At 36.8% G+C, this 72089-nt stretch overlaps 4 protein-coding genes and 1 non-coding gene across 7 annotated transcripts; 2 read left to right on the top strand and 3 right to left on the bottom strand.

Moving 5' to 3' along the window:
- Positions 1-9911: 9911 nt before the first annotated feature.
- Positions 9912-9983, bottom strand: TRNAC-GCA. The gene has a single exon. It is a non-coding gene; the product is annotated as a tRNA-Cys (tRNA).
- An 8270-nt stretch (positions 9984-18253) lies between these two features.
- On the top strand, positions 18254-25176 carry LOC110864809 (methylenetetrahydrofolate reductase 1). The gene is made up of 11 exons (XM_022113960.2): positions 18254-18776; positions 20592-20652; positions 20781-20863; positions 21008-21181; positions 21276-21449; positions 22011-22111; positions 22226-22337; positions 23359-23439; positions 23520-23697; positions 24443-24777; positions 24857-25176. The coding sequence occupies exons 1-11, from the start codon at positions 18366-18368 to the stop codon at positions 24938-24940; spliced, it is 1794 nt and encodes a 597-aa protein (XP_021969652.1). The 5' UTR covers positions 18254-18365; the 3' UTR covers positions 24941-25176.
- Positions 25177-26341: 1165 nt separating this feature from the next.
- Positions 26342-32152, top strand: LOC110864808. Of its 3 annotated transcripts, none has more exons than XM_022113958.2 (9): positions 26342-26624; positions 27026-27290; positions 27394-27495; positions 28240-28322; positions 28557-28673; positions 29239-29350; positions 29426-29771; positions 31474-31634; positions 31870-32152. In XM_022113958.2, the coding sequence occupies exons 1-9, from the start codon at positions 26509-26511 to the stop codon at positions 31987-31989; spliced, it is 1422 nt and encodes a 473-aa protein (XP_021969650.1). In that variant the 5' UTR covers positions 26342-26508; the 3' UTR covers positions 31990-32152. The 3 variants fall into 3 exon arrangements, with proteins under 3 accessions (XP_021969650.1, XP_021969648.1, XP_021969649.1); XM_022113956.2 differs by having other exon boundaries at positions 26343-26624; positions 31471-31634; XM_022113957.2 differs by having other exon boundaries at positions 26348-26624; positions 31471-31634; positions 31873-32091.
- Positions 32153-43821: 11669 nt separating this feature from the next.
- On the bottom strand, positions 43822-45744 carry LOC110944425. The gene has a single exon (XM_022186089.2). The coding sequence runs from the start codon at positions 45742-45744 to the stop codon at positions 43822-43824; it is 1923 nt and encodes a 640-aa protein (XP_022041781.2).
- Positions 45745-48716: 2972 nt separating this feature from the next.
- Positions 48717-53447, bottom strand: LOC110864807 (heavy metal-associated isoprenylated plant protein 39). Its single transcript, XM_022113955.2, has 3 exons — positions 53250-53447; positions 51792-51867; positions 48717-49440 (listed from the first exon to the last, which is right to left on the bottom strand). Exons 1-3 carry the CDS (start codon positions 53253-53255, stop codon positions 48932-48934), a joined length of 591 nt encoding a protein of 196 aa, XP_021969647.1. The 5' UTR covers positions 53256-53447; the 3' UTR covers positions 48717-48931.
- Positions 53448-72089: the final 18642 nt, after the last annotated feature.

The raw sequence follows: 72089 nt of genomic DNA, 5'->3' as shown, positions 1-72089 counted from the left end.
CGAGCTTTCAGACGATGTAGCGAACCATCAGGGTTAAGTTTTATTGTGAAAACCCAACGACAACCAACAACACGCTTACCAGGAGGAAGTGGTTCAAGATCCCAAGTCTGATTGGCCCGTAAGGCCCCAATCTCGTCTTCCATGGCTTGACGCCATCCTGGGTGAGCCAGAGCTGTCATCACATTCTTGGGAATCGGGTAGGAATCCAGGGAAGTGGTAAAGGCATGAGACTCAGTAGAGAGATGAGCGTAGGCAACGTAATCCTGAATGGGATAACGAGTGGAGCGTCTGGGTTCCTTGCGGAAGGCAATAGGTATATCAGGATATGGGGCACCTGGAGGGTCATAAGCAGAAGTATCCGAAGGGATATCCGAGGTAGTATGGGTAGGAACTGGTAAGGGTGTATCTGGTCCAGTCATGGCAGGTTGAACGGATGTACCAGAGGTATGGGTAGGTTGAGGATCAACAGTTGCTGATGTGTGATCCTTTCCTCGCCGAGCATATGTAAAGAGTAATGGCGGGGGATCGTTTGGTAGGTCCTCAGCAGTAGGACCCTGGGTTGTGGTGTCTGAGACCTGAGGGACAGATGGAACAGGAGTTACAGAAAAGGTGGGGATGATGTGAGACTCAGTTATATCAGGATCGGGAAACAGATCAGAAACTGGAATGGAAGATTCTGGAAAGAAAGGACGCAATGGATCAAAAGTGACGTCAGCACTGGTAAAGTATCGGCGAAGGGAAGGACTATAACATCGATAACCTTTCTGGACACGCGAGTAACCAACAAAGACACAACGAATGGCTCGAGGGTCGATTTTAGGGACTCCGGGACGATGATCATGGACATAAGCTACACATCCAAAAATTTGTGGCTCAAGAGGAAACGGAGTTCCTCTAGGAAATAGAACCGAGAACGGGGTTTGACCACGAAGAACGGATGATGGCATACGATTAATCAGATAAGCCGCAGTAAGAACGGCATCACCCCAAAAGTGACGAGGAACATGAGAATGAATCATGAGTGTGCGAGTAACATCCAACAGATGGCGGTTCTTGCGTTCAGCAACACCATTCTGTTGGGATGTATATGCGCAAGAAGTCTCGTGAATAATACCTTGTGATTTGAGATATGTAGAGAAATCGGTGGACAAATATTCTTTAGCATTATCGGTGCGTAAGGTTTGAATGGATGTTTTGAACTGGGTTTTGACATATGCATGGAATTCATGAAAGATCGAGTTGATTTCACTACGGGATTTCAATAGGTACACCCATGTAGCACGAGAGTAATCATCAATGAAGGTAACAAAATATTGAAAACCCAATGTAGTTTTAACTGGACATGGACCCCATACATCTGAGTGGACAAGTTCAAATATGGAGACGGTTCGGCTTGACGCTTTTGGAGGATAAGGACGTCGAGTATGTTTACCGAGCTGGCATGACTCACAATGGAAGTTATCGGGAATAGAGATGTCAGGTCTCATTTGCCGTAGGACGGCTGCTGAGGGATGGCCTAACCGACAGTGAGTTTCAAAGATACTAGACTCACAGATGTTCGCTTTGGGATGCGACAATGAGGACATTCGATAGAGACCTTCTGATTCGAGGCCGGTACCAATTACTCGGTTAGTACCTAGTTCATTAAAGGTACAATGAGTGGGATAAAAGGTAACGGAACAATTATTTCGTTTAGTAATCTGACTGACAGATAAAAGACTGGCCGAGAAGTTAGGAACAAGAAGAACAGAAGACAGGTTTAGGCTATCTGGGTTCTGAATGGATCCAATGCCGCGTACGGGGCACGAGGAACCATCTGCAAGTTGAACTGGTGAGCAAAAGGTATTATGAAGGCTAGTGAGAATTTCTTGATTCGCAGTCATGTGATGAGTAGCTCCAGAATCAATAATCCAGGATAAGTCAAAGCCAGAAAACGTACCTGATTGTACTGAGTTGGTTTGAGGACTCGATGACCAAAAAGCAAGGAACCGTTGAAGCAAATCATACTCCTCCTTGGTGCATGAAATGGTGTGATTTCGTTCGTCACCCATTTGAAAAGATGTTCAAGCGGAAAACTGAGATGAAATCCGAACACGCGAACCGAGGCAGAAAACGAAAGTTGCTCAGATCGGAAAACCGATTTCACGGAAATGATCGGAAATAAATTCCGACGAAGCTGAAAAATACAGTATCGGATGAACAGTAACGGATGAACAGTAACCCCGGGACAGGTTTGGGACTGGTGGTTTTGAGGAGGTGAGATCTGAAACTTGGCTGATCAGATCTGGAACAGGTTTGGGACTGGTGAACAGTAACTTCGAAAAAATCTGAACTGGAATACGAACACGCTAAACGAGGCAGAAACGAAAAAGTTCTCGGATCGAAAAATTAACCTGACAAGATGGACGGGGAGGTAATTCCGACCAAACTGGCAGAAACCGTCGGCCGGAGGAGCGGAGACGCGCCGTCACGCGCGGCGCGTGGGATAGGGCGGCGGAAGGCGGGTGGCGCGTGGGGGCGCGTGGGGCGGCGGACGGCGGTGCGGTTTGAGGGGTTTTGTAGATCGGGCAATTGCGAACACGATGGTGGTGGTGGTGTATGTTAATTCGCCGGAAAAAGGAACGGATCTGAAAAAGTAGGTGACGGGTTGTGGTGGTTTTGGGTGTTTGAACAGATCTGGAACGGGTTTTTAGGACGGAACTGGTGGTGACCGGAAATGGTATGAAAGAGAATTCGTTTCTGATGTGGAAGGTCAGACTGAGCTGCAACCACAGAGCATACTACGAATTTTCTAAACTGAGAGACGGAAATGGTCACCGAATGAGGATATTCTTGAGCTAAACTACCTTTAGCTCTGATACCATGTAAAAGGTAATGGTATGAAAACCAAACTTGTATTAATTGAATGTAATTACAAATGAAGAGGATCCCTCTATTTATAGGGGAAGGAGGGACCAACAAGTAAATAACTATTTACATAAGGGTATACCTAGAATTGCATGTAGGGACCTCTAGTTAACAACTAGGCCCTTTAACTATTTACAACTAACACTAAAGAATCTCTGCCGCATTGCGGCGGGTCGTAATTCTAGTTATACATTATTTTTCAAAGGTTTCATTATTTTCAAATTAATATAAACTCAAAAGGAATTGAGTTATGACTTACATGTGACAAATCATAGGAAAGTGGAAGGTATAGATTTTAACAAAACCAGTATAAAGAAAGAAAACACATTTATATGTGTTTTAACGACAGAAGGGATAACTAATGGAGTCAAATGACATGAACCATATCACATCAATTAGATTTATAGCACGAAACCATTGTAGAAGAGTTCAAATTGCATTCTAAACGAAACTAATACAAATTATAAATAGATAGATATAAAGGACTCCTTGTCATATACTTTTTATCCTCCACTTAATTAACTGTGACAGTTTATTCTTTTATTTATTTCAATTTTCATGATCATATACTAGAAAAGTAGAAAGTAATTTATCTATTTGAGTATGTATGTGTATCTAATATAGTTAAACACATTAACAATCTTGTGATCATCTTCATCTAGGAAGGAATTCCACTAATTCATGACAGAAAGCGACTAGTCTAATGGTTTAACCCACCATGAGGGGCCTTTTCTTATTTGCTAGTCATTTTCTTTCATCTTTCAAATTCTTTTTGTCGAATGTCAAAACGACATTTTACCTATTATATGCCAAATATTTTCCACATGGTAATGTAAGGTAACCGGCGCCCAAACTAGTCTATTTCTCCATCCAATTTTCCCCACGTTGTAACCGGAGGAGAAACTCATATTTGTAATGTCTTCTCCATGAAAAGTGTGAATCATTCTCGTTTTAAAATCTCTCACGTTTAAACCAAGATGTTGGATTAAACAAGCTTATGGGTTAGATCGGCCAAGTTGGTCGATCTTTATGTTTTACCAGTCTTGCCCGTATAGAAGTTGCCCGATTTGCGGCTTTGTCTTTAAGTTGTTAAATGTGTTGTTCTCTCAAAGTCCGTTCTTAACTAAACTATTCCTTTGTTTACTCTTGATTATAGTAAGATTATTCATTATAATTGTGGATTTGGACTTGGGTTTCCAAGCTTAGGTGGGCCTGGCCCGGTCTTTTTGTTTATCTCTAGCCTACCAAGCCCAATCCCACCTACAGAAACAAATGACGGTTGATCACATGAACTTTTGGGTCATTAGATTTAAATGTTTTACCATTTGTATGCCTAATCAATCTCACAGATGTCATGAATCAACGGTGACCTACACACAAATAAAAATCATACAAAAATCATATATTAGTAAACAAAAGGATAATTGGGATTTTAATAATTTCAACTTTGACATGTTAACCAGCAACAATCCCACCTAGTAAAATGTTTTGCCAGAGTTTAAACTTTTAACTTATTTTACCTCATCGATCCTGTACTAACTAAAAGTTAACCTAAGTTTTTGCTAACGTTGAATGCCACATAAACAGTCCACGTCATCAAAACTTTGCCACATAAGCAATACACATCATCACATTTTTTACTTATTTGCCACATAAGTGGTCCACACCAACAAAAAGTCAAATTTTTGCTGGTGTGTACCAATCCATGTAAACAAAAACTAATTGAGTTAACTTTTAGTTAGTATGAGAAAATAAGTTAAAAGTTTGGACCGCCACAAAATATTTCTTTAGTTGGGATTACCGCCAATATGTCAGGTATAGGATTATTAAACAAAACCCGTTAGGACATTTCTTTAGTTGGGATTGTTACCGCCAATATGTCAAATATAGAATTATTAAACAAAACCCCTTAGGACATTTCTTTAGTTAGAATTGTTACCGCCAATATGTCAAATATGGGATTATTAAACAAAACCCCTAAGGATAAGATGTATACTATTCAGTAAAGCAAAAGTTTTGTGCTTTGGTTCACTAATAAATCAGCAATTCATATAAACAAAAGGTGATGAATAAATGAGGAAACAAAAAGATAGTCACCCACCTTACAAAAAACATCTACAAACATGCCCAAAAAATTACAATCTTTAAACTTGAATATCAACTTGTTAGCCTATAGGATTATAGCCTAGTGACATCTTGAGGTGAGATAAGACTTAGGTACTATTAGGTCATGGGTTCGATTCTCACAAGGGGATTTTCCCATATTTATTGGGTTTCCTCCTAAATTGGTGTATAGGCATTATTGCATAGTGGAGATGGATATGATCGGGTGATTCTGTTGGTGGCACGATGATACTTCAGTAATCCGTCAATGATCCAAATTTACCGTTAAAAAAGGATTTAAAAAAGATATAAGAAGAAAGAGTACCTTTGATTACTAAGATGGATGGTGAACGAATGATGAAACGAAAAGACAGTCACCTACCTTTCTAAGAGCATCTACAAAGTGAAGGTACCTAACAAAGATCGATAAATTTATGAGCACGTTACAATCTTTTAAATTTAATATTAACTTATTAAGTTGAAGAATCACCTTCACTTTTGTATGTGTACAGACAATGCGATCCAAATCAGCATGGGTGTAGCATAATTCGTGGACCCGTAAATATAGCATAACATAAGCTAAAAACAAATGTTACTTTCAAAAGATTAAAATGAATGATGACACAAAAAGATAATCACCTTTAGCATCTTAGTTACAACAAAAGATCAAAATAGTTCATTAGCATCTTACAATCTTTTAACTCTAAATGTCTAACTTATTAAGTTTAATAATAATTACCTTTACTTCTATAGTGTGTATATATATGTTTTTGAACGGTAAATTTGGATCACTGACGGATAGGGGTGTTCAAAAAACTCGTGGCTCGCAGCTCGCTCGAAACTCGCTCGAAAAAAGCTCGAAGATAGCTCGGCTCGAAATTGGCTCGGTTGTTAACGAGCCAGCTCGGCTCGGCTCGGTTTGTAAACGAGCCGAGCTCGAGCTTGGTCTGGCTCGGCTCGTGAGCTCGTGAGCTGGCTCGATAAGGCTTACATCCTTCACTTTTTTTGTCCCACATCGCTTAGAACACCAAAACTAAGGGAGTATTTCCCCTATAAAAGAAGGTAAAAACAATGTAAAAGGTGAATTAACTATTTAAACTTGCATATTTAGCCATATGGTTAAATTAAATGGCAATTATAGCCCTTAGTCTATGAAGAAATTCATTTTTAAGGTCTTTTTAAGTAGTAATTTTGTGGTTTTTGTTAGTTTGAGCTAGATCGAGTCGAGCCGAGCTAGCTCGAATTCTAATCGAGTCGAGCTCGAGCCTCAAATCTCAGCTCGATTTGAAATTCGAGCTTGAGCCGAGTCAGCTCGAATCGAGTTCGAGCCGAGCTCGAGCTGGGTCTAGCTCGGCTCGACTCGACTCGTTTACAGCCCTACTGACGGATCACTGGAGTATTATCGTGCCACCAGCAAAATCACCCAATCATATCATCCCCACTAGACTATAGTGCATATAAACTAATTCAGGAGAGAACCTCATGGTCGCTAAACTTTATCACACCCTCAAGATTCCGCTAGGCTATAATGTCATGGGCTACAGTGTGTATATGGTGAAATACATATCAACATGTGTGTTGAATAACTTTCAGACCCATATTATTGTATAAGGGTGTACAGGGTGGAAGCGGCAAGCCTCTTTGCCGATCGGGGAACACCGCGCCAACATCTTTTGTCGCGCGGGGGAGACTAAATGCGGGGACTGTATGCCGCATGCGGGGAGATGGATGGTGGGTTGATTATGACAGTTGGGAGAGGGGTAGTGGACTAGTGGTGTGGCCTAGTATCTTTCAACCAATCATGTGTTGTTTTTTTTTTAAATGGTTTGGGGGAAACTACCCCTATGTTTTTTGGGCAAGATGAGAGAATGAGAGGGGAAATGACATGACATATTATGATTGGGTGGGTGAAATTTCCCCCCAAACTTATGAGAGGTGCACCCCTTACACCCTAACATATTAACATAAGCCAAAAACAAACTTTATTTTAAAAGATATAAATAAAACTACATTCGAAGACTAAATTGGGTCATAAAATATAAATGAATGAAAAAACAAGGATATAGTCATCTGCTTTTTACAAAAACCCAAAAATATTTATGAGCATATTTAAGTTTTAAAAAGTTGTAAGTATGGAGTTGGTGGGTTGAGATCCTGTACAAACAGTGCTAATTATAAGAACCGTAAGAACAGATCTGAACCATTGTTAATTTAAATCAAGGGTTGATATTGATTATAAATAAAACTCTTATAATTAAAAATTACTACTAACAAATTAGGGGTAATTTTGTAAAATTGCTAGTCATTTGACCATTTTCTATTAAATACAAATTCCACCAAGGTTTTTTAAACTAAAATAACTTTTATATACTTCATTATTTTTTTTATAAATATATATACCATAAAATCAAGTATTTTTTTATCTTTAATATGAGTACCATATTGCTATACCTTTTTGTATTTATAAAAGTGTTTTTTAAAAAAAGTTAACAAAAGGTGTTTTATATTTGTGCTAATAAGGTGCTGATTATGTGTTAATTACAAAATAATACAAACAAACACCAAAAGTAGATATAATCAGCACATCTGGTGTGCTGATAATGGAGAACGATTGAAGATGTTGTGCTAATGTCGTTTATGTTGATAATGGAGAACGATTCGAGGACGATGTGCTGATAATGAAGAACGATTAATGATGTTGTGCTAATTATATAGTGTTGTGCTGATTATATTTTTTGTAATTATTTTTAATTAGTTATAAATAAATATGGTCAAAAAGTCTAAATTACCCCTAAACTAATTTTTTATTGATGGACACTTGTCAATTATGTATTAATTCTTATGGTTCTTACAAACTTAAGTGTTTGTATTTGATCCCATTCCTGGAGTTGGTGGTTTCGGTTTTGTAACATGTTTAGGCCTACATAAGTTGTAATGACTAATATACCCTTCAAGGTAAAAATACACGTAGACTTTTCATGTATTTTGCTCAAACATAATATACATGAATGGCCTAATTTGAGCATGTGCAAGAGATACGATAACACAGGATTCAAAATTTTGAGGGGCCTTTTTGTTGTTCGTTAACCCCTAGAACCCTTACCCTTGTTCTATATTTTCCTACGAATGAAGACTTTTTCCTACAACATCCACCCTACGAACACTATTTGAAACCCAAAACAAAGCCTACCACATCGTATGCCCACCTCATGGGCTCGTAGCCCTATCCCGTCACGTTTGGATCAACGTAAAGACTCCCACACAAAATGTTGCAGCCCACGATATAGACTTGTGATATCTCACATTTGGACCAACTAAAGATTGTGCATTGCCAATGTATGGTTAAGTGAGGGAAATCAACTATACACTATTGTGACCATAACAAAATAATTATGTGATCGCTTGATTAAGGTTTTACAAGATTGATTTTTTTTAAATCTTTTATAAAAGCTACACGACTATCTATAAAAGACTAAGCAAAATGTGAAAATCATGCTTTTTAGGCCTAAAAACAAACATTGCACGACCATAAAAAAAATGATACTACACATCCACAAATTTATGCTTTATATATATTATATACAATTAATAGACTTAAAAGAAAATCATATGTACCAAGTTTTCATGTATATTTTGTTTTCTTTCTTTTTCAGCAACACAAAGTATAATTTTTAGTAATCATGTGTGCAGAAATAGAAAAAAAATGCAAATAAAATGAAAAGTAAAAAAAAAAAAAAAAACTGTTATTTGGTTTTCTTTTCTTTAGTTTGTTTTACGAATTAAAGTTTGTTTAATATTCATATTAATAATTATAAGTATTTTTGGCCTATTCTGGTTTCTTGACTTTGTAACATTTTGTTATGGAAATATGGTAGTAACATTTTGTTATGGAAAAATAGTATTCATTTTTTTTTTTAATTCCAATTCTCTAAAAAGTTGTTATAAATTAGATAGTTTGAAATTTTGTAGTATATGGGTCTTTCTGGTTTTGATTGCTGTGTATTATAAATTAGATACTTTTTTATTTTGTAGTATTGCTAAGTTTTGTGGTTAACGTGGATGTATGGGTGCATTTTTTTACTTTTTTTTTTAAAGGGGACTGGGGAGTGTTGGGTAATGGGTATGAAGTCTTTGGGCTAGTTTTTTGCTATTGGGCTTATTCTATTAGAGGTTTAGGAGGTATGGTTTAGTCTTTGTGTATATATCATGTCTATGTAATTGTAAAAATTGCTGTGTTCGTGTGTTGCTTAATAAAATATCCCTAGATGCAACCGGTGGACGTAGGTTCTCTACCGGAACCGAACCACGTAAAATTCTGGTGTTCATGTGTTGCTTTATATTTTCTTATTTATTGTGTGTTTGTTGTGAGTCGTTTATTCCGCTGCGCTGCTTAAGACCTGACAGGGAGTTAGAAAGTGGGCCGAAAAGTGTCATATTTCTGACTCTTGTTAGTGTTCTGTTGGGCTTCAGTTAGAAAGTGGCCGAAAAGACAGCAATCCACACTGTTGTTGGTGTTGTTTCATTTGGGTATGCGGGGCTGAGTACCAAATCCAACATATACTTACTTAGTTATTATATTTTGTTGATAAGTTGCAAAGTCTATCTTGCAAGCCCATCTAGCCGAACATCAAATATGTGTAATATGTATTTTTCTTTTTGTGGGTTTACGTTTACCCACGAGAGTTTTGGACCTTTTGGTACTAAATCTAATTGCTTAAGCTATATGTTTTTCAAAATAAGTTTGATATGATTTTTATTCCATTTATATGAGCGTTGTAGTTTAGTTTAGAGACAATGGCGGACTCGGATTTTTTTTCATGCTTTTTCAAAACGCAAAATCTATTTTGAAAACGCAACATCAAACACCCCCTTAATCATTTTTTAAAAAATAAAAAAAATATAGGGCCCAACCGGGTTCGAACCGGTGACCTATTGATCTGCAGTCAATTGCTCTACCACTGAGCTATGGACCCATTTGTGTAAAACAGTATTGAGAAAATATAAACTTTCACAATTAGATCTAGATTGAAAATATCAAACCCAAATAACCATTGTTGATAGAAAGATAATTCGTTACCAAACAACCATTGCTGATTATTTACTTATGTTACATTTCTTTGTATTCTTCTATAAATTACAAATAATTATAACAGTAAAGAAATATTATCTTAAGTCAACCAATTTTGACACTCCCATTATATTGCTTTTCTATCCAATTAGTGGTGGGAGGGTTGATATTTTGGGGTTGGTGAAGGTGCGGTTGGTGAGGTTGTTGGTTAAATTTTAGTTTCATTTTAGACCCTATGTTATTTGCACTATACAGTTTTTCTCCTAAAGTATGCATTTTAGCACTTATTATTTATCTGAAACAGTAATTACCTTCGACGTCTTTTATATCAAACCCAATGTCTCGTTTTTGTTGGAAATTACAATGTCAATAAGCAAATTGATATGAAGTGGCGGACCCATAATTTTTTTTCTGGGGTACCAGTGAAGGGTTCAACCATATTTTTAAGGGGTGTGATTGGGTTTTTCGCCGAAAAATACGCTATTTTTTTCAAGGGTGCGTCCGTCCGCCCACCCACCCGTCAAGGTAGGTCCGCCCCTATTGATATGCATGAATAAGGACAAAGTCGCACAGTAACTGTTAAATAACAAATATTAAAGAAGTATTAAAAGTACTCTGATTATCACTAAATAGTCTAAATATATTGATGTAGAATTAAAAAATTGAAAACAATATTCTTAAAAATTATAATGTATTAAGTACTTAATACATGTAGTCAATGTAGTCATCAGTGTTTAAAATTAATTTTTTTAATAATGTTGATGGTTTTCATGTGGGCTATCACTATAGACACAAGACAAAACGCAATATATCACACTAAGCAGTATGTTTGATTTTGCAGGTGTTAAAGTGCATAAAAGATGGATATTATGGAGCTTGGATGGATGCTAGATGATGGTGGAAACGCAATATACCACACTAAGCAGTAGTTACCGGTAATTTGATATTGAGGTCAATGAAATAATTTTTTTAACGACAAATTTGGATCACTGATAGACCATTAGAGTATCATCGTGTCATCAGTGAAATCATTTGATCATATCTATCCCCACTAGGGCAATAATGTCCGTACACCATCCAGAAAGAAAATAAAATAATACTAGTATTAAAGAATAAGCGCATGTAAACAAACTATTGTATCTTTACAAATATTTCAATTGCATGCTTGGATGTAATTAGCTGGGTTTGGATGGTTTTGAGTTTTACTAGCTATGGCCTGATCGTAAAATCATTTTGTAATATCGATTTTATCCTTGTGCAAGTTATTTTTAATATTTAAATAATTTTAAAATTTTAACAACTTTAAATATATCACAAATATAACATCATCATTATAAAAACACACAAAATAAAGCAAAATAAGATAAAAATCCAAATGCTTTTACAATACATATCCAATGCGTCATGTATACATTATATATAGTTTCACAAATATTCCGTTAAATATGATTGACCGCAATCTTCCTTAAGTATAGGTCGATAGCACTCTTAAATTTCGATTTGTACTACGACACTCTCAACTTTCAACTTATTGGCTGATATCACTCCCAAATTAATTGAACCCTAACTCATTTAGTTTTTTGCTGAGGTGACACTTGGGTGTTGACGTGGCATCTGACTTTGCTTTTTTATAATGTGGCAGCTGACGTGGTATATGGCTTGGTTTTTTCGATGACATGGCAGCTGATGTGGCATTGGTTTGGTGACGTGGCAACTGATGTCAGCAAATTGGGTTAGTTTGCGAGTGTTATTGGCTAATAAGTTGAAAGTTGGTAGTGGTGTGGTACAAATCAAAAGTTGAAAGTGTTATCGGGCAGTTGATGAAAGTTGAGGTTATTTAAATCCAGTATCTCAATTAGATAAAATAAAAACTCTAAATTAAACACACATATATGGGTGTGTGCCCGTGTTAAACTAAATGGTTTTGGTTTGGGAACACATTCATCCCTCGCTTACACTCATAAAGAAAATTTAAAGGTACCATTAGTTTCGTGGAATGTAATGCAATTAAAATTGAAATTTGTGTAGAAATTAAAATTTAATTTAGAATTTAAGTGTGTTTGTCTCATATATATATAGAGAGAGAGAGAGTCACCATTCACAACCACAAAACTAACCGTGTGAATTGATATTACAATAGAAATCACAAAACATGGTTTCTCATGTGTCAATGAAAACTGTAAAGTAAACTAAGATCAAGAGATCAATTAAAATATTGGAGTGAAACAGTTTCTGAACAAAGGTTGCTTGAATAGTTAATTTTAACAACTATGAAATATCCTCACTGCCACCTTTGGCTTTTAAACTAGATTCGTTGCATTTTGTCTCCACTACACATGATGACATGAGGCATTCTATTCTATTCTTTAGAAATACTAAGACAAAACATCTTAGAAATATATTTAGTGGCTATACCAAATGTGTTAGGATTTAAAACCCGTTTGATAATACTAACAAGTCAATAAATAATGCAAATAAGATGATTTCCTAATTTGTTTTGGTATCAGTCATTTAATCAAGAAAAGATTGGTTTTGTATTATAGTTATTCATTTTAAAATATATTTTTAATCCTTGAACTATTTTATGAAACTTGGTTTATAAAATGTGTGAGAAAAAAAACCTTAAAAAATTATTTTATTTTAAATGTATATAAGCCCAATTTAAACACACGTTACTTAATATTACTTGATTTGTATTGAATACTAGTGGGTTGAGATCCTGTACAAACAGTGCTAATTATAAGAACCGTAAGAACAGATCTGAACCATTGTTAATTTAAATCAAGGGTTGATATTGATTATAAATAAAACTCTTATAATTAAAAATTACTACTAACAAATTAGGGGTAATTTTGTAAAATTGCTAGTCATTTGACCATTTTCTATTAAATACAAATTTCACCAAGGTTTTTTAAACTAAAATAACTTTTATATACTTCATTATTTTTTTTTAAAATATATACCATAAAATCAAGTATTTTTTTATCTTTAATATGAGTACCATATTGCTATACCTTTTTGTATTTATAAAAGTGTTTTTTAAAAAAAGTTAACAAAAAGTGTTTTATATTTGTGCTAATAAGGTGCTGATTATGTGTTAATTACAAAATAATACAAACAAACACCAAAAGTAGATATAATCAGCACATCTGGTGTGCTGATAATGGAGAACGATTGAAGATGTTGTGCTAATGTCGTTTATGTTGATAATGGAGAACGATTCGAGGACGATGTGCTGATAATGAAGAACGATTAATGATGTTGTGCTAATTATATAGTGTTGTGCTGATTATATTTTTTGTAATTATTTTTAATTAGTTATAAATAAATATGGTCAAAAAGTCTAAATTACCCCTAAACTAATTTTTTATTGATGGACACTTGTCAATTATGTATTGGTTCTTATGGTTCTTACAAACTTAAGTGTTTGTATTTGATCCCATTCCCTCAACTGTTTATCGTTAATTCTCAATTCTGCTTTGTTAAGTTCCTTTGGACCATGGGGTATAGTTTGGTTAGTCCCCAAAGGGACCATCCGTCACGTCACCGCCACGTAAGCGAGGCCTAAAGGGGATGGACATAAGGGGTGAGGGATGAACCCCTTTATATATATATATATATATATATATATATAGGGGAAGGTTCATTTGAGAAGAAAAATTAATTGAGAATAAAAAGAACAAAGGGTACTATTGTAAAATGTTAAATTGTTTTTTTCATCTCATTTATTATTATCTTTAAGTAATTAATTACTTATAAAGACTATCATTCTCTACACTAATTTTTTTTGCCTACACACATAAAAAGTTACCCTACACATTTCGAAATTTATCCTACACATATTTAAATTTATCCTACACAACTCGTAATTTATCCTACACACCTAGTAGTTAGTTCTACACTCTAAATTAATTTTTTTTTTTTGAAAAAATATATATTTTGAAAATAAGTTACAAATTTAATTTAGTTAGCTATTAAAGAGGAAAACTACAAATTAATGATCTATGTAAATTTACAAATATACCCTTATATTAAAATTAAATGCAAATATTAAATGAAGTAAAATGAAGCATTTTTATTGGATGAAACTTCTTCTTTTTTCTTCTTAGAAAAAATTTCTTCTCATTTGAACCCTCCACTATATATATATGTATGTATGTATGTATGTATGTGTATATATATATATATATGTATGTATGTAGAGGTGTGTGTGTGGGAGAGAGGCTCGTCGCCACCGGCTTGTGGAGGACGGAGGAGCCGGACCTGGGGATGGCGCCGGAGCAGAGGGGTGGGGAAGACGGGGCGGTGAGCAAGGACAGGCAGAGGGACGAGCCCCATACCCCTCGGTCTTAGACTTTGCATGGTTGATTCATTGACATAACCTACTACTTTTTTTAATGTTTACATCAAGTTTGCCAATGTTAAAAGGCAACTAAACTTTGTTGGAGCTTAAGCAAATTATTTTATCATAATCATACTACTTATATTATATCAATTATTAACCTTTTTAATCTTAATTATAATCAGAACTAAAAGTTACATTCATCAATCATCAGAAATCTAAACTTAATCACTACTACTTTAAACAATAACAGTTCAACCTATTGCATGTCATGTTTTATAAGTAGCATGATTATGATATAATAGAGTGTTACTAGGGCTACAACAAGGCCGGCTCAACCAAATGTAAGGCCCAAAGCGGACTAAAAATTTGAGTCCCTTATAAAAAGAAAAAAGGAAAAAGTACAAGTTTTGTCCTTTATCTTTATACCACTTTTCAGGCGGTGTCCTTTTTAATGAATGTTGACAGGCGGTGTCCTTTACTAGGTATTTTGTTGCAAGTTTAGTCCTTTACACCCAACCCAGTTAAGAAACCATGTTAATTGTTGGGTGTAAAGGACTAAACTTGCAACAAAATACCTAGGTAAAGGACTAAACTTGCAACAAAATATCTAGTAAAGAACACCGCCTGTCAACAATTAACAGGGTTTTTTAACTGGGTTGGGTGTAAAGGACTAAACTTGCAACAAAATACCTAGTAAAGGACACCGCCTGTCAACAATTAACAGGGTTTTTTAACTGGGTTGGGTGTAAAGGACTAAACTTGCAACAAAATACCTAGTAAAGGACACCGCCTGTCAACATTCGTTAAAAAGGACACCGTCTGAAAAGTGGTATAAAGATAAAGGACAAAACTTGTAATTTTTCCAAGAAAAAAAGAACGTTTAAAGTAAAGTTTTATATAAACATGAAGTTACAATACACATTACCGGTATCGAGTATTTGCTATCTTTATCACTAACAGATGGTTTAGACATCTCTAGGATCCTGTAAATGTCCTCCTTTTGTTTATCATAAACATCCAACAAAGATTAGACTATTAGTAAGGCTCATGTTGCTGAAATCAAATGAACTTCATGTACCAAATGCTTAAACAATTATATAATGATCTAGTTAATCTTTTCACTTATGTCAACTAATGAAAAGAAACAAAAAAAAATTCGGTTATACAAATTAACATCTAGCAAGCTTTTAAACATCCGGTTACCCTTGGGCCTAATAATATGTAAATAAAATGTAAAAATGGGGGCCTTTATTGTGTGGAGGCCCAAAGCAAGAGCCTTGTTTGACTTACCCTTGAGTCGGGCCTCGGCTACAAATGAATCGAACGAACATGAACAAGGCCTTGTTCGTGTTCGTTTGTAAAAAAAATACATGTGTTTACGAACAATTTATGAACACTTATCGAATGAGATTTTCTGTTCGTGTTCGTCCATTAAGAAAATGAGCTTGTTCATTTTAGGTACCGAACACAAACGAACATTCATGAACGCAAACGGACACAAACGAGTGTTCATGAACACAAATAAAATGCTCATGAACACATACGAATATAAACAAACGCTAATGAACATAAACGAACCCAAACAGACACGTATTATATTTCAACTAAATCGACATCCCAGACACTAACTAGATCCCGCCAAAGTATACCAACCTAAATATATATCCATACATACTTGAGCACTTAACCTAAATATCCATACATACTTAAAAATCCTACACATAGACGAACACAAATGAAAACAAAACAAACATAAACAAACACAAACTAACATGTTACTGAACGTTCACGAACATAAATGAGCGAACGTGAACCCTGTTCATGTTCATTTCTTGTCCGCGTTCGTTCATTTATTAAATAAACAGATCAAACAAACTTCCAGCCAAACGGTTCGCTGAAAGTCCGGTCCATTTGCAGCCCTATATAGGGCTGTAATCGAACCAAACGAACGAACAAGGCTATGTTCGTGTTCGTTTGTTAAGGAAATTAACATGTTCGTGAACTGTTCATGAACGCATACCAAACATAAGTTTATGTTCGTGTTCGTTTGTTAAGGAAATTCAGTTGTTCGCGAATAGTTTGTGAACAATGGTCTTGAACGCAAACGAATAAAAACGAACGTAAATAAACATTTAACTTGAAAAAAAAAATGTTCTTAACCTTAAATATTTGATTTAAGTAGTTAAATACAACCATCAGATGATAAATCAAAACAGAAGAAATCTATTACAACTAACAAATGATGAATCAAGTTTAGCTAACTTAGACATAATTATTCAGAATTACTTAGATATAATTATTCAAAGTTTAACTAACTTAGACATAATTATCCAGGGGCGTACCCACCCTAATCCAAGGGTGGGCGGGCGCACCCCATGAAAAAATATTTTTAGTGTTATTTTTCGCCGGAAATCCCGACCGCACCCCTTGGAATTTTTCATCCGCACCCCTTGAAAATTTTCAACTGCCCCACTTAGAAAAAAAATAATTATTAACCACTTATTCACTTAATTATTTAATCCAATCAAAGCCCAATTTGCAATCAATTTTTATTAACACAAGCCCAAATCCAACTTAAAGAAATTTGAACTAAATAAAATAACCCAAACCCATCCACCAATTCCATTTCCAAATCCCGCCCCCAAAAAAACTCCCAGCGACTTGACGCAATGCTCACGACCTGGTGGCTTTTTTTACCGGAAAAACCAAAATTCCGATTGGACCAACCCATATTACGTCAGAATTCCAATATAGAACTAGTATGGTTTATTTATTTATCTTATTTATTTATTTTGTTTTATGTGATGATTAGGAGAAAATATAGATGTGTAAGGGTTTAATCTTTTTATATTTTTCTTTATTTTTTTGTTGTTCTAGACTTGTAGTTAAATGATTTTGTTGTTTTATTTATAGCTTTGTTTGTTTAAATGATTAATTACAACATTTAATATTAGGGCTTGAATGTTTAAAAATATAATTGAAAGTTACGGGCTATGGTTGAACATGATTGTTTGTTTTGTTTAAGTGTTTAGTGTTGTTTTATGAACTTATGGAGCAAATTATATGTGTTAGGAACAATGAGTAAGAATGTAATGAACTTATGGCGTGTTTAGTATCTTTAGATGATATTTTGGATATATTTCAAAAAAAAAAAGAAAACCTGTATGGCACAATTTTAAATACGTTTGTAATTTGTAATAACGTTTGACGTGTTTTTGATGATTTATAAATTTTAGTTTGATGTTCTTTTGTCTTACATGATTCGACCCGACCCGCTATGAACCGATATTTTTATACAGCTAGGGGCCTAAAATATTTGAAAATATTCCGCACCCCCAGGAAAAAATTCCTGGATCCGCCACTGTAATTATCCCAAAACTGTCTTGAGTGTCCAAATTTTAGCTAACTTAGAAAAAAACAGAGATTCAAGTTTTCAATATGTTTAGATAGAAGGTTTATTATTTATTAGTTTTTTAATATAACCGAATGAACATGAACGAACGTAACCGAACATATTACTGAACGTTCACGAACGCAATCGAACGAGCGAGACCTTTGTTTGTGTTGGTTCGCTAAGCTAACCGAACAAAATTTTTTGTTCATGTTCGTTCGTTAAGCTAAACGAACGAACATCAACGAACTTTCCGTCGAACGGTTTACGAACCATTCGCTGAACGTTCGGTTCATTTACAACTCTAGCCCTATATACTACATCTTAGCATTTAAAAATGAAAAAAAAAACTTTCTATCAAAGTAAAGGGACCATAATTACCATATTCTCAAAACAAAAAGGGTGGTAAACGTATCATCCCTCGTTATAAAAACAAGCTAACAGATCTACCAAATCCGTTGTACCCTATACTCTCTCTCTAGTGTCAGTTGTGGATCAACAACACCACCACAAGATCTGAAACCTCTAAATCTTCCGATATCTCTGCAACTATGAAGGTGATCGACAAGATTCTGGAGTCCACTACTGCCGGAGACGCCGGAAAAGTAGTCTTCTCGTTCGAATTCTTTCCTCCGAAAACCGAAGAAGGCGTGGAAAACCTGTTCGAGCGGATGGAGCGAATGGTGGCGCACAATCCTACATTCTGCGACATCACTTGGGGAGCCGGTGGCTCTACGGCGGAGCTGACGCTGGAGATAGCGAGGAGGATGCAGAATTTGGTGTGTGTGGAGACGATGATGCATTTGACGTGTACGAATATGCCGGTGGAGAAGATAGATCACGCGTTGGAGAGTATTAAGAAGGATGGGATACAGAATGTTTTGGCTCTGAGAGGTGATCCGCCACGTGGACAGGATAAGTTTGTTCAGATCCAGGGAGGTTTTGCGTGTGCTCTTGATCTGGTATGTATCGATTATCATGATATTGTTGTTTTGTTGTGGTTTATTAGGGTTAGGTTGTGCTTTTCTTGTTCTGATTGATTGTTGAGCTACTGGCATTAGTTAATTAGAGTTGAGTGTGTGATTTTGAAGTCTAATTGATTGTTGAGCTACTGGCGTTAGTTGATTAGGTTTAGATTTGTGATTTTTGATTCTGATTGATATTGAGCTACTGGCATTAGTTAATCAGGTTTAGATTTGTGTTTTTTTTATTGTTGAGCTACTGGCATTAGTTGATTAGGTTTAGATCTGTGATTTTTGATTCTCATTGATCATTGAGCTACTGGCATTAGTTAATCAGGTTTAGATTTGTGTTTTTTTTTTGTTCTGATTGATTGTTGAGCTACTGGCATTAGTTGATTAGGTTTAGATTTGTGAATTTTTAATCTGATTGATTATTGAGCTACTGGCATTAGTTAATCAGGTTTAGTGTTGTGGTTTTTTTTTTGTTATGATTGATTGTTGAGCTACTGGCATTGGTTAATTAGGTATAGACTTGAGTGTGTGATTTTGAAATTTGAAGTCTAATTGATCGTTGAGTTACCGTGTATATGTATTACTGAAGGTTAGATACTTAGAAGTTGGATGATCTAATGGCCTGAATGTATTGCATTTGTGAATTGAGAGATTGTAAATCTGATTCTAGGGTGTAGTATTGATCTGGTAGGTATCAATGTACCATGATCTTGTTGTTTCGTTGTGTTTTACTGTTTTGATTGGTTAATTAGGTTTAGATTTGTGATTTTTCTTTGTTGTGATTGATTGTTGAAGCTACTGGAATTAGTTGATTAGACTTGAGTGTGTGATTTTAAAGTATAATTGATCGTCGAGTTACCGCGTTTCTGTATCATGAAGGTTAGATGATCTGTAGACCCGAGTGTATTGCATTTTTGTGTTCGGTATCTATTTTAGAATGCCGGCATGTTTACTCATTGAATTAAGACATTGTGAAGTCTGATTCCAGGGCATAGTATTAATGTAGAGTACTTTGGCCTATTTTAGTTCATTTTATAGTGATTGGGTTCAATTAGTAACTCTTTTGACTTGATGCGTCGGTGAATTTTTAGCTTTTGAGATATGTGAAATTTTATAACAGTTTCTTTAAGATGATGTAGCTAATGAAGAGCTTTAAAATAATAAAAGCTAGTGCATCAATATCTTGCTTTTCACAGTGTTTTGATTAATTAGTTAGATTTAAATTTGTGAATTTGACCATGTTATATTTGTGTATGCAGCATTACATTTTGAACTGGTAACATGTTATTTTATCAAGATTATGAATAACTTATTTGGGGATTACTACTTATTGAATGGACCAATTTTGAAATGTAATCTCCACGTGAAGCATTGTTGATTTGTTATATGATGGTTGTGCCCATTTTAGCTCATATTATGGTAATTGGTCTCATACATTAGCTTCTCTTGAGCAATGTTAGATGGGTGAATTTAGCTTTTGAGATCTGTCAAGTCCATAATAACTTCATTAATCTGATTTTGACTATAAAGAACTTTACAGCATGGTGCATCAAGAATGTATAAAAAATGCAGTTGACCTGATTAAGCTGCAGAGATGATTGTAGTAACTGTTTATAATTAATAATTTTGAATCTTTGTTGAATTCTTTTCTAAACTGAAGTTAAAAATTTATTGCTAGTTTATTTGTGTCTCAGCTGGATTTAAACAGCATTTGTTGATAGCAAAAAGTTGATGAGAAAGTAACCTTTCTACCCTAAAGGTTTAACATATAATGCCATAATATGTTTGCCTTTTGCTTTGCAGGTGGAGCATATCCGCAGGTCATATGGTGACTATTTTGGCATAGCCGTTGCTGGTTATCCAGGTTTGCATGTCACTTCCTTCTGTCTTTATTAGTTTATTTCCAGACAACCGAAATTCCTATGCATGACAATAGTCTTATTTAAATATATTATCTTATCTGTTTAATTTCTTTAAAAAATTTATTTCCAGAGGCACATCCTGAGGTCATTGAAAGCAATGGCTTGGCTACACCTGAAGCATATGCAAAGGATCTTGCTTACCTCAAGAGAAAGGTACATTATGTTTTATAATAATAGGTATTTGATCAGTCAAGTGTCTTAAAATCCATACTTAACGAATTAAACATTAGTTCAACGGTTAACTGCTTTTGTAGATAACTGCCATTTGGAACTTATAAATTGGATTTCATATTGCAGGTTGATGCAGGAGCTGATGTGATTGTCACTCAACTTTTCTACGACGTTGACAATTTTCTCAAATTTGTGAATGATTGTCGGCAAATTGGAATTACTTGTCCCATTGTTCCCGGCATCATGCCCATTAACAACTATAACGGCTTCATTCGCATGACTGGTTTCTGCAAAACTAAGGTATTCTTGTTTAATGTTTTTATATATTTTGCTTTACTATTTGAAACTTCTGAAATCATTGCTATTCTGTGTAACTAACAACTGTAAACTGCAGATCCCGTCCGAAATCACTGCTGCTTTGGAGCCCATTAAGGACAACGAGGAAGCCGTTAGAGCTTATGGAGTTCACCTCGGAACCGAAATGTGCAAGAAAATTATGGCTAGTGGAATCAAGACATTGCATCTTTATACACTCAACATGGAGAAGTCTGCATTGGCAATTTTGACCGTAAGGAGTCCTCAAATAACTTTTTATTGAGTAAATGTCATTTTCGCCCCGTCCCTGAAGTTTGGTCAGTTTTGCGACTTTCATCCAAAGCTTTGTTTTTTCGTATCTGGATCCAAAAGGTTTGAAATCTTTCCATTTTCACTCGGCTCGTTAACTCCATCCATTTTACTCCGTTAAGTTAGGGGTATTTCCGTCTTTTTTGTTAACTTAAAGGGCAATTCAGTCTTTTTCACTTTATGTACAAGCAATTAGCATAATGTACAAGTATTCACTTTTAGGGAAATTCGGTCTTTTTCATATATGTACAAAAATACCCTTGACTTAACGGAGAAAAATGGATGGAGTTAATGAGCCAGATGAAAATGGCAAGATTTCAAACCTTTTGGATCCAAATGCGAAAAACAAACCTCTGGACGAAAATCGCAAAATTGGCCAAACCTCAAGGACGAAAATGCCATTTTAATCTTTCTCATTTTAAAATAGTAGTTGCTTCCGAACTAATAAGATCATTTGCATTATTAAATAATTTAAATGGTGATATACGTTAAATTTACTATGCAGAATCTTGGATTGATTGAAGAGTCCAAGGTATCAAGGCCACTGCCATGGAAAAAGCCTACTAACCTTTTCCGTCTAAAGGAAGATGTTAGGCCAATATTCTGGTATGCTAATGCAACACACACGCTTGAATGTATAAGTTGATCTTAAACAATTTTCTGCATTGTAATGTGTGGTAACTTCGAAGTACATGATTTGTTTTTTTTTTATGTTGATAGGGCCAATCGTCCAAAGAGCTACATAACAAGAACTACTGGATGGGAGCAGTATCCACGTGGGCGCTGGGGCGATGCTTCTAATGCTTCATATGGTGCATTAACCGATCATCAGGTGCATATAATTTTCAACTCTTAGTCATTTAATCCCATGAAAGTTGCAACATTTCTTTTTTCAGGAAGTTTTCTTGTTAAAGTTACTTATTTGTCCATTATCACCTATATATATATATATATAGGGAATGGTTAAAATGAGAACTAGCTTGAGTTGTGAGAACTTGAGAACTTTTTGATTCAAAGGTTTTATTGGAAAAAAGTTTTTTACAATTTTTTTTTATGAAACTTAAAAAAAACAAAAAATATCGTATACGACTTCTTACACCCCCGTAAACCAAATTTACAACGCCGTAACGTTCTGGGGCTGATGATGCCAGCATCCATTTACACCAGCGTAAAACGAACTTACATGTCGAATAAATGCCGGCTCGTCAATTTCTTTTTTTATTTTTTTTCACAGATTTCTTTTTTTTTTTCACTAATTTTAACGTTATTTTACTAATTTCGTGAAAATAACGTTAAAAGAGGGGGATGGTTAATCATGCATCATGTGGTGGCGTTGATAGTCGAAAGACAAAAGGGTACATGCACTAATTGGCCTTTGTCCCGATTGTTGAGTGTTATGTGCCTTGTGTCCAAGGCTTGATGCAAAACTACTATCGAGCCGGGGGTCTCATTGGAAGCAGCCTCTCTATTCCTACGGGGTAGAGGTAAGGCTGTCTACATCTTACCCTCCTTAGGCCCTACCTTAGCTTTGCTATGGATGGGTTTTACTAAGTATGATGATGATGGAGATGTCTTAGTTAGGTGTTATTCAACCTTTGTGCACAATTTGGTTGAAAAACTCACACGGGAAGTAGGAGTTCTCGCGGTTCTCCCAACTCGGAGGAGTTCTCGTCTGAATTCTATCAATTAACTATGTCATGTTTTACATGGTCATCATATAAACAACATATATGACCCTTATCTTTCATTCATGATATTGTGGATCAAGCACCGAAACCTCTACCAATCTTGTTTAATGCCTTAAATCTAATATAATAAATATTTCTTCTCTCACCATGCTAATGTACGATCAGTTCATGCGACCACGTTCACGTGACAAGAAAATTCAAGAAGAATGGGTGGTTCCTTTGAAAAAGTTTGATGATATTTCTGAGGTATGGTGTATCTACTTAAATTATTCAGTCTATGGAGGTTAATCACAGCATTCCATGCTCATGTGGACATTTTATATCAGAAATTCACGAAATACTGCCTTGGGCAACTGAAAACCAGCCCTTGGTCTGAACTAGACGCGCTTCAGCCAGAGACAAAGATTATTGATGAACAACTAGCTTCAATTAACCAAAAGGGTTTCCTCACCATCAACAGCCAACCGCCCGTTAATGGAGCTAAATCCGACTCCCCATCAGTTGGTAAGTTTTTATGTGAGCTTGAGTTATTCAAATTTTGGTCCATTTTTTCAAGTATAGTAAATGTGTGTGCGCGCGTCCGCGTGCACAAGTTTCAACTATTGTGAGTGCGTGTTTCATGCTTATGTGGCATGCAGTGGTCTAAGATCTTGAAGAGATTCATAACTTTTTCTGATTTTTTTTTTAATTTCGAGTAAAAACACGGTTGGTCCCTGTGGTTTACCAAAATTATGGATTTGGTCCCTAGCTTTTCAAACGTACACGGATGGTTCTTGTGGTTTGCACTTTGTAACGCATTTAGTCCCCGGCCAACAAGTCTAAAGGTTTTAGCATGTTCAAGTTAGGGACTAAATGCGTTACAAAGCGCAAACCACAGAGACCATCCATGTACTGTTGGAAAAATCTGGGGACTAAAAGACTTACAAAGTGCAAAGTACAAGGATCATCTGTATACTTTTGGAAAGCTAGGGACCAAATCCAAAATTTTGGTAAACCACAGGGACCAAATCCAAAATTATAGGATTTGAGAGCTTTGCTTTAAGATTTAAATTCTAAAAAGCTTTATGTGTAGTGGAAATAGGTTTATAAAAAAACATACTTATGAGACAATGACGTGGCATGACATGTCACATAACCTCAACCAGCCAGTTTCGATTGCAAAGTCTAGTTTTTTTTGTTTGTTTATAACAATAAATTAATGATAAAGATATGCTATCATTTGTTCTTACCAATCTTTCTGGCTTTAAAGGATGGGGCCCAGCGGGTGGGTACGTTTACCAGAAAGCATATGTAGAATTTTTCTGCTCCGGTGAAAAGTTAAACAGTCTTGTGGAGAAATCAAAGGCGTACCCTTCACTTACATACCTAGCGGTGAACAAAGAAGGGAATTTGGTGTCAAATGTGGGGAAAACTGACGTGAATGCAGTAACTTGGGGAGTGTTCCCAGCTAAAGAGATCATTCAACCAACTGTCGTTGATCCCGCTAGCTTTTTGGTATGGAAGGATGAAGCGTTTGAAATCTGGTCAAGAGGATGGGCGCAATTGTACCCCGAGGATGATTCATCAAGATCACTTCTCCAAGAGGTTTGTTTTTTTTCTCTTTTTTTGTTGAGCCTTATTTGATTATAGTTATTAATTTATTATCACTCTGTATGGTTAACAGGTACAGAACACTTACTACTTGGTTAGCTTGGTTGATAACGACTACATAAACGGCGACTTGTTCAACGTTTTCAAGGATTTTTAAACTGCGTGGTCCTGGTTTGCGTTCTTTGTAACGAATCTCTATAGAGGAATAATGGTGTTACACGTATAATTCTCTATATTTTACGTCTTTCTTGTATTGTAATGTGTGCTACATTCGTTGAGCAAATTACATTTGCTTAAGCAACCGATTTATTTATGCGGATGGGCAAACGAAACGAGCTCGTAGTGTTTATGTAGTATACGATAAGTATCGATACATAATTTGGCCTTCAAAAATCAATGAACAATCCTGGATGTCGAATTTGAAATATTACAAGATCACCTTAATTACCCCTAAACATTAGTTTTTACACTTATCTGTTAAAGACGCACACACATCCTTCCCTTTTTTACCACATTAAGACCTAAAACGTTGGATGCCAGTTGAATATCTTCATAGTGTGTTTATGTTGTTCCGGATAATATCTAAGAAAAACCGTAAACGACAATGGAAACAACTTAAAAGCAGTTTCACCTACACCGTTCAATAGAACAATATTGTTTTGGGTTTGTGGCGAATCACTTCCCAAGATACGACGAAGCAACGTGTGGTGTACCGTATCAACATTAAGCTAATTGAATTTACTGAGTTTTCAAGTAACTAAACATGTCGTGTTCGGATCCTAAAGCAATCTTGTATACTAGAAAAAAGAGTTTCATCTAAATGGGTTACTCGTGAGAAAGCAACAACCAAATATACTCCAAAAGATTAGATTGGTTATGTTCTACAACCACTAGTGATACAAGCAGTGACCAATCTAAAGTATCGTTGATTCTGATTTAATCATTTATCATTCAGTGCCTAATTATGTTCCTTTACTAAATATAAGTTGGTGTACCAACCGAACTCTTTAGCGACAGTTTGTTTGTTAGTCATAGATTATTCTGATTGATTCAAATATCTTATTTTTGACTGATATTTTTTCAAATGATGAACCAATAGTGTAATTCACAACAAATAGGGATGGAAATGGTAAAATGGGTAAACCACGTATAGTTAGGTACTTAATCTTTGCGGTTCAAAAAAAACATATAGTCAGTACTGGCGTGTAATTGATTCATAAAATTACAATAAAAATAAAGGTTACTAAAAATAGATATAAATATTACCAACCTTTTTGTCGCCGAATATGTCCACCCATGATCTCCTGCCTTATGTCACGGGGTTAGTTTTCGACCCCTGTGTGGCGTCCCCATTTCCTCGGGGACAAGCTAATCCCGCCCGCTTCTTTGTGTGACTGTGGGTCACTGGTTTCGTCCTGCCTTGGACTCATCAGGAGAGCGGTGTCAGCTCTCAACCAGTGATGCGTTCGTCGCATAGACACAACTAGGCACGTACACCTTCCTATCTGTTGAGGCCGTCCCGGATAAAGTCCCAGACTAGCCACTAACCCAAACGTTTAAGCACAACTCATAGCATTCCGCCCTTCAAATATTTGGGCCGTGACACTTTATAAAATCCGGCCTCTACCATCTGGCGCCTCTCTTCCGGTTCCCGCTCACCACTTTCACTTGAAACAACTTTCTAAACCCAAATCAAGCGAAACGCAATCAGGGTTTTGTAGAGCAATGAGCGATGAGACAACACAAGCACTCATTTGCTCAATCTGTCACGAAGATCTCAACCCAACTGTCGAAGATCTTCAAGCAATTTCAATCTGCGGTCATGTCTTCCATGAACTCTGGTTTACTAACTTATTCCCCTTTTACTCACTTCTACCATATCTTACTACATAATATGTCATGTATATTATTTGCAGTTTTGGGTTATTCAAATATATATCGATTCCTAGAGATATGATGATCAATAGCACATGAATGTTGAATCTAGAACTTGTTTTTCGTGAATATATTATTAGGATCTTGATATGTTAATAAAATTATTACTTTTAGTTATTTATCATAAGGTTTTATTACATAGTCTGTGATATTATTTGAAATTGAAACTGTAAAGCCCTAGTTGTTAGTGCCCATTATGTAATATATTTGAATTTAAAACCATTAAATATTTGTTGAAGATGGTATTAAGATGTTATAATTATTTAGTTTTTACCAATTATATTGATATATTGTTTGTTTCTGACAGCTTACAACAACGGCTTGAGTACTGTTCGAAAGGGAAGAAACAATGTCCAATCTGCAAGCAAACATGCGCAGCATCTAACGTGAGTCGGCTCTATTTTCAGTCAGCCGGTGACTCTAACGACTCTAATCCCTCTCAAAAACCGCAAACTCACAAAGAAGATTCAAGAGAACTTAAGTTAGAGGTCAGGAGACTCGAGCGAAAGGTCAACGCGCTCAATTCAGCTTTAGAAAGTCGAGAGGATGATATCACTAACGTTAGTAATGAGGTATTTTAACTGTTGGAATCTAGTTTTTCTTTTTTGAATGTGCTTTTGTATGTTTGTTGGCGATTTTTTGTTGACTTAAGTTGTGATTTTTTTTTTCTTGTAGCTTTGTGTGTGCAAAGAGCAGTTGAAGAAAGAAGCTTCACTAAAAAATGAAACTTTGGAGCAAACGCTCACAATACACCGCAAACTTAACTTGAAAACACAAGTAAGTTGTTATTACAAAATTTTATTGATGTGATTTTTCAACAGCGGTGTTTTAAAAAAAATGCGAAAATGTTGTACTCGGTACTAGGGCTGCAAACTAACCGAATGAACATGAACAAGACTTTGTTTGTGTTTGTTTATTAAGAAATATATGTGTTTACAAACTGTTCATGAACACTTACCAAACGAGATTTTATGTTCGTGTTCGTTTGTTAAGGAAATGAACGTGTTCGTGTTCGTATGTTTTTGTTTGTTAATTTTAGGTAATGAACACAAACGAACACAAACTAATGTTAATGGACACAAATGAAAACAAACGAACACAAACAAACGTTCATGAACAACATATATGATACACTAATGCTTATTAAATATTTTATTTGTCGGAATTTTGACATATTTAAATAAAATATAAAGTTAAAAACACTAATGAACTATCAAACACAAACAAACACGTTACCGAACGTTAACGAACAAAAATGAACGAACATGGCCTTTGTTCGTGTTTGTTCATTTAACTAAACGAACTTCCCCCCGAACTGTTCGCCAAACATTCGGTTCCTTTGCAGCCCTACTCGGCACTAATCCAAATTTCTCTTTCTTGTGAATTTTTTTTTTGTTATTTTATTTTTATTTATTTATAAGGTCATTTTTCTCTAATTTTAAGTCTATTACATCTACAACCACTTTTATTATCCTATTTTAGATATGACTAAAGTTATTCTTACCATTAACCATGCTACAGGAACTTAGTGAAACAGAAAAAGAGTGTATTAACTTGCAAAACGGGAATATGGATTTAGCGAAAGAACTCGCTGCACTCAAATTGTAAGTATAGTACATGACGAAGAACCAAAAAACCAAAACCTTAAGTTTCTTGGTTCTCAGTTTATATAATTACGGGTATAAGTAAAAAATCTTGTGAGTCGTGCGTGATTGGTAGTGGGTCAAAACATGTTCATGTCGAAATGGGTCCGTTGGGTCGACCCACATACACTTATCTGTCCAGTTTTCTATATTCTATAGAATTTATAATGTGTTAAGTATGAAATTATAATGCAGGGTCTCAGATTTGAACTTGGAAGAGAACGAAATTGTCAAACTTGCGTCTTTGGGTACGAAGCCCCACAGTGAAGAAAGTGTAGATATTATAAAAAAGTCTTTGGGTGCCCGTGGCGAGTAAGTTATATTGCTTCTTTTTTTTGGGTTGGGGGGGGGGGGGATAAAAGGTTATAACTATGGTTTTAAAAAACGCTTGAGGCGTGCGCTTCAAGGCGCGCCTCGAGGCGAAACGGCCAAAAAATGAGTCTGAGGCGCGCCTCATGGGACTTTTACTGCATATGGGCCTCAGAGGCGCTGAGGCGCTAAGAAAGGCTGCGCCTCAGGTGCGCCTCATGGGATTTCCATAGATGTTTTTACTGTTTTTGACTTTTTGTGTCAATTTCAAGCATTTCATGTCTTTTTATGCATGTTTTTGATGATTTTGATGAATCTGATGATGAAATTAGTTAGTATTATTATTTTTATAATATATATAATATTTTATTATTTATTTACTAATACCGCCTCGACCTTACGCCTCGTTTCGCCTCGAGGCTTACACCTCGTGAGGCGAAGGGAAAACGCCTCGAAACTCGTTTCCGTTCTTCTAAACGTTGCTTGTTAATTCAATGCCACATTCATGTATGCTATTTTTACATATTTACACAGGGACATAATATGATACTGCATGTTTTTCTAATAGGTTGTATAAGGACCTAATGGTTAAGTGCAACAATCTGGCAAGGAACGTGGCCCGTTCTCATGAACAGCTTGAAAAGGCGAAAGAGCAAATAGAAGAATTAGAAAAACTTAAGGTAAATCCGTTACAAGAACGTTTTTTTATATCTAACGTTTGCTTAACGGATAACTTAACGTGTGTTACTTATCAGAAAAAAATCCAAAATTTGGAGACAGCTAAGGAAATGAAAGTAATAAAGGAGCCGGTTATTCATCTTGGAAAAACAAAGAGGTTAAGAGTGTGTGAGAATATTAGTGAAAGTAATAAAAAAGATGGTGTTAGTTCTTACATTTCAATCGATGATGATGATGCACCGAAGGTTTCGGTTTCATTTAAATTCTCATCAAATGATTCAGTACCTCAGGGTACTAAAAGCGCAAAAACGGGTGCTTTGTATATATCAAAGAATGTGCATGAAACAAGTGAGAGTGGACAAGATAAGCCTCTTTTTAACATTGCAAAAGAAGCTTCTTCGCCAGTTGTTAATCCTCAAGAAGGTAATAATGCAGTTTGTTAGAGTGAAGTTTCGATACATTAATGTGAAGATGGGTCAACTCTGGTTGTGTTATTATGACCAACAGCATAGTTGTCAATAGCGAATAGTGGACGGTAGCGACACACTAGAAGAAAATTTTAGAAATATTTTACATGTATAATTTATCAAAGTTCTGTAAATATGGAAGAAATACGCTTCTTTTTTCATTCCTGAAATAAAACCTCTAAATACACTTATTTTTTTCAATCTCTATCTATATTTATAATAAAAAATTTAAAACCGCTATTTTTACACTATTTAGGCTAAACATCATTTAGCGGGAAACTCACGCTTCGCTACGCTATTCACTACAACGAGCGCTATTAACAACTATGACCAATAGGTAAGGTTAACAATAGCGGTTTACGACCTGAACCCGTTTTGAGCTGCACAAAAGTTAACTGGTTCAACCTGATGAACCTGTTTTGACCCATTACCCAACCCACTATATTACCATCTCTAGTGAAAGTTTTTTTTTTTTGAGAAGGAAACGGGTTAAGGGAGTTAAAAAGTTGTTTATACTATACGGACTTTGACATAATTGAAGTGTTTACAACCTTCTATATTATTTTATTCATATAATATATGGATAACTAATTTACTAATATATTTTTATATCTATACCACCATATCTAGTATATTGATTATTTTTAATGAAAATAAGAAAAAGTGTAGGTGGGTCGACTAGCTCTAAAAATAAACCCATCTTGACCCACTCACATGATCCAACTGAATGTTGTTCTTGGTTTAAAAAAGCGCGTCAAGGCGCGCTTAAGCACAAAGCGAACCTGGGCGCAAAGAGCTGCGCCTTGTGTGACATAAGGCAAGCTTTGTACAGAAAGCGCACAAAAAGCGAGCTTTTTTGGAAAAAATCCCCTGAGGCGCGCGCTGTTTGTACAGAAGGTGTTTTTGTGCTTTAAAGTGTTATACATGTTGCTAAAATGGTTGTACATTTAAGTGATTTATACATTAAATCATATATAAACTTTATTTATAACGATATTTTGGGTAAGGGATGCTAAAAGCCTATAGGATATATATATATATATATATATATATATAGGGAGGGGCTCATGCGAGAACTCCATTTATTGTGAGAACCGCGAGAACCAATGTGAACACAACCTAAAATAGCTAAAAAAACCTAACCCCCCCCCCCCCCCAAAGCTAAAATGCTAAAAACTAAACCCCCAAAAAACCTCAAAAAATCTAAATTTTTTTATGCTCGAATCGCTACTTTTAGTGGCTAATAAAAAAAATTAAAAAAAAATAATTTTTTTTTTGGCTTCGAAAAGTAGCGATTTTTATATAAAAAATATTAAAAAAAAAATTTTGTGTGATTTTTAGCTATTTTTAGGCATTTTTGGTTGTGTTCACATTGGTTCTCGCAATAAGAGGTGGTTCTCGCATGATCTTCTCCCTATATATATATATATATATATAAGTACCTTGCGCCTCGCGTATGAAAAGCCCTTCGCTTTTTTTTCCTTTTGGGGTAACAAAAACCCCTTCGCTTTTGCGATTTGCACTTGCGCTTTAATTTTAGACCTTGTCGCTTTTGTGCGTTTCACGCTTTTTTAAACCAAGATGTTGTTAGGAGGTCGATTGATGAGAAATTGGTTGCAAACTAACTATTTGTTCTTTTAAATTTGAAACAACAGCAGACTTTTGTTTCTCTAGTGGACTTTTAGATGCAACAAAAAGACACTCGGGAAAGTGGTGCAAAAACGGTCAGAGTAAAACATCCGGTGATCTTATCGCTGTTGGAGCTGACGGTAGAGGCGGTACAATCAAAGTTTTGAAATCCCCAAATTATTCCTCACTTGTAAGTTTTCTCACTTACATTACCGTCTAACGAATGGCTCACTTTAGTACGTTTCAATTTTTATCTTGTGCCAATGCTCGCGTTAATTCGGTCCAAAAGTGTTTCAGGTCAACCCAATCTGACCAGTTTTCACTCGTTACCCAAATCACTTATTTGCTTTATGCATTTATGCTTATATTAAAGTTGTGTTTAAAGTGTGGTTATTTTTTGACATTTTTTTTTTAATTTTTACAAGCAGAGCTCTCGGGGATCAACAATTTCAGCGAAAAGTAGCAAGCTTGGCGCCAAAGCAAGTAGTTTGCAGTCTCGGGGGCTCTTGCAGATCGACCATTTTTTCAGCAAAGCAAGTCAATAGTGACCGGCGAGTGTAATGCTGTGTCATGTAGATTTTATCATTTTATGTAATACTGAATATGACATGCTGTATGTCATTGTATCTAATCTAATATTTTTTTTTTTTTTTTTTTGCATATGCATCTTCACAGTTTCAGAAATGGTTTATGGATTCATTTGTTATTTATTATCATGTTTTTGTCAGCACACATTTTGATTTATAAACAAATATACATACAGGGAGGGTTGTTAAGTACTTTATCAATTTTAAGTAGAAATCTTTGATAAATACACAAACATAATGTTTTAATTAGAGGTGTTTACGGTTCAGTTTCAAATCGTGAAACTGCTCACACTGGTCATTGGGTTGGTTTCATGGTCGGTTTTTTTATCTAACTTGTGGTTGGTCGGTTTCAATATTCTCAAACCGTAACCAACGGTTTGGTTACCAACCATATAAAACCGAACTGAACCATAAGAATTTATTATAATAATTTTAAATATATCATATTATATATTATTAAATCATAATTATTACTATATATTATATATTCTTATGTTCCCATTAAAGTCAATGGGAACAATATGCAATCTTAACCGTTAGATGAAGCTGAAATTAAATCCTGACCCTTATAATTCATGAAAAGCTTCTAGAAGGGGAGGTTACATGGTGGTTTCTAGATTCCCTTTTGACCTCCGCATAAAATGGACGGTTAATTTTTAAAATTCCTTTTACCCGTCCAAAGGCCAAATACTGGCAGTTTTATCTTCTCCCAGCAGTTATTAGGCTCCTGAATTTTCTCTCACGATACCAAATAGATTTAAAATAAACGCATACTTATCCTATAAAACATAATAGTCCAACAGCAAATTAAGAATCCCATTTATAGCATAATCCCAATTGATTAAAAAAACCTTCTATAATAAGAATATGAAAAAGAAAATGGAAAGCAACTGATTTCGGTGACCGAATTAATATTTAAAAAAATGCAGCCGCATAAAGGGTTATTGCACCGATATTGTACCTGCATTAGAAAAACTGATATCAGTTAATAGCTAATATATTTTCAAAAAAAGTTAATAGCTAATAAATAACAAATAAACATTTATATTCTCATTGTATACCTGTAAAAAAATTAGAACTAAAAAGTCAATCGGTTCCAAAGATAAACAATAGCAAAGAAAAAAAAACTTATTACATAACCGTCTACTAAGATAAACAATAGCAAAGAAAAAAAAACTTGTTACATAACCGTCTACTAAACATGTGTCAGGTTAGTGGGGAGGTAAGTTGTGGTGGCTTTGGGCGGCTTCCATAGTATTTATACATGTTGCTGGCTCCATTTTTTAGTTGTTAAGTTATCATCACAAAAAGCGGCATTCAAATGGATGTAAACATGATCAAAGCAGAAGATGAACACGCAAATGTATCTATTTATTAATACCGACACAAAAGGTAAACTTAGTATCTTAATTCAATGTATATTTCTTCTTAGTTTTCTTAAGTAAATATCACTAATTTGTTTTGTTCAGTTTTCAGAATGAATGTGTCATGATAACCTGAGGAGGTAAATGGTTTTATGCATTATGTTTTCGGAAAAAAAGTATTTTTATTTCACTCTAAAATTTGTAATGCAAATTTATATCTAACTTTGTAAATTCTCTTTTCACGTGGTGCACAGCCAATGTAAACAGATCTTATTTAATTTTTAGTTTTATTTTATCAAGTTGATGTTTAATTTGTCTTTACTTGATTTCCGTTTCAGATGGAGAAGCTGATGGATACGAAAGTTGATACTAAGGTAAACATGAAAGACTTTGTTGTCAACATATTAAACGTATTGTGACTATGGGTTTTTAAGAATTTCAATAGCAATATATACCATCTAAAAAGTCACTTATTAATTAAAACAAACTTTATGATGTGTTAAAAAACAAAATGGTTTTGGCGATGATGAATTTACAAACTCTTAATTTATGTTTTAATGACGAAAAATATAGAAACCTTGTGTACAACTGAATATGTTTCCACACAACCCATAGATATATATACTAAAAGTATATTTATCATTCTAATAAGTATAACTAAAAAAATTAAAAACTAAGAATCTGTTCATGTATTAATAAAATGTTATTAATTAACATAGTTACTAATATATATTGACAACTTGGTCAACCCAAAGTCCAAACTACCCACGAAGGATAGTGGGAAATGAAGTAGTTTTTTTATTTATCCATATTAAACATGTGTTTTCTAATTCAGATTCGTATTTGTTATCTAAAGAAGTCAGTTACTACCTTTTCTACCTACCTAATTACTAATATGTTATTACATTCTTAGAATCTCAGCAATATAATAAGAAATAATGATAATTATTGACTTTGGAAAGACAATGGGGTGTGGGCTCGGCAAACGAATCGGGGATCGGTGCCGTCGGTGATTTACTCCCAATCGTCCCGAAGCCATCTCTCTCTCTCTCTCTCTCTCTCTCTCTCTCGATATTTGTATTTTTTTTTTGTATTTTGTTTGTTTACTCTGTTTCTTATTTATTTATTTTTTTTGCAGGTTGAAGATGAAAATGTTGAAGATGAAAATGTTGAAGATGAAGAAGGTGGATATTTTTAAAAAGTCCCTCTCAAGTTTAGTTTTAGTTTTAAAAAGACCCTCTCAACTTTAGTTTTCATCTTAAAAAGATCCTTACAGTTTGGTTTAAATTTTAAAAAAATCTCTCAAATTCGTTTTAGTTTTAAATAATACTCCTTAGAATTTAGTTATATACTTTAGTTATTTTTATGTTAACAAAAAATATTATTTATAAATACAATAGATTTATAAAGAATTTATGTATTAAAAAAATAAAAAAAATGGAAGGGGGAAGAGGGTACCACACCCCATTCATGGGCGAAAATGATGATGTGGAAAAAATGTGACGTGACGCCTAGGTGGACATGAGGGAAGGGGGGGGGGGGCATTCAACCATACACCATGGCCTAACGACCCTCCTAACCCAGCAACATAAATGCATAAATTGATAAACCATAAATAAGAGAAAAAAGAACCATACTTATATAGTACTCTAGCAAGCTACAAAGTTAAGTAATACTTACACGAATAGTTATAGCAGTGTTTCAAGAAGTGATTGGTCATCAGTTGCTGGCTTGGCTTGACCTACAACCAAAGTTTATTTGTATAGAAAAATGGCATAAAGCATAAACCAACAATCGTTATCAAATTAATTGAACATAACAACGCAAAATGTTGATTGAATTCACAAATATTACATGCCATCAACAAATTGTAACAGAGCTCGTAACAATACAATTGAATCTTGTGAACCATAAATACACAAAACTAACCAGCACAAACACTAACAGATTTCAAAAACATAAAAAAAAACCCAATCAGGCAGAACCTAATAGTTATCAAGTTGAAGAAAACTAATCTATAAACAAGAAGTAAGCCAAATCGCAAAACATAACAAAAATAAGGTTATACAACAAGAATCTGACAAATATGCATGTAAAAAGGCCCTAAAATTTATAAACTTAAAAACCCTAAAATTTAATGAATCTTCAAAATCAAAATAAAATCTAAATCAAATACAAGACAATTTATAGAACAATAATCAGAGCAGGTGACATCTAATAAGAGCTCAAATAAGTCGAAAACCCTAATCTTTTACAAAAATGCAGATACACCAAAAAATACCCACTTGTACAAATTCGAAACCCTAAATTATAGGGAATGTATATTTAAATAAGCCACAACATAACAATAATAATTTAATCGAACAAGAATCAAACCAAGTGAACACTAATTAGCCCCAATATCTCGAAAAAAAAACCCTAATCTGATGCAAACAACAAAGTGTACCAAATATACGGCTTCCAGGTGATTATCAATAGTAGAAAACGTCGATAGCGTGAGATCAAAGTCTGTAAGAGAGAAATGATGGTGAATTGGTCGGCTGTAAATGAAAAATGACCAAATATTCGTCTTGGGTTTCTAAAATATCATTTATATAGGATCCAATTATGCGGGTCAAGTAACCCAGATAATAACCATTGGTGGACCCTGTCATAAAATGGGTTACTCGAAATAATATATAAACATACCAACTATTAAACTATATATAATACACAAAATCATATTAATGTTGTTAATAAAAATGAAAAACCAACACAATAATATATATAGATTATTTTATTAAAGTATTAAACATACCAACTATTAAATTAAACTATATATAATACACAAAATCATATAAATGTCGTAAGATTCTTCCCCAACCTTCCTTCGTTCCTTTTAGTGCGATATCGTTAATAAGAACTACTAATTTGGGAGTTGTAAGGGTCAAACGAAAGAAGACTGACAATGATCGACCAACAATCGAATAAGATGAACAGTAACACAAACACACAGATTTTTCACATGCGATATTCAATTTTCCATATGCGATTCTACACACCCCATGCCATTTTTCACATTACCCCATGCTAGTCATTTTTTCACATGCGATATTCAATTTTCCACATGCGATTCTACACACCCCATGCCATTTTTCACATTACCCCATGCCATTTTTTCACATGTGATATTCAATTTTCCACATGCGATTCTACACACTCCATGCCATTTTTCAACTTTTTCACATTACCCCATGCCATTTTTTCACATGCGATATTCAATTTTCCACATGCGATTCTACACACCCCATGCTATTTTTCACATTACCCCATGCTAGCCATTTTTTCACATGCGATATTCAATCTTCCACATGCGATTCTACACAACCCATGCCATTTTTCACATTACCCCATGCCATTTTTTCACATGCGATATTCAAATCTTCCACATGCGATTTTGTCCATCTACACATCCCACACCATTTTTCACACTTCCCCATGCTAACCATTTTTTCACATGCGATATGTATTGAATTCGCACCAGATCTGCACCTGATCGAACGGCTGGGATGATCGCGTACGTATCGTACGATAAGCGCATTTGTATTTTACTCTTTACCTATATATATATATATATATATATATATATAAGCAACTAAAATAATTAATATATTAGAAAAGGGCAAAAAAATTATTACTCTTATATTATCATTGTTACCGTAAACAATTTAATTCTCTAATATATGATAAATTCCCATCACATTAGTTGATGTGTATGTTATAGATGAATCTCATGAAAGACTAAGACCTAGGAGATCACGTCAGAAGCCAATACTCTACTTCGCAGAGAACATATTTGTTGCACGAAATTTAACACGTTATTGTAGATGAATCTTACGAGAAACTAAGGCCTAGGAGATCACGTCGGAAGCCAATACGGTACTTCATAGAGAACATGTTTGTTGCATGAACCTTTAACATATTATGTCTTATATTTAGCTTACATGACTGTTACTTGACATTGTGCGATCACCTACCTATCTACGATCTTATGTTTTGGTAGTCAATGGCTAATTTAAAGAATTGATATAATTTGATTCACTGGAATTGATAACAACCTCACTTTGCTATGTTTTTAGGCATAATATATATCTACATATAAATCTTTTGATTAGAAATCTCACTCTTTATTTTTGGGTTTATACAAATAATGTTTTGTTTGGAATACCTATACTAAAATACTTGCGTCAATATACTATTAAAATGCCCGTCCATCGGACGGGTATAGAACTAGTTACTAAAGGAAATGAAATGAATAGTGATTTTAATATTATAATAATATATAGTTTTTTTAATATTTTTATTATTTTAATATTATAATAATAGTTATTTTCTTTACTTTTTAATTTTAATCTTTTTTTTTCATATTAGGGGTTGGGATAAGCGTGGTGTCAACCAGTATCGAACCAGTATTGGTATCGAAAATACCGGGACGGTCCTGTTCGGTATCAGTACATGAAGGTAAAATTCGACACTAATACAGAAAACGTCAAAAGTTGGTGCCGAATTGATATTGGAAATCTTTTGGTTTGGGAAATTCAGTGCTGCTACCCGGTACCATTTGCTCATTCCTGATCACGGTTACCGTACGAACGGTATCGTACAACTTTTTTTTGTTGATTTTCAACTTTTAATTTTTTTCTTTTTTTAGTTTCAGGGATAGGGATGAGCTTGGTGCCAGCCAATACAGAATCGGTGCTGATACCGAAAATACCGGTTACGGTACCGGTATATGAAGGTAAAAAACGGTAGTGAACCAATACCAGGAATGCCAAAAGTCGGTACCGAATTGGTACTTAAGATCTTTCGGTTCGGCAAATTTGGTACCGATACCTAGAACAATTTGCCCATCTTTAACCACGGGTTTCATACGAAAAACATCGTTACCATACAATTTTTTTTGTTGATTTTCATTCGGTTATCTTTTAGTGTTTTTTTTCTACATTTTCTTTTTATTCTTGTCAACAGTTCCATTCGCAATACGCTCGTATTGATTTCAAAAAACATGTAAACACAGACTAAATAACAAAAGAAATTCGCCGTAACGCGGTGAACTTCTTTAAACCTAGTTAAATTTAAAATTGTTTAACTCAACTGAAATTAAAGTAAACAAAGAATGGGCTAAAGTAAACAAAGAATGGGCTAAAATCCATTTTCATATTCTCAATCAAAAAACTAAGCCGACCCCCTTCTCCGTGTTCTTTTAAATTCATGTACCAACTTTAAAAAAAATTAATTACTAATAACATCTTATATAGGTTGTCTATACATGGGATTTACTAGTTATGATTGTTGTATAAACCAAAATGTTTTAAAATTAAGTTGCTCTCATTCCCCGACTTAGATAATTTATTGAATTCTACAAATACATAAAAACTTTACTTATATACATTTTATTTTGAACCTCTTGTATAAAAGTCCAACAAGCCCAAACTGTGAAACCAAATTGTTACAAACGGTCTGGTTTGGTTCGATTTAGAACTTCTACGGTTAAAAAAAAAAACAAAATCGCATGTTGATTAAAAAAAAACCCGCATGTTATGAAACAAAATACCCATGTTATATATTCACAACGTACGAAGCGTACGTTAAGCCCAACATACGCAGCTTAGGGTTAGAATCGTGTGAGAAACACTAGACTAATGGAGAAACTTGAGAAGCATTCTGGACCACACATTTTCTCTAAGTTTTTCGTAATATAGACATATGTATAGTTTAAAATTGACTATATACATATGTGTATAATTCAAAATTTGACAATATACATATATGTATATTGTCAATTTTAAACTATACATATGTCTTTATTACGAAAAACTTAGGGAAATGTGTGTTTCAAAATGTTTCTCAAGTTTCTAAAATAATGTGAATTTCTCTGAGGATCCCGTTGTGCATATCCACCAGATGCGTGTATACACACACAATCATAAGTTGTCAAAAGACAAGTTGAATAGACGCACCACTATGTCTATGTTTCTTGCTAAGTTGCAACTATTTGGTATGTCTTGTAAGATTGCAACTATTTATGTTTTAAATCATAAATATGTTTCCTATAAAAATACCACCTAATAAAACACTATTAACTATTAAAAAAAAAGTGAATATGGAGGGGTATGTTTCCTATAAAAATACCACCTAATAAAACACTATGAACTATTAAAAAAGTGAATATGGAGGGGTAGAATTTAGAAATAGCCTTTCATACATGCATTGTGACATCGATCTCTTATACCAACAAACATGATGCATTGTGCATGTGTTACTATGAAATTTGACATCCTTTAAAATTTTATACTCAAACTAATATATATGTATTATTGTAACATTTTATTTATTTATAAAATGATCCAAAATCTCACATTTCATTAGCCATAAAGGGAGAAAAATAAACAAAATTGCAAAAAGTAAGTATTGAGATTAGACATAAACATGGAGATAAGATTATAAAGTTAGTTTAGCTTCGTGGCCACGGCAGTAGAGATGAAAAGATTGGTGAAATAGATGTGTTGTCGCTACCATAATATATAAAAAAGAAACTATATACAATTCATATTAACAATACTTGTATTTATATAACATGTTGGTATAACTTAGTACATGAAAACAAACGATACTTGTATCCTGTTGTTCTAAAGCTAGTCGGATCCCCCGTGCGATGTGGTGGGAATTCGGTTTTGGCCGGTATCGGTACGTTACCGACATTCGGGATAACAACAAAAGGAGAAAACTAAAAAATAAAGTCGTGATGTGCCAAAATGATATCGAAACATGCTTTATATCAATCAAAAACCATATAAACATATATCGCTAACAATTCTGATAATACCGATCGCGGTACCAATGTTCAGCCAGAATTGGTTAGGTTCATCATCATGGCATGGATACGCTACCTGCACGTGCTATAGCATGTGACATGAAAAAACATTCTATGTGAAGAGATATGGGAAGAGATGATACATATAGTGATTTCGTTGAATGTTAACAAATCCATTGTATGTCCACTCTTCGATCTCCAACCGAGAGTTTGCCTACACTAAAAATTTCTCTCTAGCCGGTAGAAATCATTGTTATAACGTCTTACTAAAAAGATAATGATCACCCACTAATCTTGGTATTGATCACCACTTCACTATCACAATGCATAGACTCCTATGGTGCACAAAGAAAATGGGTGCTACGCGACTTGAATTCACATGTATTATGTATATATTGAACTAGTTTCAACAAACATCTACGGAGGGACATGTGAGTGTGATACAAGAGAGAAATAAATTAATATATGAAGGGGTATGGTCCCAAAACGACCATTACCCGCATCAAACAAACCCCTACCAGTAAGCAAACCGCACCCATGCGGTCGCATCATTCGAACCCATTCGGTTCGAAGATGAATAGCTTGACCCAAGTACGAAAGAAGATGAACATATCGATGCGGCTGGCACCGCATCATATGGCCATTTTCGTCACGACAAGGGAAGCGAGCAAATAGTCTCCACATACGATGATGCGGCCAACACCGCATCTCGCGTATTTCTTGATCACAAGTAGGAGACGCGGTAACTTCAGACGTTACCGCATGCAGCGATGCGGCTCGCACCGCACCCTGCATATCCAACAAGTGGACTGACACGCCAGGCAAGTGGCTGACACCACGAGGCAAGTGGCGCCGACGACAGTCCCCTGTCAGAGCTATTAAAGCAATGGGCTGACGTGGCGTAACCCCCACGGCCGGCGAGACTGACACACCTGCAGCGGTGCAGCTCGTCGTCAGCCCATCCATCAATCTCCTCCTTCACTCCTCGGCTATAAATACCGACCCCAAACCAGGTTTGAGGTATCTCTTCACAACTCTCTAACTACTACTATTATCTTGCTTTGCTTCCCAAGCAAACTACTGATTCTCACGCCGGAGAGTGGTAACAAGGAGCACCCCCCACCCCATCCTCCTTGTTACGAGTCACGGCTTGTTTCCTTGTGCAGGAGATCATCCACCGGTGACCCAGCCAGCGATCTCCGAGAGGAAGGGATTAACCCTTCTTGACGAGACCAGTGTGTTAACCCTGCCAGGTTAACCATTGTTTCATCAGGTGGCAACCCACCTGATGACATGCAACGACTGAGAATTTCGCATCAAGCGAAACCCCTTCACCGGTACGGAAGAGGCATAGCCGGATTTTTGACCAGATCACCAGTTTGATCTGGCCTAGAATTTTCTCCAGACTGCCACACTACCTTCCTACACCATAAGTCCAGTACTCCTCCCACGTGCAACTTGCACAAGGTAGCAACACTAGACTGGGGGGACTTGAAGGGGTATGGTCCCAAAACGACCATTACCCGCATCAAACAAACCCCTACCAGTAAGCAAACCGCACCCATGCGGTCGCATCATTCGAACCCATTCGGTTCGAAGATGAATAGCTTGACCCAAGTACGAAAGAAGATGAACATATCGATGCGGCTGGCACCGCATCATATGGCCATTTTCGTCACGACAAGGGAAGCGAGCAAATAGTCTCCACATACGATGATGCGGCCAACACCGCATCTCGCGTATTTCTTGATCACAAGTAGGAGACGCGGTAACTTCAGACGTTACCGCATGCAGCGATGCGGCTCGCACCGCACCCTGCATATCCAACAAGTGGACTGACACGCCAGGCAAGTGGCTGACACCACGAGGCAAGTGGCGCCGACGACAGTCCCCTGTCAGAGCTATTAAAGCAATGGGCTGACGTGGCGTAACCCCCACGGCCGGCGAGACTGACACACCTGCAGCGGTGCAGCTCGTCGTCAGCCCATCCATCAATCTCCTCCTTCACTCCTCGGCTATAAATACCGACCCCAAACCAGGTTTGAGGTATCTCTTCACAACTCTCTAACTACTACTATTATCTTGCTTTGCTTCCCAAGCAAACTACTGATTCTCACGCCGGAGAGTGGTAACAAGGAGCACCCCCCACCCCATCCTCCTTGTTACGAGTCACGGCTTGTTTCCTTGTGCAGGAGATCATCCACCGGTGACCCAGCCAGCGATCTCCGAGAGGAAGGGATTAACCCTTCTTGACGAGACCAGTGTGTTAACCCTGCCAGGTTAACCATTGTTTCATCAGGTGGCAACCCACCTGATGACATGCAACGACTGAGAATTTCGCATCAAGCGAAACCCCTTCACCGGTACGGAAGAGGCATAGCCGGATTTTTGACCAGATCACCAGTTTGATCTGGCCTAGAATTTTCTCCAGACTGCCACACTACCTTCCTACACCATAAGTCCAGTACTCCTCCCACGTGCAACTTGCACAAGGTAGCAACACTAGACTGGGGGGACTTGAAGGGGTATGGTCCCAAAACGACCATTACCCGCATCAAACAAACCCCTACCAGTAAGCAAACCGCACCCATGCGGTCGCATCATTCGAACCCATTCGGTTCGAAGATGAATAGCTTGACCCAAGTACGAAAGAAGATGAACATATCGATGCGGCTGGCACCGCATCATATGGCCATTTTCGTCACGACAAGGGAAGCGAGCAAATAGTCTCCACATACGATGATGCGGCCAACACCGCATCTCGCGTATTTCTTGATCACAAGTAGGAGACGCGGTAACTTCAGACGTTACCGCATGCAGCGATGCGGCTCGCACCGCACCCTGCATATCCAACAAGTGGACTGACACGCCAGGCAAGTGGCTGACACCACGAGGCAAGTGGCGCCGACGACAGTCCCCTGTCAGAGCTATTAAAGCAATGGGCTGACGTGGCGTAACCCCCACGGCCGGCGAGACTGACACACCTGCAGCGGTGCAGCTCGTCGTCAGCCCATCCATCAATCTCCTCCTTCACTCCTCGGCTATAAATACCGACCCCAAACCAGGTTTGAGGTATCTCTTCACAACTCTCTAACTACTACTATTATCTTGCTTTGCTTCCCAAGCAAACTACTGATTCTCACGCCGGAGAGTGGTAACAAGGAGCACCCCCCACCCCATCCTCCTTGTTACGAGTCACGGCTTGTTTCCTTGTGCAGGAGATCATCCACCGGTGACCCAGCCAGCGATCTCCGAGAGGAAGGGATTAACCCTTCTTGACGAGACCAGTGTGTTAACCCTGCCAGGTTAACCATTGTTTCATCAATATACAAATTTAATTGCGTATCACATGACCATGTTTGTTTGTTAGAGCAAAAATATATTTGTGACTAAGACGCTTGTCATGATTATCAAGGTGATTTTACCTTATACGATTATCATTATAGTGATATGAAACAATGTGATTTTCTTAATTTAAAAATCATCTGAAGAAAAGGACGGCAAATCATAACTTTTTTTTTTATATAACATAATATATTCTATTCAATATTTATATATAAACAACTGGCCGAGTTACATTAATATCGCAGGTAAGTGAGCAACAAGCTGCGCTGCTACCCCTTTCTGAATAGCAAACCCTAGCCTATTAAAGACAAACCCCTGCCCCCCTGTTGATGAGCAACTGCTGTGGACAACCTTTTGGACCCTAGTCAACAAACGGATAGCTTCTGGAGCTAGGGAGCCAAAGGTGTCGAAGGCGAAGGGGACAAATGCATGTTGGTTATCAGCACATGCTTTAGCGTGTTTATCCACCTTTTTAGATTCCGCTTTCCTTATAGCCTGTCCTGCTACAAACCCGCTTTCCCTTAAACCAGCTAAGGGGGAGACTCCTGTGAGATCCACACAAGCATGTTTCCCTCCCGCCCAGCCAAAAACGAGCAGATCCGCTGGTCTCAATGTAGATCTCCCTTCCATCGGATCTGTAAGGAAATTCACAGGGGCCTCCTTCTTGGCAGAAATCCCCGCTCTCCTCAAGATGTCCCCCAAGACATCTCTCACCCAGTCGTGCCGATATTTGAAACCAGGGAGCTCCTTACAATGAATAGCATGCTCCCCGTATTTATCCATGCAGGCTTTACGGCAAATTGGGCAGGTTTCGTCTTCTGAATACATAGGGATCATCAGCCGGTATTTGAGGATAGCCCTATACTCAACAGCCGACATGCATTGCCCCAGCCCCTCGATCGGGATAACAGTCAAAAAATCTTGCGCATGGGGGCCTTTCAAGCACTCAATCACCGCCTTCTGGCGGGGAGACAAATCGAATGTTTCTCCCAGACTCCGAGCGATTTTGTCAAATAGGGCATTCGCCAAAGTTTTTTGTGGCTTTGGGGGGGCGGTGTCCATATTATAGAAACCGCCAATATCAAAGTCTGGAAGAGAGATGCTTAAGTACTCAAGGGCCTGTTGGTAGTCTACGTCAAGCTTAACAACCCCGCTGTTCCGAAGGATATGGTCTTGCAATACACACGACTGAGCTCTAGACGCCACAAAAGCATAAACTCCAACATCCCGAGCTGAGAGGAGGCCCAAACCCCCCAGACGCATCGGCAAAGATGCCAAACGCCACTGAAGGTCACCGAAGTAGGACCCCCCGCAAACAACAATGTCTTCGATAGCCTCTCGAAGACCATCATCAAAACAGGATACTGCATTGGCCATCAAGTGGGGTTGGCAGGTCCGCAACCCAAATAGTAACTTAGCTACCCCCATGCATGACCTTAAAAGAAGAAGCTCGCAATGGGGGTCCTGAAGGCAGGGCAAGAGTTTCATAAGGTCAACCGCTGTCAATGCCCGCCGCCCTGCTAATTCCCCGATAAAAGCAGAATCTCGGCTAACCGCCCCCCCAAGGAGCTTAACCCCCCTCTCAGGTCTACTTATCCCTCTCGGGAAAATGCCGTCCTGAACCTTGAGACCGTCACACGATGGCCAGTACACTTCCGTTTTCTTAATATTGAGATGGAGCCCTAGGGATGGTCCCTCCGTGTTGATGATGTCCAATGCTTTAGCAACTTCCATTGCATTACCAATAATCGTGCTATCATCCAAATACCAAGCATGAAAGGGGAGGTTACAGTGCTCCTGGACACGAAGAATAAGTGGGTGTAAGGCTAGGGCAAAGAGAAGGGGCCCCAAGGGATCTCCTTGTTGCACTCCAGTGGTGGCCCTAATACAATCGCTGCCAACATACAACCTAGCGGGTTGAGCGTACAGGAACTGGACCCACCGATAGATAGATGGAAAACGTTGGTGGACCTGTTGGAGGAACGCTGAGCGGTCAACCATGTTGAAAGCATTGGTGAAGTCTACCGTGAGCAAGGCCATGGACCCATCTTCATGAAAAGAGTTCAGGAACCTGTTCGCACTATGAAGCACCGCCTCCGCCCCATTTGGTGTACCAACCCCGAATTGAAAATCCCCCAAATACTGGGCCATGTCCTTCCCAACGTTCTTCATAACTTGATTGAAAATTTCCTTTCATCCGCTTATCCTTTCAACTTACTTTTATGTTCGAAACCGACCTATAGCTTTTCATCATGCCATTTGTACCATCCACCAATAATATTTCCAAATTTACTTTTAGTTTCTTTCAAGCAATTCTTTATTCTTCAGTGGAAAACATAATAATTAATTTTTGAGTTGTCCTAAAATAAGCAGCTCCTGTTTGGTAATTTTTAATGAAGTGGCAGTCCAAACTTATGACGTGGATAATTTGTTTTAATTACATAAGACAATAATGACCAAAAGCTGATGAGATAGTGTCTAGCATCAGGAAAAAAAGTTTGCATGACATTCACATCAATAAAAATGGTGTATGTAACATCTATAAATGGAAGAACTTCATACATACGCATATTTTATAAAAAAAAAAATTAAACTTTATATATCAAAATAAGAGGTAAGATCAAATAAAAAGTTTATTTTGCCTAAATAGCATGAGAAGGAATCTTAACCATTCATTTTTCAAATCAATGGTTAAGATGAAAGTGTAGGAAAAGGAGGAGTGCAACGGTATCTTGGGAAAATCCTATTTATGGACTTTCTCTCTCCACATGCAAGGCACATGCATATCCCACCACCATTTTTTAAACGTTCATAACTTTTTTATACGACATTATTTTTTCATAAAAATTTCACCGTAAAATCGAGCGTCTTTTTATCTTTAATTTGAGTACCATATTGCTATATAAAATATGAAGACTAAAAAAACCCACTAAAATGTGTTGTATTTCTAATGTTGTATAACATTTTTTTTGCTGGATTTTTATACTATATTTTTGTGTTGAATTTGTTTTCTCATTTTTTTGTGCTGGATTTTTTTGTAATACATTTTTTTGTTGAATTTTTTCGTACTATATTTTTTTGTACTAGATTTTGTGCTATATTTTTTTGTACTAGATTTTTTGTGCTATATTATTTTGTGCTACATTTTTTGTACTATATTTTTTTGTACTAGATTTTTTGTGCTAGATTTTTTTGTACTAGATTTTTTGTTGTTGTATTTTAAAAAAACAAAAGGGTTGCCACATGTCATTTTCACTCCTATTTATAAGGACCAAAATGCCCTTCATTCCTATTTATTAGGAGTGACACATGTCATCATCACAATCCTTCTTAGACTACTTAGGTAAAATCCACTTTTTAGTGGATCCTTCCCCATCAAAATAAAACCAAGTTTTTTCATTTGTAAGTATTTGTATATGTGTATTTATATGCATATATGTATCTACACATAAAATTTGTGACAAAGTTAAAGAAGTGTGGTACAGTCATCTATTCTTTTTAATTAATACATCTTTTAAAACTATATGTGTTTTTAAAGCAAACTTCTCAATTAAATTACACCACAAATACTTTATGTCTAGAAACGAACCTAGGACTTATCCCTAAGAAACTTTTGTCTCTGTTACTGTTACTGGGCTATAATCCAAGTGGCTTAAAATATATGTGTGAAATCAAAAGTGGGACCAAAATTATAACGGGCCAATGAATTAGTTTTTTTTAACGACAAATTTGGATCATTAACAAACCACTGGAGTATTATCATGCCACCAGCGGAACCACCTGATCATATCCATTTCCACTAGGCATAATGCCTATACACTAATTCAGGATGAAACCCAATAAATATGAGAAAACCCCCCCTTATGGGAATCGAACCCATGACCTATTGGTCCCAAAGCCTTATCCCACCTGGGGGTGTAAACGAGCCGGGCCAAGCCCGAGCTCGGCTCGTCATGTTTTTATGAAGCTCGAGCTCGGCTCGAGCTATTTTGACAACAACCTAAAACTAGCTCAGAGCTCCGCTCGAGCTCACTTCAGTATCGCTTAAACAAGCCAAATCTCGGCTCACCAATGTTATCATCAGTATTTCTATATTATAAACGAGCTTTGTATTCCAGGCTCGAGCTCGGGCTCGATAACTAAACGAGCTCTATCTCAGGCTCGAGCTCGGGCTTAGGCTCGTTAAAGCTCGGCTCGTTTGAGCTTTTAACCGAGCCAATAACAAGTAATTCTCAAACCTCTGGGCTTGTTTACACCCCTAAACTATAAAACCATGGGCAATGAACTAGTAATCTCAATTCAAATAAATAAAGCAAACTCAAATATATTTAGTTCAACATCTGTTTTGTAATGCCACTTGCTTTTCAATATTTAATGTATACAAGTTTCTTCCCTCGTCCAATTTTCCCACTTGCCATCATATAACATTTTAACTTGAGTTTACAAAATTCAATTCGAAGCTGTTTTTTTATCAAACATCTCACCATAAAAAATCATATACGTCACAATTTATTAGTGTGTATGTATCAATATATTTAGAGTATTCTTTTCACTACGTATACAAAATAAAGGGGCACACGAAGAGCGTGGGACGAAACCGATGAAGTTAATTTGTAGTAACCAATTCAAAAGCTTATATCAGTGTAGGTCACTAGAGTATTTTCCCCATACACAGTAAAAGTTTATCATGTCAAATCCTGAAATACACATACAATGATGGAAAACAATTACAAGGGAGGAAGGGGTGCAACCCTCATATACCCAAGATTCCATCAAGCCCGACAGCCCGTGTTGTCACCTCACTGTTACCAAATGCTACCCTAAAACACCTTAATATGTGGTAACACTACCCTAAACCATGAACCCCACCACTTTTACTCTACTCTCTCTCTCTCTCGTCAAACACACTCACTTCATCGGCAACCATCACCCGAGTGACTGGCGGCGGTATTGCCACTCAAGTAGGGGGTACCTGATGAGGGTAACCGAGAATGCCTTGACCCCCCCCCCCCCCCCACCCCCCCAAACTATAGATCATTTGTCGAACGATCTGATAAGCTTAAACTTTACTATAAGAACCCTTGAGTATAGTACATTAGAATATAAAATAAAACATTTAAAACTATTTAGAATTATGTATTTACATCATACAATTATGAAAATACACAAAGTTCTCTTATTATCGTCTTCTACAACCTTATCAAAACCCAATTAAAGCATATCACTTTTGTACATAAATGCCTTCTCACTTATGTGGGTTATCTTTGCTTTAAATTTGCATCAAGATAATACATATAGACAACCTCTTAAAAGATTTGGAGAAAATACTCAACTTGTTTCAACAAATAACACATGCATTAGGGTTCTCCTCAATGCTATGGTGATGTGGTGGTTGGTAGTTATAGTAGGTATGCATTGGAGGGTAATATGGTCTATAGGGCATAATCGTTCCAACAAATTGCTCTTGTGGAACTCTTTTCTTTTCTTCCTTTGGGGCTTCTTCTTCTTTCTTTGGTTCTTCCTTCGGGGCTTCTTCTTTCTTGTCATCTTCCTTTTTAGGCTCGCCTTTCTTGGGCTCTTCTTTGTTTTCCTCTTTCTTCGGCTCTTCTTTCTTCTCTTCTTCTCCTTCTTTCTTCGGCTCCTCTTTCTTTTCTTCTTCTTTCTTCGGCTCCTCTTTCTTTGGCTCCTCTTTTTTGGGCTCCTTCTTTTCGGGCTCTTTAGCTGGACCCACAGAGACTAAAAACGTAGGCCAAAGTTTTCGAAGCTTGCTTACAGCACTTATTGGATCGACGGTTCCAATTAATATCATGCTTTTTTCTTTCATGTTTATGGTGATTGAATCAATCCCTGAAATGAGAGTATGTTTATAGGTTTACATATTGTCCATTACTCATATGACATGTGATGGGTATGATCCATATACTTAAGTTGGTTTTCCTTAAATCTCTTTAATGCAATTAGTTCAATGTCAGTTTGATCTCAATGAGAAACAAACAAATCTAATCTTGTAATTCTCATTGTATATCATGTTTTTGTTTGTTCTAAATATGCAAATTTTCTTAATACCATATGGCTAACTACTACAATCATCTTAAGTTCTTTTCATATCGTTGATGTGGTATAGATTACATATAAATAAGAGTTTCATTTATCCTTCTCTTATATGTAAGCATGTAAACTTGTAAGTACTTGTTGTAGACCACATAACAACCCTTTCACATGACCCTTATTGTCTCTAAACCTAATTCATAGTTATACCAAATAACGTATTACCTCTAAACCTAATTCATAGAATAAGACATCTAACAAAGTAATTGGTACTTCAAAAATAGGTCCAATTCTAGTTACATGTGCTTGTTTGTATTGGATATATAATTTAATAAAGTATTTGATTATTAATCAAATATGTGAAATACTTTTAAATAGGGGTGTGTAAAAACCGAATTAACCGAACCATAACCGAATTAACTAACAAAACCGAACCAAATCAAAAACCGGTGGGTCGGTTAAATGTTTTTTGAAAACTAAAAGCAGTGGGTCGGTTATGGTTATCAATGTTTACATACTCAACATAACCGAACTGAACCAATATGTTGTAAAATCTTAGACGGAATTTGGACTTTTTACCACTTTTTAAATATTTGATGTTTTTGATTGAGTGTTTATTATAATTTATAGGTTATATCATATCATTACCAATATCAAGTTGGTTGAATATTTGTTTAAATTTATGGATCGTATCATAACGTTTTGTTTAAAAATTCGGTAATAATCGATATTAATATTATAGATTATATCTAACTCTTAATACTAAGTAATATACTAATATTTAAAAATTTGTAATAATAATTTATTCCATGGTAAAAAAAAAAATATTTGAGCTCTTTTTAGCTAGGCCTAACTGCACGGTTAACCGACCTATAACAACTGGTTATAACCTTTAAAACCGATTAACTAAAACCACCATAACCAATCGATTATGGTTATAGTTACCTAATAACCGACATTGTGGTTATGGTTATGGTTTGAAATCAAAATCGACCAAAACTGACCCATACACACCCTACTTTTAAATACCAACATATTAAAAAATATATACAAAATTTACATCATATAAAGTTTGGTTTAAGATTGTTATATAATCTAAGTTTGTATTTTAATTATTTTTTTGGAAAACCCCACCCACTGGATAATTCCCAATTTGCACAAAAAGCTAAAATGGATGGCAAATCGGACATAACTGCGCCACGTCATTCTTGGTGAAACAACACATCAAGTATCATAATCCCCACCCATAATTCTAATTTTTAATGTGTTTTCATATAACATGTACTTTTTAATCATACATAGAGTACCACTATACATTGCATGAAAGAATTAAAAAGCTGGATTGCCATAACTGGAGTAAAAGAAAAGGGAAATCTTATTAAAATAAAAATGACAAAATCTTTTAATAAAAGAGTTCTGGATCTACCGACCGTCTTGGTGGTTTAAAAGATTAACGGACCAATCACCATGTGCCACGTGGCTGAAGAAAAACTTTTGTTATTTTATTTTATTGTTTTTTTTATTATATTTTAACAAACTTTATATAAAAAAAAAGTGTTTTCTTTTTTCTAGTCACTTGATTCAATAACTATTTGAGCTCTGATAACGCACCCATGCCAAAGCAACACCGGTGTTAAATACCGTGTCGCTACGTCGTTGAATGGCGCCAACAAAGCCCTCCGCCAACACGTTAACGGTCGTTAAAGATCTACGTGTGGGGCTCATCAACTCTTCAACCAATCATATTTTTTTCTTTTTTAATTTAGGTTTGAGTATTTCACTACATGTCTATACCTAGTTATCGGGTATTTAGTTATTGCTCAAATTTCTACCTGACAATGAAGTAGCGATGATTTGACAATGGTTTATTTAGTTGATAACATATAGTTATAAACAAAGCAAATGTAAATAAAAAAGATAGAAATCATTCATAACTTTGCTCTATTTGTCCCTTTTATTTATCTAACTATTAACTACTAGTTTTAATTATTTAAAGAATAAAATACTTTTGACAAAATCTTACAAAGCAAAGCTTATATCACTAATATTTAATTTGTATTAATAAAAAATTAATTGAATATATTATATATGGTAGTAAGTAACTTATAACACAGAACTACAACTTTGCACGTTTTAAAGTAGGACATCACCTGAAAGAGCTGCAACAATCTTCATAGCCTTCCTCTTGTCTTTATCATCATTTAATTCCAACTTCAATATAAACTTCTGCAAATTCAATAAACCATATAAATAATTCAATTAATTTATCTAAAGTTTTCAAAAGAAATTTTTTTAATCAAATTTTGTCATTAAAATTCATATAAAATTATAGACATTGGGAGATGAAATATATGAAAAATAATAATAATTTTATGCATAAAGTGATAAAGACACAAGATCCTATGGGATCAACAATAAACACCTAAGGTCGTATGTAATGGGGCGCGGTGAAGGCCATAGCGCCGGTATGGAGCCCCCCACACCGCCCCCCCCCCAGCGCGATGATCAAAAAAAAAAAACCGGCGTGAAAAAATTCGCGGCGCGAGAAGGTGGGCATTTTCCACTTTGGTCCCTGCATTTTACAATTTGGTCCCTGCATTAAAACACTTTGGTCCCTGCATTTTACACTTTGGTCCCTGCATTTTACACTTTGGTTATGATGAGGTAGGGCTTTATGACTACGGCCTCAAGCCCCATAAAGCCCCGGGGTGACGTGGCATGCCACATGGCGCATAACGCCCCTTTGGGGGCTTTATGACTACACATGGCCTAAGGCATGAAGATTCAATTTTAAACAAAATCTCAATCATGGCCTTTGGGATTGAAAGTGCATTACAAATCAAGAAAACGCTCTTAAGTTAGAATACAAAAAAAAAAAAAAAAAAAGGATTTAAAGTTAGTTTTTCTTTGATAAAAGTTGATATTATTACTGCAAAAGTATCATGTCTTTTTAAAGCTACAAAACCCATTAAAAAAAAACTTGAAATTACAAGCACAAAGGTAACAATATTTTAACCCAAAAGATGATTCAAAGTTTTTTATTTTTATTTTAATAATAATAAAAAAAATTAATTATAACTATGAGTTTTCTTTTAATATAAACACGTTCAATTTGAGTATTGAATCTAAAGTTTGTGTAGAGATTTTAGAAAACAAACACCCAATTCGAAGATTGTGTATTTTCACAACAAAAGCAATAAAAAAGTTTAATCATGGAATTTGTTTTTGAAAAATATACCAAATATTCATGTAGTCTTAAAGATCACAAAAAGCACATTTTGAATCTATTTCTAAATAAAATTAAACAAATGCAAATAAAGGATCTTGTAAACAGGGAAATAAAGCAGATTTATTTTTAGGATATTAATGTTATGAAACATTCATATGGGTTTTTTTTAGCATGCAAAATAAACACTTGAAATCTGTTTTTAAAAACTAAAAAACCAATTGAAATACATTATCTAGTAAACTTTTAAAAACAGGGGAAACAAGAGAATTAAAGAAGCAGTAGATATACAGATTACAGAATCTTATAAACACAATTTGAACACAGGGGAATGATATGTTTAATTAATAATATATATACATACATATATATAAAATCTAACCTTCATGTGGCTGCTCTGGAATTGGATCCCCTAGGTTCAGAGAATTGCAATCAATGGAGAGAGAGAGAGGTAAAGAAGTATGGTGTGTATAAATAATGGTAAGACTGAAAAAGAGAGAAGGTGTGGGTGGAGGTATAAAAAAACAAGAATATGCAGAGTAGGAAAGAGAATGAAAAAAAATTGTGGGAGCTCAAAGGATTTTAGGTCTGTGATTCTGTGTTGACTGTTGAGACTTTCTAAAGAGTATGACTCCTTTAAGTTACCTCTCTTTTGTTTATATGTTTAGTTATTGAAATTGCATATGGATGAAGAAATGGTAAAAAAAAAAGAGGGCATGATAAGATAAGCCATCATTTACCATATGATATTTGCCATCTTTATGTTATGTGGAAATTAGAGAAGAGGTAATTGCCGATTAAAGGTTACGTCAGGAACAAGTAATAGGAACCTATGGACGACGTGTTTAAGTTGTTGTCTTCTTCCAATGCTCGTGTAGTAACCACCGAGTGCACCATGTTTTTTCTTGACCCCCGATCACTTCATTAATGTTTAGAAGGTCTGAGAATGTGTCATGTTTGTATTGGGAAACGTCATCCAATACAAACATCCAATACAAACATGACACGTGGGAAGTGATTGACACTTCTGGGAGACGTCTGAGATTTTTGGGAAGCGTCTGAGACTTCTAGGAGGCATCTGAGACGTCTGGGAGGCGTCACATGTCATGTTTGTATTGGATGACGCTTACCATGCGCATGAATATGTGAAACGTCTCTCCCAAGACTTGGGAGGTCATTAGTCAAGTTTTTATTTAACATCTGAATGTTGGACTATTTGGATGTCACTAAAACAAAGTTATTGCTTATATATTAGGGGATAGTCATATACAAATACCTAGCAACAAGGAAGCTTCTTCAATGCTCCATATTGATCATAACAAGTTTAAAACAGAGACGTGTGACTAAAATAAGAACAATATTGGTTCTTGATGACGGGGTAGCTCAAACCTTAATAAACTGATTAGAGACACAACAACTTAAAAGGTTAAAAGGTTCGGAAATGGTCCAACGGTCATGAACAGTAAAAAGGACAAGCACAGTGTCCGGTCACATCAACACTTAACGTGTGAAACCTTCTGCCCAGCCGCAACCAGAACATGTGGGAGAGCACACCCTTTTGTCCGCAGGTCCAAACCCTTCAACCCCCAAAATGGGCAAACCCCTCACTGCAAGCACAGATTCACTAGTTACGGGTTTCTCCTTTGAGAAACACCTTCCCCTATAAAATGCAGGCCATTCCACCATGCCATTCACTCCAGGATCAGCAGATTTCACTCTAACTCTCTGATTCTCCTTCTCCCTCTTGAGAACTAGCTTCATGCTTGCTTCTCTTCTTCACACTAAATAATTCATCTTCTCCAACGATCGCTTTCTGGCTGATTTCTAATCAGCTCAAGATCTAAGGAAGATAAAAACAATACTAGTGAATCTCTCTCCACGTCTTGTAAACGTGGGGGGACCCCACGACCTGCGTTAGGCTAACTGAAACCCTGAACCCTTTTACCCGGAGATATCGCTACAGGCCTTGGTCTTGTATTTGTTGTATCAACAAGTTGGCGCCCACCGTGGGGCTACGTCGCTTACTTTATCTTAAAGACCAGTTGTGTAGCTCCATTTTTCTCTTTACATCATGTCTGAAAGCGAATCTCCCGGCAAGGTAAATCAGGTACCTAACAACACCGATTAAACACCAAATTCGGGTCGGATCTCACCGGTCCTATCTACACCTCTTTCTACTCCCGGAAGTACTCCACCGGGATATGTTCCCGGAGTTCACTTCTTTTCAAACACAAACCCATCTCGGTCAGGGGTTGCACCTACTCAAATCGATGTAATGCATACACCGGAACACATAGATCTAACACCGAGGGAGTAGCTAGAAATTTCTTACAACTAAGATTTCTTCTCAACTAGCATGTGAGCTTAGAAAGGAAAAAAAGGGTGAGAATAAGACTAAATTATGAGAAGTCTGAACCCTCATTATCACATGGCCCTCCATCTCTTCCTTTTAGCAGCTCACGTTCAGCCGCATCTTACCTTGAAGCTGGTCCTAGTGTGACAGACCAACCACTCAAGCCCTTTAGCTTTTGGGGAGGCCAAGTCCAACCGCTTTTCCCTTACAACCGGTGCACCTATGGGGCATAAAACCACTCTTGATCAATTATGGCAGTCACCAGCTTCAAATGTTTCCCCTCCCATCGCTACTTCGTGAAAACAACCTATGGCCACCCTGCCTTTGGCTCGAAGGTGCGGTCATGAGCACATCCATGGGAATGCCTTATACAGTAAGCCTTTAAGGCTTTAACCTTATGACACAGATAATGGCTTCAGAAAGCCTTTAAGGATTTAACCTTATGCCCTAGCTGATGACACAGATGATGGCACAAATTCCTTTGCAGCACGTGAAAGCTGGATGATGACACAGAAAGCCTTCAAGGCTTTAACCTTAATTTCATCAACCAAGTGCCAAACACTCACCAAGGTACCTCAAGCGGTAACCTGGCTTCAAGGGTAGTGAAATACCTCTCAAAACCTTACAAGCCCAACAACTTGTCTTGCTTCTCCAAACAAATTGTTGAGTACGAGTTTCAAACCCAGATAAAGATGCCATCACGATACTGAAGACTACCTCCAAATCTTCGTCAGGACTGCAAGAATTGAAAAATAACCCAACTCCGAATGTTGTCTCATGTTCAGGTAAACCCTTGAAGGGTCTTCGCGCATATGGTTCAATGACCTTCCTGGACGAAGCGTTCAGACCTTTGACGATCTTAGCAAAAGTTCCCTATAAAAACATGGGTATGTTAAGGACGCCACGATAATCTTCCAGATCAAACAACGTGATGATGAAAGTCTCAGAGACTTCATCGAAACTTACAAGAAGGAAGGTTTAACTTACACTGATGAAAAGATTAGGGTTGCAGGGTTCATGAATGCTATAATTTCCAAATATCTCACAAGAGAATTCAATAAATGCCTGCCCAAAACCCTTGAAGAAACAGTCGAAAAGGCTGAAGCCCACATTCGAGGAGAATAAGCTGTAGACATCAAAGAACAAAATAAAAGACTCTTAACTGGAGCTTCCAGTATGGCTCTTATGACAAACGGTTCAAAGGTTCGGATTCCAGAAGGCCTGAAGGCCGTAACCCTCCAAGCCAAGAAAAAACCATAAACTTTACAGCCTTAACCAAGGCTACATAAGAGATCTTGGCAACCGAAGAGGTAAACACAGCTTCCGCCCTCCTCAACCTTTGCCAAAAAAACAAAAGATTGGAAAAATCAAGCCAGTATTGTGAGTTTCACGAATAGAAAGGTCACCATACCAATAATTGCTTCCAACCTAAAAAGAGGATCGAAAAAGTCGTCAAGTCCGAACTGGCTCACTTGGTTAAAGGGGTCAAGGACAAAATGGTTGAAGAATAAAAGTAGGAAGTGAACATGGTCGACCTTGAAAACAAAGCTTTAACCCTCTCAGCTGATGAAAAGCTTGAAACGCTTTAACCCTCTCAGCGACGATGAGCGTTCAAAGCTTCAACAGTCTGAATCCTCCAAAATCATGCTTGAGAAATGCTTTAACCCTCTCAGCTGATAAAAAGCTTGAAACGCTTTAACCCTCTCAGCGACGATGAGCGTTCAAAGCTTCAACAGTCTGAATCCTCCATCGAAGGTATCGAAGACATACCTGCCAAGCCTTTAGGCCAAATAACCCCTAATGTTTGTTCAGCAAAAGAACAAAGGGACGAACCGAACAACTCACCTTTGCGGTGATCAATATCCCTTCCAACTATGATATCATCATAGGAAGGCCATGGCAAAGTGTGCTCGGAATGACAATTTCAGTTGGCCAAGGCGCTGTGAAGTTTCTCATTGAAAAGGGGATAACAACCCTTCAACCTACCCAAGAAGCTTTTGTGGTTGAAGGGGAAAGCTCAAGAAAGGACGAAGACGATATACAAGGGTTGGACATAAACCCAAAATATCCTCAACAGGGGATAAGGGTAAACACTAACTTTTCCAACGCAACCCTCTCATACCTTGAAAAGCTGCTCTTGCACTATGTATTCGCTTGATGCCCCGAAGATATGACCGGCATCCCTCATAGCATTGTTGAAACATGAGTTATGGATCCCATCTGATAATAAGCCCATTATACAAAACATGGAAAATTTGTTCTAGCCGAATCCTTCGAGAGGTCAAGTATCAATCATGGGTGGCTGATCCCGTAATGGTTCGAAAACCTGACAAGTCTTGGAGAATGTATATCGATTTTAAAGACTTGAACAAAGCATGCCCAAGGGACTGCTACTCGCTGCCCCAGATAGACCTCAAGGTTAACTCACTCACAGGCTTCCCGTTCAAGTATTTTCTTGACGCCTAAAAGGGTTACCATCAGATCCTAATAATAAAAAAAAGATGAGGAAAAACCACATTTCACACTGATAAAGGTATATCTTGCTATCAAAAAATGCCTTTTGGTTTAAGAAATGCAGGTGCCACTTATCAACGTCTGGTTGAGAAAGCGTATGCCGGACAAATCGGCAAGAACATTAAAGCTTATGTTGAAGATTTGGTGATCAAGAGCAAAACGGAATACCAAATGCTCGATAACATACAAGAAACCTTCCAAAACTCGAGAAAGATCAACATGAAGCTTAATACAGTCAAGTGCTCGTTTCTTTGGCACATCATGGGGAAACAAAGCATAAAAGCTAACCCTCAAGGGATGTGCTAACAAGAAAGACTTTCGATAGAAAGCTTACAGCTTTGAAGCGTTTTACCTCAAAAGGAAGCCTTCAACCAAATGAAGCAACACTTGGCTTCACTCCCAACCATTTCAGCTCCGGAAACAGGAGGAACAACCTCTGTCTACCTTTTGATTGCTGAAAATACCATAAGTACGACTCTGATCATTGAACGAAACAAAGTTCAGATACCCGTTTACTTTTTCAAAACTTCAAAATTAGCAGAAATCAAATATTCTTCTTTGGAAAAAAAACTTGTTCTAGCCCTAGTCCAAACGGCTAGAAGGCTTCGAAGGTACTTTCAGTCACACTTGATACAAGTGGTCACTGACTAACCTATTAAGAATGTGCTTGAAAAATCACCTATGTCCCGAGAAAAGCTGTCAAAGCCCAAGTCTCAGCTGACTTCATCATAGAAGTCCCTAAAGAAGTCACAACGGAAGTCGATACAGTCTCCACTGAACCCTCCGACCCCCATACTTGGAAGTTCTTTACCGACGAAGCTTCCAGCATTGAAGGGTTAGGAGCAGGGCTTGTTCTAATTGATCCTAATGAATTGGAATTCACGTATGCCTTTCGTCTTGAATTGCAGACTACAAACAACGAAGCTGAATATGAAGCATTGATTGTTGGGCTCAAGCTTGCAAAAAATATGGGTGTCAAAAGGCTTCAAGTCTTCACAAACTCGTTGCTTGTTTCAAACCAAGTAAGTGACAACTACATAGCCAAAGAAATGGGGGTTCAAAAGCTTCAAGTCCTCATAGACTCTCCCAAGCTAAGACAATAACAGCTACATAGCAAAAGAACCCAACATGAAGAAGCACCGAGAGAAATCAAAGGAATTGATGAACACATTTCAAACACTCCATCAAAAAAGTTCCAAGATCTCAAGACAAGAGAACTATTGCAATAAACAAACTTGTATCTCCTACGTTTGCCCACCTCACCAAGAAGGTACTAATTAAGGTATTAAAAACCTCATCCATCCAAAAACTTAAGGTTCAAGATGTGATCACTAAAAAGGGCCAAATTGGATGACTCCCATTGAAAGGTTCCTCAAAATGGTGAATTACCTAATGACCAGACCGAGGCTAAAAGGGTTCACATCAAGTCAAGGCAATATGTGTTACAAGGAAATATCCTTTACAAAAAAGGATACCTTGCACCACTACTTCGATGCGTTGGCCCAAAACAAAGCCAATATCTGATCAAAGAGGTTCACGAAGGGATATGTGGAGCTCATTGTGGCCCAAAATCAGCAGTGTCAAAGTTGATGAACCTCGAACACTTTCGGCCTTCCATGCATCAACATACCTCCGAACAACTGCGAAAGTATGAAGCTTGTCAGTTACATGCTCTGGTACCCAAAAGCCCTAAACATGACCTCGTTCCCATCTCCTCGGCTTGGTCATTTCACAAGTAGGGAATGAACATCGTTGGTCCATCCCCACTAGCCAAATGAGGAGTCAAGCTCTTATTGGTAGCTGTGGATTACTTCACCAAGTGACCAGATGTCACGGCCCCCGACCCGGTTTGACCCGTTTCAGGAGCCGCGGGACAGAAATCCTGCGGTATTTAATTTAGGCGACAGCGGAAGTCTTTTAAAACATGATCTTTAGTATTAAAATTGCTCGTTACATAATTTAGGGATAAAACCCAATAATTTACAATAATGTGATTTCCATGGAAATCTTTATTTTTAAAACATGTTCCTTTATTTATTTACACTGAGCCACTTTTTTAAGCTGGTAGTGCTTCCTGGCACTTTTCTTTGCTCACAACAAGTTACCTGAAACATGTTTGAAAAAGGTTTTGTCAGCGGGGAAATACTGAGTGAGTTCATTCAGGTTTTATGAAATGACTCTTAGTTATAAATTACAGCATAAGGGCGATTACAATGGTTCATATCTTATTTTTATCTGGCTTTCTGTCACAATGGTGACAAGTCACAATGGTGACGATGGTCATACCACTATTAGGTCAATGAACTCTAATAGTGACGTTTCTCCCTAGTAGGTCAATGAACTCTAACTGGGAGAAATAGTAATGTGCACAATACCCCACTAACCAATAAATCAAGATATCCACGACTTAGTCCCTGTAATTATAACACTTTGAAAATAATTTGGAGTATTGTAAAACAGTTGATAAAAAGAAGAATGACTCACAAACTGTGAGAAAAGAGTTTATAAAAGGGGAATGACTCACATTGCAGATTTAACGAGCAGTGTATAAGCCTACTGATTAGCCTTGATTATTTCTAATTTAACAATAATGCACACAAAACAGGGTTAGTGATCAATACAACAGTTACGATAACTCACGAGATCAAATTCTCACAATGAATGACAAAGTGCAATACTTCAACTCATTTATCGAATTAACGACAAACGACAAAGTATAATACTTCAACTCATTTATCGAATTATCGACAAACGACAAAGTATGACCCAATGTGGGCGGCACTTAGACATTCTTTGGATATATTGATCCCGGAAAATGAATCGTAATAGCGATCGAGTTATTACCCTGTTATCGCGGCAGAATTTCGAGATTATGTGGGTTTTTGTAGTATTTCGACGATATCTGGGTGTACAAATTGAATTTTATCGTCGAACCAACGCAGGAAATCAAGTGCCAAACTCCTCTATTTATACTGGAAAAACGGCGCGCTCGCGTGTCACGACAGGGAAACCTGGTCCTGGCGCGTGGCGCGAGAGGTCACTTTTAATATGGTGTTGCCACGCGTCTCAGTAGCTTGGGTGAGTCGACGGTTTGTTAAAATTCAATTTCTATCGAAAACAGTTTGGATAATACTAACTAGGAAATACCCCCCCTGAGTTTTAGGGGCCCTGATCCTGATTCCGATTGTTCTGAAAATTTTAGGGGTCATGCAGTATCACTTGGGGTTCTTAATTAGGGTTTCCTATTGGACAAAATATAATAAGAAATAATAGTTTTGGTGAGAGTTGTTACATCCTCCCCACCTTAAGAAAAATCTCGTCCTCGAGATTTATTAGAATAGTTGAGGATACTTTCTCTTCTTTTCTGATTCCCGTTGCAAGTGTATTAGGGTCCTATCTTTGAATCCTACTTTACTTGAACTAACACTAATCGTTTGAGAAGCTTGATCTTTCTACCTTCTATTTGTAGTGGTTTCTCTATAAATTTAAATTTTTCATTTACCTCTATATCTGGAAGAGGTACTACCAAGGATTCGCCTGATATACATTTCTTGAAATTTTGGAAAAATTTACGATACATGAAACACATCATGTACTCCAGCTAATTCTTCTGGTAGTTGTAAACGATAAGCTACTGGTCCTATGCGTTGGATTACTGGAAATGGTCCTACGTATTAGGGACTTAGCTTCTTCTCTTACCGAATTTATAAATTCCTTTCCAAGGAAATACTTTCAATAGCATTTTGTCTTTAACTCTAACTTCGACGGCTTTTGTTTATTATTTGTATAATTCTTCTAACCGTCTTCAGCCTTTCCTTCGTGATACTCGATATCACAGTCGTAATCACCGAGGATTTCCTTTTCCTCATTTTTAATTCTTGTTGCTCAATATGTATCTTAAATTCTTATGACTCATATGGATAGTAAGCTTGCTTAGATAATGTTTCCTAATCTTAAGGGTACAAGTGGTAAGGCTTTCTTCGTGCTTTTGCAATTGCCTTGATGCATACACAATTATCTTTTTGTGTCGCATTACCATACATCCAAATTCTAACTTTGAAGCATTACCGTATACTTTAAAATCTTTTGTTCCTTCTGGTAAGGCTAGCTAGAGGCTTCTTTTTGTTTGGGTTCTTATTTAGAATTAACTGTTTTAGCTTAGTTAAGGATATACCTATTTAAAAGAATCCTTAATAAACTGTCTATAGTATCCGGCTAAATTTACAAAATTCCTAATTTCCATTTAAAGATTGCGAACTCTTCCATTGCTATCTTAGCAGGATTTAAGTGAATATCTTCATAATTTATCATGTGACCTTACGTGGTTTATTTTCTATAATCATAAATACTTCTCCGGCGGGTACCTGGATTTTCTATAAAGTTCTTATCACAGAGAATTCGAGTAGGGTTGGCTACTAACCAATCTATTTCTAACACATCAAACTCGGCTAATTTCATAGGAATTAGGTTAGCGAAGAATTATATGACCTGAGAGTTCTATATTTTCCTTTTTGCCTGTTTTGACTATAAAGATTTGTCTAAGTTAAGAGTTTGACAGAATGAAGTATTTATAAAACTTTAGTGTGCATCAGAGTCAGATAATACTTTTTGTGTAAAAGTTGTAACCTAGGACGTACCGGCTATTACATCTGGAATGAGCTCTGTTTCCTGAGCGGTCAATTGAAAGGCTCTTGCATTCCTTTTTGCTTCTTCTGCAGGTTTGGCTTTAGTGTCAGATGGTTTGTTTAGTTTTGGACAATTTGGCCTAAGATGTCCAGTTTCTCCACAGTTGTAACAAACTGAAAATTTCTTCCTCCTGCAGTCTTCTTCCTGATGCCCCGGAATTTTGCAAAAATTGCAGTATCCTTTGCATCTTCCAAAATGCTTTCTTTTGCAAAAATTGCAAAATGAACTAGTGGAAGATTGCCCATTCCCTCCTTTCTTGAAATCGTTATGGTTATCCGAACGGATTACCTGGGTAATCTTTTGGGCTACTTCCTTCCTTCTATTTTCTTCTCTTGTCCGTACTAGTTCGTCAGTCAGAGTATTGGCTAAATCCACCGCATCATCAATCGTGCGAGGTTTCGTAGCCTTGACGATGTTACGGATTTCAGAAATCAATCCCCAAATATATCGAGAAATAAGTACTGGCTCTGGCGAAGCCAGGGTTGGTACTACTCGAGCATATTCGAAGAATGTCGTAGTATACTTTCGACAATCTACATCAACCATTCGGTGGGTTAAAAATTTGTTTGTCATTTGTTCCTTTTCATATTCGGGACAGAATTTTCTTTCTACCAAGCTCTTAAATTCTTCCCAGTTCATAGCATACGCCATTCTTCTTCCTTTTGATTGTAACACCGTATTCCACCATTCTAGCGCTCCTTCTTTGAAAAGATTTGACGCGTACATGACCTGATCATCCTGAGCACATTTACTTATGGCAATTACTGCCTCAGTTTTCTCTAACCAACGTAGTGCCGCAGTTGCTCCTTCATTGCCTGCAAACTCAGATGGTTTACAAGCAAGAAATTCCTTGTAAGTGCAACCAGGCGTTGCAACTTTCATTTTCTTAGGGAGCGGCGCTGGTTGTGGTTCATTGTCATGATTAACATGATCATTGCCTCCGTTTACGCTATTACTGAAGTTATCTTCAGAAATACGTTTGCTAGGAACGAGTTGTTGTGGTTCTATTGGATTTTTAACAGCAGCAACGATGGCTGGAATAGCGTTGGCTATCCCTTGAGCTATCATTGTTGGAATAGTGTTGGCTATCCCTTGAGCAACGATATTTTCTATATCCTGCCTAGTCATATATTGATCCCCCGGTTGTTGCTCAGAATCATTAACTGGTTCATTATTAGCGTTTTCCATTCGATAACTAATTTATAGATAAATAATTAGTATACAAGAAATAATCCAATATCATACTTAATTGCACATAATCATGTATACGAACAAAATTTGTAAAAATTTTTTTTTCCAAAATTTCATGCTTCTATATACAACCGTTTTATTATTCATCTTACACATACTGATTTTATTATTACTATTACACAATAACAGTTTCATAAATCCCCTATCCTTTTGTTAACGATTTTCTAGTAACTGTGTTCCCTCTTATCATATTTCCAGGAGATCTGTTTCCCAATCTCTTGGATCCTATTCCCAACATTTATTAGTTTTTGGTCAAAGTGGCGGAGTTCAGTTATATTCTTATTACTTATTGGGAAATTTTGGTAAAGGTTCTAGATGGAACTTGAGGAAAAAGCTTATAGGGATGGTTTTGTAAGTGTATTTCATTAATTAACCATTCGTCTATTTGCGAGTGGGTTGAAGGGTTTGGAATAGCTGGTTCTAAGTTCATTGGTAGTTGTGTTTCAAGAGAGCGATTAAAAATATTTTCATTAACAGGCTTAATGGTATTATGGCTTGCCATTATAGAATCTAACTTTTCCTGAGATGGTAACTTTTCAATTTGCCTGTAACTTTCCCCAATTTCTATTTCCTTGGGCTTGGGTTTCTTGGGAGGTAAAGCATCGAATTCTATAGGTTCTTCTATATCTGGTATATACCTATTGAAATCTCTCGAAACTTCTACTCTTACTGGATAGAGATTTAAATTCTGAAGGGCCTCAGACAAGTTACTCATGCTGTTTAGCAAAATGGACATAGTCAGAATTCAAAAACTTTTTAAATATTAGTTCCTCTTGGGTACTTATTAAAATAACTGAAATTTACATTACACAAGGTTTTATTTGTAAATTTTATGATTTCCTTGATAAGACTTCTAGACTGTAAATAATAAAGGTACTAATACTTGAGTCAAATTTATTTAAGAATTTGCATTACTGGCTACATTGATTAGCATATAAAGATCTGCTCATACTGTACAAAATTATTCAGATAATAGAACACATAATCACAAAATAGCAATTAATAAAAATTAAGTATTTTCTAAATACTTAATTGGCTTAAATCAGTGGCTTGAGAAGTGGCTCTGATACCACTTTATTTCTGTCACGGCCCCCGACCCGGTTTGACCCGTTTCAGGAGCCGCGGGACAGAAATCCTGCGGTATTTAATTTAGGCGACAGCGGAAGTCTTTTAAAACAGGATCTTTAGTATTAAAATTGCTCGTTACATAATTTAGGGATAAAACCCAATAATTTACAATAATGTGATTTCCATGGAAATCTTTATTTTTAAAACATGTTCCTTTATTTATTTACACTGAGCCACTTTTTTAAGCTGGTAGTGCTTCCTGGCACTTTTCTTTGCTCACAACAAGTTACCTGAAACATGTTTGAAAAAGGTTTTGTCAGCGGGGAAATACTGAGTGAGTTCATTCAGGTTTTATGAAATGACTCTTAGTTATAAATTACAGCATAAGGGCGATTACAATGGTTCATATCTTATTTTTATCTGGCTTTCTGTCACAATGGTGACAAGTCATAATGGTGACGATGGTCATACCACTATTAGGTCAATGAACTCTAATAGTGACGTTTCTCCCTAGTAGGTCAATGAACTCTAACTGGGAGAAATAGTAATGTGCACAATACCCCACTAACCAATAAATCAAGATATCCACGACTTAGTCCCTGTAATTATAACACTTTGAAAATAATTTGGAGTATTGTAAAACAGTTGATAAAATGAAGAATGACTCACAAACTGTGAGAAAAGAGTTTATAAAAGGGGAATGACTCACATTGCAGATTTAACGAGCAGTGTATAAGCCTACTGATTAGCCTTGATTATTTCTAATTTAACAATAATGCACACAAAACAGGGTTAGTGATCAATACAGCAGTTACGATAACTCACGAGATCAAATTCTCACAATGAATGACAAAGTGCAATACTTCAACTCATTTATCGAATTAACGACAAACGACAAAGTATAATACTTCAACTCATTTATCGAATTATCGACAAACGACAAAGTATGACCCAATGTGGGCGGCACTTAGACATTCTTTGGATATATTGATCCCGGAAAATGAATCGTAATAGCGATCGAGTTATTACCCTGTTATCGCGGCAGAATTTCGAGATTATGTGGGTTTTTGTAGTATTTCGACGATATCTGGGTGTACAAATTGAATTTTATCGTCGAACCAACGCAGGAAATCAAGTGCCAAACTCCTCTATTTATACTGGAAAAACGGCGCGCTCGCGTGTCACGACAGGGAAACCTGGTCCTGGCGCGTGGCGCGAGAGGTCACTTTTAATATGGTGTTGCCACGCGTCTCAGTAGCTTGGGTGAGTCGACGGTTTGTTAAAATTCAATTTCTATCGAAAACAGTTTGGATAATACTAACTAGGAAATACCCCCCCTGAGTTTTAGGGGCCCTGATCCTGATTCCGATTGTTCTGAAAATTTTAGGGGTCATGCAGTATCACTTGGGGGTCTTAATTAGGGTTTCCTATTGGACAAAATATAATAAGAAATAATAGTTTTGGTGAGAGTTGTTACACCAGAAGTAAAACCATTGCCAAAAATCTCAGGGAAAACAGGTCATTGATTTCGTTTAGGAAAGCATAAGTTTTGGGCTCCCAGGGGTACTAGTCATGGATAACGGGAAATAGTTTGCCGAGAAGCCTTCTAGATCCTAGTGTAAGGAGTTCAGAATAACTCAAGTATTCAGCTCCGTAGCTTACCCACAATCCAATGACCAGGTTGATAGGACAAACCACAACAATGTTGAAGGGATTAAATCTCGATTGGGAAGATATGACAACAACTGGCTCGAATAACCTCCCAATGTGCTATTGGAAATTCAAACAACCGAGAAAACGAGCCATAAAGAAAATACCCTACAGCCTAGTGTTTGGATCAGAGGCTGTAATCCTAGCTGAAATCGGAGCAACAACACAAAGAACAATTAACATCGACCTCAAGCCAAATAAGAAAGAGACGATGTTGAATTTGGAACTCCTCGAAGAGGCTTATGAGTTATGATCAAGCAGCCATACAAAAAGCAAGGTACAAGCAAAACATGGAATTGTATTACAATACACAGGTAAAGCATGAACACTTAAAGCCTGGGGACCTTGTGCTTCGAAATAATGAGGCCTGCAAGAATGAAAGCCAAGGAAAGCTCGGCCCTAAGTAGGAAGGGCCATACACTATCCTTAAAGCCCACAAAGGGGGATCATACAAGCTGGCAGGTCCACAAGGCAAAAAGCTTCCCCGCCATTGGGATGGCAAAAACCTTAAAAGGTTCCATGTTTAACCAAAACGTGTTACAAATAGTTTCAAAAAGTTGTTCTATTCCCCTAGTAATCAAAGTACTTTGAAATGAATGAACAATGAATCAAAATTTGTCTTTCTATCCTATAATCAGGTTGAGAACCTAGCAAGAAACTCCATGGCAAGGGCCATGTAAGGGGATGAGCTCCCAGGCTACATCGCTCAATAGGTTCAAGGGTTGAATGGACCTATATAAGGGGTGAGTTCCTAAATCAATACTACTCCATGAGACTCATAGAAATTTTAAAAAATCATGTCTCATAGACGGGTTTGAACAGCCTACACCAAATGTTCCTTAAGCCCCAACATTGGCTTACGAACCAAAAAGACTCTAAGTGAATGTCATACATAGGATAGAGGTTGTATCTTCTTGTTAAAAATATCCTAAGGCTAAGTGACTGCAGCACTGAACCCTTTAAGGTATAAATAACATAAGATGCACCACCCAAAACAAAGACAACATGCAAAACCAACGAAAACGCAAGGGAATAAATAGAACAACATAGCAAGATAAGTTAAAGATAGCAAGTGCCATACTTGCCATCAAACATAAAACATTGTCCACAAGCCTTCAAGGCTTTAACCACCAAGGGATCTAGACGGTTCCTCTAAAACAAAAAGATGTTTAAGCAAACAACCCATAACATTGTTCGACATGCTAAGAAAGCTATGAATTAAAGTTTCTTCTTCGTATGGCAGCATCAGAAATGATAGACTTCGCTGCATCATCTTTATTCGAAACCCCATCATCTTGGGAGTTTTTAGCCTTCCTCTTTTTCCTCCTATGACACCCGCTGTCTCGGAGGCTTCAAGGCTTGAACCCTTTGAGCCCTTACCACCTTCAGAACATGTTTCTTCGCTATCTCCGGAGCAAGAACGTTTCTTCGAAAGGGACCTCAACAATTCGTTACAAACAGCCTCATTAAGGCCCTTGGGTTTTAGCTCCTGCAAGCCAGGCAAAGGTTCACCAAAACACTTGGAGACTTCACCCACATAAGGGTAAATAATATGCCCTACCTTCAAAACAGTTTCCTTGAAGACTTTGAAGGCTTTGGGTTGAAAAGGATAAGACTTTTCCTATGGCTCCACAAGTTCACAAAGCTTTGTAACCAACAAACTGACCTTGGTGTCTTCCATGAGCAAGAAGCTCAATGTACACATCACCCAAGACTTTTTTGAATTTCGATGAATGGAGAAGATAGGTAACCACTTGCTGGAATCCATGCCCAATGAGCCATTTATTATCACTAGTTGCCTGGGCAAGTGAAGCCTTTAACCCTTCTTTCTCCTCTAATAAGTCCTTTTTCTGAACCTCCAAGGCACCCTTATTGATCTTGACTTAAACCCTGTCAGCTTCCAAGCGTTTTTCCAACTCAACCACCTCAGTCTTGTGCTGGGAAGAAAGCTCATCAATCCTCAACATCATCTTTTCTCCCTCCCAGCATAACCCTCTGCCTCCTTCTTTAGAGTAGCTAGTGAAGCCTTCATCTCATCCCTCTTCTTCGAGAAGACATCATATTCTCGCATCCTCTTGCGAAATCGGGATACACCCTCTGGAAGCAAGGCAACAAGGTTACAAGCACCCATTACCATTTTTCGAAATCATCAGGTCATCATCCATAGATGAGCAAGAACCTCGAACAACAGGAGAATCAAAGTAGGTAAGAACATCCTCACAAACGGATGAAGGCTTGAAGCTGTCACCAACTGTGACCTTCCAAACCGGCACATAAACCTCCCCTGGATTAACATTGGTGGAACCTTCACCACCCTTCCCGGAACCCTTCAAGCTCACAACCTTTTTACCCGCCAAACCACCAAGGGTCGTCCCTTGTCCTTTTTTGATTTTCCCCAACCCCAACTTCTAAATCATCTGAAGCCTCTATGCCATTACTTAGTTCCACCGGCTCAGAAGCCGATGGTTGGTCAGTAGTCTTTATCAAACAACAGCTCGAACGACGAGTAAAGACTTTGGAAGCAACAACTTTGGTGAAACCCTTGACATTGGGAACGTTCACATAGCCTGAACCCTCGAACCTATGTTCAGTGCCCCTAACAACAACATCTTCGCCGGATGTAGCCTCGGCATCTCCAAACACAACATCAGAGGTATCATCACTCTTGATAAAGCATAAGGCAGAATGTCACAACCCCCGATCCCTAGTTCCCGGGAACGGGCGGCCGTGAGCCAGTTTCGATGGTATCACATTTATTTATCCAATTTGGCAGCGGAAATTTTCATCAGGACCGTAGTTAGGAAATATGTTTATCAGAGTAAACCACCTCATTGTATAATATTAAACACATGGTAAAACCCAAGTTTTCAGTACATAAAATTCATAGGAATAAATCCTATTTTATTTAATAAAAACATCCATTTTATTCTTAGGTAACTTTATTGCCACTTTTCCAAGCCTTCAGTGCTGTCCAGCTGGCTTCTACTTGGCTTTCACATTTTGTTACCTGAAACGTGTTTTAAAAACATTTTGTCAGTGGGAAATACTGGTGAGTGAATCCCAGTTTAATCAGGTTTAAATAAAAATTCACAGTGAACAGTATTGAGGGCGCATCCGCAATTACATTTGTTTCCAAGTTATATCAATTACCACCACACGGTAATGTCGTTCCGACTTATGGTCATGTTACTCCTTTACCAGGTGGTAACAAATTTTGTATACAAAACCCCAAATTTACCGACTGTAATTGTATTCTTACAAATACTCAATAACTGCTATTCATATGAAAAGATATTTAAGGTTTTGTAAAAACAGTAACAAAAAGATTTACAAAAAGTGGATCAACTCACATTGCTGTCTTAGGGTTTTCAGAAATGATTTCCTGGGAATAATCTATAAATTACACAAATGCACGTGTGTTAGTATAATAACCCATTTTAACATTAGTAATACCCTCCCCGAGACGGCATTCCAACGACTACGTCGGGCAGAACCACGACAGCCGTTACGGAACCCTAGATCAATCGGGCAGCGTATCTAATACGTCTCCAGGGGTTACAATACTTACATCGTAGCAGAACCTCGCTATTTTAGGGGGTATAATGCCCGGGTATAATAAAGCCACTACAGAAATTTAGAAAGAAAGAAAAGAAATGAGCGAGACGGACTGAAGGCCGATGGCCTCTATTTATAGGGTTGAAATCCCACCCTCTCGCGGCCCGCGTGACATGAGCACAAGGCCTACGCGGCCCGCTTTGACCTCCGGTCAATGCGTAGCTTGGCTGGGTCACCCTCTAGACTTGACACGGTGATGACACGTGTCATCACCGGACTGCGCCACATTCTAGGTCGCCCGCGGCCCGCATTAACTTAAACGAACTCGTACACGGCCCGCATCAACTAATGATTTCAGCGGAGTCCGGTTACATCCTAATGCGGCCCGCGTTAAGTTGAGGTGAGGCCCTACGCGGCCCGCCTCAGCTTACTTTTTAGGGTTTTTAATTTATTTTTATATTATAGTCTATTTTTGCTCGGTTTTCAGCTAAGCACTTTTTGAGATTAGATACATGAAATACATCATGTATTCCTACCATTTCCTCTGGCAGTTGTAGCTGATAGGCTACAGGTCCTATTGTTTTTAGAATCTTGAAAGGTCCAATATACCTGGGACTTAACTTTCCTCTTTTTATAAATCTTACTACTCCTTTCCAAGGAGAGACTTTTAATAACACTTTATCGCCTACTTGGAATTCTAATGGTTTACGTCTGTTGTCAGCGTAGCTCTTTTGTCGATCACGTGCTGCTTTTAGTCGTTCCTTAACTTGAATGATTTTGTCAGTAGTTTCTTGTACTATCTCAGGTCCAGATAGTTGTTTTTCCCTAATTTCTGCCCAACAGACTGGGGTTCTACACTTTCGTCCATAAAGTGCTTCGAATGGTGCAGCATTGATACTTGTGTGATAACTGTTATTATAAGAAAATTCTATTAAAGGTAAGTATTCGTCCCAATTACCTCCAAAATCAATTACACAAGCTCTAAGCATGTCCTCCATTGTCTGAATTGTCCTTTCGCTTTGCCCGTCTGTTTGAGGATGATAAGCCGTGCTTAAATTTAACTTGGTTCCCATTGCTTTTTGGAAACTTGACCAAAAATGAGAGGTAAAACGGCTATCCCTATCAGAAACAATTGATAAAGGAATTCCATGTAATGAAACGATTTCATTTACATACAATTTGGCTAATTGTTCCATACTAAAGGTTTCCTTCATTGGTAAGAAATGAGCTGATTTTGTTAGCCTATCTACAATCACCCAGATTGTATCATTACCTTTTCTTGTTTTGGGTAATTTGGTAACAAAATCCATTGTTATCAATTCCCATTCCCAAACTGGCATTTCTAATTGTTGTAATAAACCTGAGGGTTTCTGATGTTCAGCTTTAACTTGTAAGCAAGTTAAACATTTAGAAACATAAGCTGCTATATCCTTTTTCATTCCTATCCACCAGAAATTTTTCCTTAAATCATGGTACATTTTATCACTTCCTGGATGCATCGTATATTTAGACTTATGAGCTTCTTCTAATATACGGTGACGTAAATTTCCTAATTTAGGTATCCACATTCTCTTTTTATGGAACCTCCAAATTCCATCTGTTCCTTGTTCTAATTCCTTAATCATTCCTTTTAATCTTTCAGTATCCTCCTTGATTACTGATTCTTGTGCTTTTCTAATCTGATCATTTAAATCTACTTGTAGATTTAATTTAAGGGAACGTACCCTATTTGGCTTTTCATGATACTTTCGACTTAAAGCATCAGCCACCGCATTGGCTTTTCCTGCATGATACTGGATATTACAATCATAATCACTAAGTAACTCCATCCAGCGTCTTTGCCTCATATTCAGTTCTTTTTGCCCAAAAACATACCTTAAGCTCTTATGATCTGTAAAAATGGTAAACTTACTACCATAAAGATAATGTCTCCAAATCTTAAGGGCAAAAATTATGGCTCCTAATTCCAGATCATGGGTTGAATAATTTTCTTCATGACTCTTAAGTTGTCTAGAGGCATAAGCTATAACCTTTTGACGTTGCATTAACACACATCCATATCCTAACTTAGAAGCGTCACAATAG

Source organism: Helianthus annuus, chromosome 6 (genome assembly GCF_002127325.2).
Source record: "Helianthus annuus cultivar XRQ/B chromosome 6, HanXRQr2.0-SUNRISE, whole genome shotgun sequence".
Classification (NCBI taxonomy): Eukaryota; Viridiplantae; Streptophyta; class Magnoliopsida; order Asterales; family Asteraceae; genus Helianthus; species Helianthus annuus.
The sequence above is the reverse complement of the archived record's forward strand: the minus strand, read 5'-3'. Positions and strand labels throughout refer to the sequence as shown.

Excerpts from the sequence above, each read along its gene's own strand:
- LOC110864809 (XM_022113960.2), top strand. The coding sequence starts at position 18,366 with ATGAAGGTGATCGACAAGATTCTGGAGTCCACTACTGCCGGAGACGCC. Across the intron at positions 20,864-21,007 it reads TTGCTTACCTCAAGAGAAAG|GTTGATGCAGGAGCTGATGT; the intron begins GTACATTATGTT and ends TTCATATTGCAG. Across the intron at positions 22,338-23,358 it reads GTGCATTAACCGATCATCAG|TTCATGCGACCACGTTCACG; the intron begins GTGCATATAATT and ends ATGTACGATCAG.
- LOC110864808 (XM_022113956.2), top strand. The coding sequence starts at position 26,509 with ATGAGCGATGAGACAACACAAGCACTCATTTGCTCAATCTGTCACGAA. Across the intron at positions 27,496-28,239 it reads AACTTAACTTGAAAACACAA|GAACTTAGTGAAACAGAAAA; the intron begins GTAAGTTGTTAT and ends ACCATGCTACAG. Across the intron at positions 31,635-31,869 it reads CCCCAAATTATTCCTCACTT|CAGAGCTCTCGGGGATCAAC; the intron begins GTAAGTTTTCTC and ends AATTTTTACAAG.
- LOC110944425 (XM_022186089.2), bottom strand. The coding sequence starts at position 45,744 with ATGGCCCAGTATTTGGGGGATTTTCAATTCGGGGTTGGTACACCAAAT.
- LOC110864807 (XM_022113955.2), bottom strand. Across the intron at positions 49,441-51,791 it reads GATTGTTGCAGCTCTTTCAG|GGATTGATTCAATCACCATA; the intron begins GTGATGTCCTAC and ends CTCTCATTTCAG.